The sequence below is a fragment of the Punica granatum genome, chromosome 2 (genome assembly GCF_007655135.1).
Source record: "Punica granatum isolate Tunisia-2019 chromosome 2, ASM765513v2, whole genome shotgun sequence".
Lineage (NCBI taxonomy): Eukaryota > Viridiplantae > Streptophyta > Magnoliopsida > Myrtales > Lythraceae > Punica > Punica granatum.
In genome coordinates, this window is record NC_045128.1 from 5,891,442 (window position 1) to 5,962,414 (window position 70,973).

General features: G+C 38.5%; 5 protein-coding genes and 2 long non-coding RNA genes across 9 annotated transcripts; 5 read left to right on the top strand and 2 right to left on the bottom strand.

Annotated features, from left to right (window-relative positions):
* Positions 1-9,238: 9,238 nt before the first annotated feature.
* LOC116194138 lies at positions 9,239-10,303 on the top strand. Its single transcript, XR_004154355.1, has 3 exons — positions 9,239-9,491; positions 9,566-9,672; positions 9,770-10,303. It is a non-coding gene; the product is annotated as an uncharacterized LOC116194138 (long non-coding RNA).
* Positions 10,304-15,958: 5,655 nt separating this feature from the next.
* On the top strand, positions 15,959-16,685 carry LOC116197036. The gene is made up of 2 exons (XR_004154971.1): positions 15,959-16,288; positions 16,439-16,685. It is a non-coding gene; the product is annotated as an uncharacterized LOC116197036 (long non-coding RNA).
* An 8,887-nt stretch (positions 16,686-25,572) lies between these two features.
* LOC116195169 (glucose-1-phosphate adenylyltransferase large subunit 1-like) lies at positions 25,573-30,359 on the top strand. 2 transcript variants are annotated; one of them, XM_031524152.1, is made up of 16 exons: positions 25,573-25,834; positions 25,970-26,051; positions 26,230-26,494; positions 26,611-26,733; positions 26,975-27,145; positions 27,288-27,380; positions 27,481-27,564; positions 27,656-27,711; positions 27,888-27,981; positions 28,483-28,668; positions 28,764-28,844; positions 29,043-29,129; positions 29,225-29,329; positions 29,436-29,542; positions 29,635-29,695; positions 29,775-30,180. In XM_031524152.1, exons 3-16 carry the CDS (start codon positions 26,255-26,257, stop codon positions 29,874-29,876), a joined length of 1,590 nt encoding a protein of 529 aa, XP_031380012.1. In that variant the 5' UTR covers positions 25,573-25,834; positions 25,970-26,051; positions 26,230-26,254; the 3' UTR covers positions 29,877-30,180. The 2 variants fall into 2 exon arrangements, with proteins under 2 accessions (XP_031380012.1, XP_031380011.1); XM_031524151.1 differs by lacking the exon at positions 25,970-26,051 and having other exon boundaries at positions 25,576-25,834; positions 29,775-30,359.
* An 82-nt stretch (positions 30,360-30,441) lies between these two features.
* On the top strand, positions 30,442-33,155 carry LOC116195170 (SNF1-related protein kinase regulatory subunit gamma-1-like). 2 transcript variants are annotated; one of them, XM_031524153.1, is made up of 7 exons: positions 30,442-30,843; positions 31,134-31,309; positions 31,437-31,550; positions 31,640-31,798; positions 31,892-31,974; positions 32,052-32,243; positions 32,387-33,155. In XM_031524153.1, exons 1-7 carry the CDS (start codon positions 30,672-30,674, stop codon positions 32,778-32,780), a joined length of 1,290 nt encoding a protein of 429 aa, XP_031380013.1. In that variant the 5' UTR covers positions 30,442-30,671; the 3' UTR covers positions 32,781-33,155. The 2 variants fall into 2 exon arrangements, with proteins under 2 accessions (XP_031380013.1, XP_031380014.1); XM_031524154.1 differs by lacking the exon at positions 32,052-32,243.
* Positions 33,020-37,067, bottom strand: LOC116195171 (translocon-associated protein subunit alpha-like). The gene is made up of 8 exons (XM_031524156.1): positions 36,898-37,067; positions 36,184-36,348; positions 36,054-36,104; positions 35,718-35,806; positions 35,141-35,218; positions 34,418-34,621; positions 33,651-33,722; positions 33,020-33,408 (listed from the first exon to the last, which is right to left on the bottom strand). The coding sequence occupies exons 1-8, from the start codon at positions 36,968-36,970 to the stop codon at positions 33,358-33,360; spliced, it is 783 nt and encodes a 260-aa protein (XP_031380016.1). The 5' UTR covers positions 36,971-37,067; the 3' UTR covers positions 33,020-33,357.
* Positions 37,068-38,320: 1,253 nt separating this feature from the next.
* LOC116196242 (pre-rRNA 2'-O-ribose RNA methyltransferase) lies at positions 38,321-43,303 on the top strand. The gene is made up of 11 exons (XM_031525872.1): positions 38,321-38,858; positions 39,555-39,602; positions 39,680-39,838; positions 39,935-39,981; positions 40,328-40,484; positions 40,560-40,621; positions 40,740-40,932; positions 41,025-41,114; positions 41,592-41,734; positions 41,821-41,947; positions 42,039-43,303. Exons 1-11 carry the CDS (start codon positions 38,385-38,387, stop codon positions 43,047-43,049), a joined length of 2,511 nt encoding a protein of 836 aa, XP_031381732.1. The 5' UTR covers positions 38,321-38,384; the 3' UTR covers positions 43,050-43,303.
* A 2,565-nt stretch (positions 43,304-45,868) lies between these two features.
* On the bottom strand, positions 45,869-49,070 carry LOC116194216 (transcription factor bHLH63-like). The gene is made up of 7 exons (XM_031522972.1): positions 48,210-49,070; positions 47,866-48,120; positions 47,628-47,762; positions 47,441-47,521; positions 46,859-47,065; positions 46,638-46,755; positions 45,869-46,098 (listed from the first exon to the last, which is right to left on the bottom strand). The coding sequence occupies exons 1-7, from the start codon at positions 48,702-48,704 to the stop codon at positions 46,061-46,063; spliced, it is 1,329 nt and encodes a 442-aa protein (XP_031378832.1). The 5' UTR covers positions 48,705-49,070; the 3' UTR covers positions 45,869-46,060.
* Positions 49,071-70,973: the final 21,903 nt, after the last annotated feature.

Consider the following 70,973-nt stretch of genomic DNA (forward strand, 5'->3'; position numbering starts at 1 on the left):
TTGAGAGCCGTTCTTATACAAGAAACGACTAACCAGGACTTCGTTTCATCCACTTCCTCCGAACGACGTCGTGCTGCCCCTGCCCTTGGAACAACGCCGTTCCATCTACATCCGACGCACATTTGAGCGGCAATTGTCTGCCCTCTTTCCCTCCAATTTTCCCAAATACTCTTGCATATTAACCTAACGTAACACTGAAAATAAAAAAAAAAATCTGTAATTCTCTCTCCGATTAAAGTGCAATCAAAGGTGTAGTCAGTCTCCGAATAAAGTTTAATCGAAGGTTAAGATGCGTTCGAGGGTTTCCGTGCTGATTTTGCTTTGTTTGGTGTTATGTTTGTGTTAGGCTTTTATTCCCCTCACTGTTTGTGGCCCCTCCGTGCACCCCCCAATTGATGCTTTCCATGGTCGTGCTCCCATTATTATTACATTGCTACGTGTTTGTGTTCATTCTGCTTGTCGTCCGGAATGTTTGTTGTAGTAGTTTCCTGTTAGGTGTCCTCTGTGCCCCCCTGGCCCCCCCCCCCCCCCCCCCCTTTTTTTTTTCTTTTTCCTTCATCTCATTATAATATTGACTTAATTCAAAATTATTTAATGTAGGAATCAATGACTTGTGCACATTGATATGTCACCATGATGGTGGTAAATTTATGAGTCTGCCCGAGCTTCAGTATCTTGTAGGACATACAAGTGGGTGGAAGAATATTGACATCGATAAAGTTTCCATTCCTTATCTAAAACGGTTGTATGAGAGACTTGGTATGAGTCATCATTCAAGGAAGTGTATTTTAGGGTTCCTGGCTTTGAATTGGACAAGGGTCTCAGAGAACTTGAATGTGCGGATGATGTGAACATGTCGTATGCTTGTGTTGCAAATGTTAGAGAGGTTGACTTCTATTTTGTGGTTGAAACAGAGGATGAAGGTAAGACTCAAAGGGAGCCTGTAGTGCCATCTAATAGGGAAATTGCAGACCAGGTTGCGAATATGCATACAGATGTTTCACAGGTTTACTTAACAGCAGAGGTTGACTATTTAAACAAACTATTGCAATAGGCAGACCAATCAAATGTGTAAGGAATGAGAAGCGACTGTGCAAGTACAAATTGTGAAAAGGGGTTGTGACTGGGAAATGTATTGCTCATGGGTCGAACCATATGGCTGTTATCAAATCAAGACCCACAATCCCAACCACACGTGCTGCAGAAAGTTGAAGGACGAGCAAGCAAAACAGAGAGTGGGTTGCTGGTAAGTTGGTTGAAATACTGAGGAGTAATCGAGACATGACTGGTGGGGACGCTTTTATATTCATTGTGGAGAAGTACCAAGTGCATGTGCCTGAACCCACAATATACAGAGCTATGCAATTTTCCAAAGAGAAGGTTGAAGGCAGTGAGATAGAGCAATATGGTAAGCTTAGGGACTATGTCCAGAGTTATTGACGAGCAATCATGGCTCAACAGTGCAACTTGGAGTGCAGAGATCTGACTTGAGCCTTCCCCCAAGATTTGATAGACTGTATATATCCTTTAATGCAACAAAGAGTGGATTGTTAGCTGGGTGTAGACCTCTTATAGGAATTGATGATTGTTTATTGAAAGGATATTATGGAGAAAACTTTTTAACAGCAGTGACTTAGGATGGGAACAATTCATTTCACGTCATTGCTTATTCTGTGGCGGAGCAGGGATTGGTTTAATCGTTAGTGATAGATTGGCTTTTGAAGTGCCCTTAGAGAGCTTGTGCCCGTCATTGAGGCACTGTGGAGTCTGGACTATACCACCCGCATCTTTATTGCGCCACCCAAGTTGGCGATATTTTAGAAATCATTGCCTCATGTAACTTCAATTTATCGACATTAATAAACCATTAACCAATCAACCGAGGTCTTCGAGGTTGGTCCCATAACGGGACTAGCCAGCGTGTGGGGAAATATTCCCCACTCACAGGATTTTTTTTTCTCATTTTCCATTTTTAAAAAATATATTTTTAGTTGTCTTGTCTTTTTAAAATCAAAATAAGGTAGTGGTTGACCCAATTCCGGGATGGCTAACAGGATTTTGTTTTCTAACTTTCCATTTTAAGAAAATATATTTTTTCTTTAGTATTGTCTTTTTAAAACCATAACAATGTAGTTATAGTGACCCGGTCCCAGTTGTTGCGTTGGCCCAAATGATCTCATCATTATAGTTGGATCAGTCATTTAAAAAAAAACTCTCAATTTTTATCGGAAAAAATAGGAGAAATTTAGCATAAAATATAATATACACTATCTAGATAAACAACAATTTTCTTTTTTAACTCCCGGATACTTGTCTTTTTAATCTCACATTTAAAAAAAATTCTCCTCTTTTCAAGTATTTTTAAACCCGATAAGGTAGCGAGTGACCCAGTTGACACGTTCTTTATGATGAATGAACACGTGCTCATATTTGTCATATTTTCAAAAAAAAAAAAGATTACAAGATCAACACTTTTTTAATGGCAGCTACACATGGAGTCTGTAATTTGCAAAGTATAAAACGAGATCCAATTTTCCTTTTCGTGAATCTTATTATTTAATATATGCATGGTTAATTTTCTTTGATAACAATGTTACAGACAAACGCATGTGCTGTTGAATTAGTCAAAATTTCAAAAATATTTGGATATAATTATTATCTATTGTATGCGATAAAAAAAATTATTTTCATGAAATTTGTTAAATTTCACTAAAGCGAATAAGTTTGAATCATATAAATTACAAATATATTTCTCGTAAAATTCCCGTGTAGAGCACGAGTGAAAAAATTAGTATATATATAAAGTTGAATCCACCCTAATAAATAAGGGTGAAAAAATGTTGTTCCCGACACATTTGTTTACGTAATCAAAGTTAACTTAACTTAACTTTAATTTTTTCGATCTACAAAACAAACTTTAATTTTCCCTCGATTCAACAATACAATTATTACTTTTTTTATCTTTTACTTTAAATTCTCTCTCATACTTTTTGTTAACTATTATTACAATTAATTTTGTAATATTAAATTTTCTCAACTATTTAACATTTTTTTCTCAATTCAACAATACAATCATTCCTTTTTTATCTTTATCTTCAAATTTTCTCATATACTTTTCTCAACTACTTTTGTCTTCATCTCCTCAAATTAAAATAAACCAAATTAAATCAAACTTGACTACGTTACCAAATACAACGTTATGATATTTAGAAAGGTAGATGTCAAAATGCTATATGGTTTTAGGGTTCGACGTTTGTTCCGCTTAAGTAAGGTTTGGAATTTGAGTCGTTGTGAATGAAGAAAATCTACGACTATGAGAACTTTACCCCCTAGTTGAAATTCATTGGGCTTCCAGAAACTAGGGTATACGCTGAAAAAAATAATATATGGTTTAAAGGGCAAATATATAAATAATATATGTAGTGTACTGAATAATGATATAATTGTAAATATTATATATTTAGGATTAAATGGAATTAAATTAGTAAATGCATATAAAGTATGAATCTATGTATAATTAAAAAAGCCAAGGCAAATCGTCAGAATGCGCCACGTAGGATGAAGTACGTCTCTACTTGCATGACCTTTCAGTCACCTCTAATAAAAAGGTGACAACTAGTGCGATTACGTACCACCACCCTATTTCGGGAAGTCAAAAGACATGTATTCATTGTAACCGATAAAAGATATGCATTCTTGAAAGATCATAAACATATTTATAACTTACATTTATAATGGGTAAATATATTATTTGAGATTTAATGGAGTTTCGTGTTTAGAAAAAAAATATATCTATTTTTAGCTTTGTTTTCCATAAGGGAAGATCGAAATTTGAGAATGAAGTTGTTCACAAACTATCCTTAGCGGAACTGTAAAGATGTTCTCAAATCATGGGGTCACTCGAGATATTTTGAGGCTTGTGAATTGATATTCTATATTAGTGATTTTATAATAAGTAGCAACCTAATTCTTTTTAGGACGGCCAATAAATTTTTTATTATTGAGAGAAGATACAGTGATATGATACACAAAAATTGATATGTTTTACATTATTATTTTTTATTGTATGGAGGGAATAAACTATTTTTATTGCATTTTTGAATTAGGGAGGATTGATAAGACTGTTATTATGGATGAACTATGAGGGTTGCTTCACATGTTGAGGTTAAATATTGCATATGTTACTTACACAGTTGGTTTTTTCCGTAAAAATTATCAGTTATTTGATTGATTAAGGTGTAAATCTAGCCCACACAATTGCGCAGGCCTTTCCCCAAGTAAATGTAATGTCCAATCCAAATCCCTAGAAAGGAGAGAACCTTTCAGTGCTCTTGTAAATTGTCATGGCAAATCTCGTACTTATAAATCATGTCCACCTTCTAATTTCGATATTTTAAATTGCATATCGCCAACCTGAGCAAAAAAAAAAGAGAGCATATTTTCGAGCCAAAAAAGAAAATTAAAATTGCATATCATTGAGGATTTGACTGAGTCTGGGCCATGGACGCGACAAAGGGTGACAGCATGTCAACATGTGTACTTGGACGCCAACATACTCCTTGTAGTCTGGTGTTCGGCTTCTAACAAATATCCCTTTCGAGACATACATTCCCCGCTTTTGATGGAAAATCCAACAGGAAAATGAGAAAGTCCAATCAGCTTTATTGATGAAATTCCAAACCTTTTCAAAATGTTTCATCCCATTTGTTTCCATTTGCAGTTCTTTCGGCAAGATCTGTGCTCGAAATTGTTTCGGTTCATGGACAATTTATGAAAATTTTTTATTGGATCCAGATTTCTTCTGTGAGACCAACGCCTTAGTGGTAACTGACATGATATTAGCTTACGAGCAGCTTCAATTATAGAAAAGAAAAATTTACGGGTTAATAACAAAAGAAATCTCAAATTTTTCAGATTTTAATGATCTTATTCCGAACTTTCTTCTTTAATCAATTAAATCATAAACTTCCAATTTTATAACAATACTAGCACACTGTTAAAATGTTCATTGATTTTAACCAGAATTGCTGACGTGTAATTGACGGTGTCACATGACTCATGGTGATTGGCCATGTGGATCTCACAGTTTATAAAATTTTACAATATTGGGAAAATTTTAAAAATAGAAAAAGAGGCCATGAGGCCGTAAGGGAGGGGAAGGGGATGTGGCCTGCATGGAATTTGGGGGTTTTTCGATTCCAACCAGTGGAGGCCTCGATGCTGGCCCCTACAGCTCCAATTTGGGTCACCGACGACCCCAAACGAGGAGGTGGGGGCTGGCGTTGAGGCCCCACCGCCAGCCACCTTCCCTCCCCTTCCGTTTGGCCTCGCAGCCTCCTTTTTTTTTCCTTTTTGTTTTATTTTTTAAATTTCAGAAATATATTTTTTATTTTTAAAAAATATGCGGGACCACTCGTCCAATCACCGAGGCCACGTGGCACCATCAATACATGTCAGCAATTCCGGTTAAAATTAACGTACTTTTTTAACGACGCATTAGTATTATTATCAAATTGGAAGTTTGTGATTTAATTGGGTAAGAAAAAAGTTCAGAATAAAATCATTAAAATGTGATAAGTTTGGAATTTTTTTTGTTATTAACCCAAAATTTACTCGAGGAACTGTCAAGAGTATCCGATGACAAGGTGAGAGAAACTGGCATGAGAAGGGATCGACCAATAGAAGCCTACTCGGACTACCCACCCGCCACGTCGCCGTCCAAAAGCCCATCGCGTTGCTTCATTCATCCAATGACATCCCACCACGCGTATCTCACAACAGCCAGTTTATAAATAAAAATACCCCATAATTTTAAGGATTAATATAAAAAAATCTCAAACTTTTCATATTTTAACGATTTTACCATGAACTTTTTTCTTTCATAAAAAAATCACAAACTATCGATTCAGTAACGATGTTAAGTAATTGTCGATGTGTACATTAGAGTGTCACGTGTCACACGATGATTTATCAATATTTTTTCAAATAAAAATAAATTATGAAAAACAAAAATGAAAAAAATCGAAGGGAAGAAGGGGGCTGGTGGTGGGGGTCTCGGCGCCGGCCACTACCTCCTAAATGGGGTCATTGGCAACGTCAGTGGTTGCTGGCAACCCCAATCGGGGGCTCGGTGGCCAGCGTTGAGGCCTCGAAGGCCAAAATCGAAGAAACGCCAAATTTTTTTGGCTCAAAAATAGACAGTTTTAAATATATAAATTTGGGGGTTCTTCGATTCCGGCCTCTCCCCCAATTGGGGTTGGCGAAAACAATGACTCAAAGTTAGTAATTGCATATAATGTAAGAATTTATAAATAAAAATGCTTAGTAATTTGAATACATATGTATAAATATACTTGGAGATGAAATATTAATATGATAATATAAATGTCCTCGAGACTTATGCATAAATATGATGCGTATATAAAATATATTTGGACATGATATATTTTAATTGTAATATATCCTCAAAACTTATGGATAAGTGTGATATACAGATTTATACTCAAAACTTGCAATTACTAATTTTTTTATCAAATTAGAAAAATGATAATTTTGAAACATTACGCCACTACTTTCCTTTTGCTTCTCCAGTATAGTAGTAATACATGAACTAGTCATAATTTTCAAAAAAATTGGATATAATTATTCTATAAAGGTATACGACAAAAAAAAGAATTATTTTCATGAGATTAAAGAAATTTAACTAAAACAATTAAGTTTGAATGATGTGAATATACAAATATATATTTCGTAAAACTCTTGTGCATGGCAAAAAAAATAATATATATATATATATAAATGAATTCACCTTAATAAATAGGGATTTTTACCTAAAATGGCCCATGGTTTACCCATTTTGTTAAATCTATCCCATGATTTACTTTTTGCATCAAATCTATCCCGGAGTTATCTTTTCCGTCAACATTTAACGGCCATGCGGATGTGGTACGTGGAGAGATAGTGGGCCACACTTGCCACGTGAGCGCCACGTTAGCACGACCGTTAGATGTCGACAGAAAAGATAACGCCGGGATAGATTTGATGCAAAAAGTAAACCATGTAATAGATTTGATAAAAAAAAGAGCACAGAATATATTTGACAAAACGAGTAAACCATGGGTCATTTTAAGTAAATTCCCCTAATAAATAAGGGTAAAATAGTAAATGTTGTTAATACATTTAATATGCAATATAGAAATTAAATAATAATTATTACTATTATGAATACCAAAATAAATATATTCAAAGAAATATATTAATTACTTATCGTTATTTCATATAAATAGATATTCATAATTTTAAGAAATTCATTAGTAAATAGTTATTCATAATTTTACGCGAATTGGGAATTATCTAAAATTTTAAAATAAATTTTAAAAATCGTTGTTAGCTTTATAAAAGTTCAATTAAGAAAACTCGTATCGAAAATTATTCAAACTCATGAAAACTTAATATATGAAATGTGATTGAGAAAAAATAGTTCAATAACTTTAAGATTTTATAGATTTTATAATTATTATTCTTTCATTAATTAAAACTAAGAATTTTAAATCTTTCTATAAATTATATAAATAATTGAGGTTATGTATATGAAGTATTTTACACGAGTATTTAGCTTGAGCTCTTCAATTAATATTATTTAGTATGGATTTGAAATTTTACCTAGTTGAAATTTATATAGTATCAACAATAATTTTCTATATGATAATATAAATTATAAAGTGATAGAAATTAAAGTCTTTATATTTAACTTCTCATAATAAAATTTCCTTTATAAATCTGTGCAATGCACGAGTTCAATTACTTGGTTCATATGCATACATATATATACATTAAAGAGAATAAACGAAAGGCCAATGGGAGGAAAGAGTCTAGGTGTAACGGCACAAGACATAGACTCGAAATCAAGAGGTCTCGTCTTCGATCATGACCAGTGGGACTTATTTTCCTCAGTTGGAGGTGTCTCACATCAAGTCCGAATGACCCGTAGACGAGAACGAAGATCAATCGAAGACAAGAAGACGCAATTAATGAAATTTGCCGTGATAAAATACCAAATGTGCCATGGCAACTTTAATAGAGATCATGCAGCAAAAGTGTTGCGACAAGAGCTACAATGTGCCTCGGTAAGTTTTGCTGAGGAAAAAACTCTCGCGATTTAGTTTCTATTTTAGTGTAATTTCATTGCAACTCAAAATATATTTTAAAAAAATATTCTAAGGGAGATATTAGGATCTCTCTAGAGATATTATGATACATTCTCTTGTAAAGTCTATATAAGGTCTTGTTTGAGAGTAAAAGGTGCCTCGATGCATCGAAACCTTGGGGCCCTTAGGGCCAGTTTAAGAGAGTTTGGGATTACGGGGTTGGTGATGGTGAGATTTTCTCGATAAATTCTCTTGGGTGTTATGTTCTTGAAATCTAAGTTTAGTGTAAGACGATTGAGAGAATTGAGAGATCTTGTTTAGACTCTTCTCGATATATGTTTGTAATTGGGATGAAATTGAGAACATCTCTGAGGGTTGTAATACTTTGTTTATCATCTACTGGATTCCCCCGCTCCGCGCTGTGGACATCTCCCTCTTTCCCGAGAGTTTTACCACATATGTGAGGTGTTCGATCTTTCCCGAGAGTTTTTTAAATGCATGGACACTGTTACAAAATTGAAAAAAAAAATCTTGGCAGGACGTACTGCACCAAGACAATTTTGCATTTGGTAAGGAAATACCAATGAGAGTTTGCCAAGTAAAATTTACAATCAGTTGCTTTTCCTTCATTAAACTTGTTAAGATATATTGTCACACATAGAAAAATTGAGAAAAAAACTACAAACTTATATGAAACTTGGGTCCAACAACCTATTAGCTTAAGTGTTTGGGCTGCAGATGAGTTCAAGTCTATGTAAGTTCAGTGGGTATTTTACTTGGTATCAGCAGAGAATGGGATTCATGTGGCATCCCCTACACCTTAACCAAGATCCCGAGAAGTTTGTTCATGAGTATTACTCCATGGAAACTTGGAGAAAAGTTTATGAGCCATTCATAGTACCAGTGAGAGGTGAAGGGCAATGGGAGGAAACCGGACAAGAAGCAGTGTTGCCTCTAGCTTACTTCAGGGGCGGTGGAAGACCAAAGAAGAAAAGAAACAAGAGCAAGGATGGTCCAAAGAACCCCTATAAAGCAAAGAGAGTTGTCAAAGTAACTTGTTCAAAGTGTAATAATAGTAGGACTTATAAAGGCACAACAGTTAAAGCAAAGCCCAAGATACAACTAATTTAGCTATTTGTAATATATTGTGACATATTGCATGGGCTCTTCATGCTCTTATTCTTTTAATGTAGGGAAAAGGGATAGAAACAAGAGCAGGGAATCAGAATGCTACAGTTGCTGGCTCTAGTGGTGTTTCCATGGCACCATCTGCAAGTTCAGACCTAGTGGCACTTCCAACCATAGCTGAAGGATCAAAGCCAACTACAGTTACAAACCTTCCTGGTAAGACCAAGGTAAAGTTACATATGGGTTGTATGCTTATAGAGATTTGAACTTATTATATTATGCGTTTGCAGGGAAGGAAGAGGAAAATCACCAATCCTAGTATGGTGTTGCAGATCCAGTGTCATATGGGCCAGCTGCATCAGTATCATCAGGCCCAGCAACTTCAAGTAAGGACATGGTAATACGGTGCAACTTCAGGATCATTGCATTCATGTTATACTTTGTATGGGTTTCTGATAGGTTGGTGATGTTATTCTAATTCTCAATATTTACAGAGAAAGAGAGAGAGAAAGAACGGAGTTGATATCACAACCTCTCCACAATTTTCTTATCTTGAAATCCCTCCGCTCCCAAGTCCCTCCCAGCCAACCGTTAGGGTCAGATCAACTCAGTACCATTCCAATGGAGAGGAGTACCAGGTGTCACTGGGGAAGCTTTAATTACAGAAAATTTGAAGACTAGGAGAAATACCAGGAGTATGATGTCTTCCTCCAATGACCCGTCTACAAATCTAGGACAGTAGGAGTATTTGGTGGCATTTGTGTCTTTTTTGTGAGGCGGCTGCTGTTATGTAAGATGGTTTGCGTAGGACTGGTGGCATTTGGTGTCTTTTTTTGTCAGGCAGTGGTTGTTCACATAGCTGGTTTGCGTGGGACTCTTTTTGATGTACTGGTTAGCACTTCATCAATGACTCTGAACCGCCTCTAAATTATGGTGATTTGTTAATGACAACACAAGTGTATTTAATCAGGTTTATATATCTTAGTGTGGTTGTTTTTATGTCATTCCTCTTCTAGCAAGCACAAATTTATTACAATGAGCTGCATTGAATTTGCTTAAGTACAAAGAACTTGCTGCATTGCAGACCAACTTGTGCATTGAATTCAAGTACAAGAAAGATGAATTTGCCGCATTCATATTTGGTTAAGAGTACAATGAGCTGCATCGAAGACCAATATCCAACTTGGCCAAAACAAAACCCCACCTAACCAATATTACAAGCCTAACAACACAAAACAGGACCTCTCATAACCAATAATACAAGCCAAACAACATAGTACAACCTTTCCTAATTCATAGTTTTTCAATTACCCAAACTTAACCCCACCTAACTAATAACAAAACCAACACAGACACCAAGATGCTCATAATCCAACTCACACGCCTCAGTTTGTTCACCTCTATGTCATACTCTGCATTCTTCTTCCTCAATTGCTTGATAATTCTCTGCTCCACTGACAGATTAGAAGAGTGCTCTAGATGATCTTCCCACTCGAAATAACCGCATGTCGCTGCATCATTCTTCCAAAATGGGCACCTATCAAAATGACGACCAGGATTTGCAGAGGTCTTCGAAGTTATACGCAATGCTCATCGCGCACAGAAGATAGTGGCTGCTCCAATATTGCTTGAAATACTATGGCTCGCTGCACTATCAGCTGAACTTGTAGGAACTTTGTCAATCCAGACCCCATGATTGCAGCAATAAGATTGAGCTTGAGTCTGCCACTCATTCTGACTTTTTCGGCAATCACTTTCTTCCGCATCAATTAAGGTAGGAACATTCGCAAAGGAGACCTCGATCATGCCAAATCTTCACGAGTCGATAAAGAAATCGCATAGAAGAAGTAGGGAAAAAAAGTTAATAACCTCACAATCGGAAATCGTAGCTCTGATTCGTAACTCCCATGGCCTCGATTAGCAGATTGTATTGGGGATTTCCGATTCAGTGAAGAAATTTTGGGATTTAGGGTTTTCGGGTGGAGTGAATTGGGATTTAGGGTTTTGGGGTGGTGTGAATTTGGGATTTAGGATTCAATTACCGAGCGGACTTGGGATTTGTGGGTATATAGAAGGGCATGGGAGCACGGCGTCGTTCCCACGGCAGGGAGCACGACGTCGTTCCAAGGGCAGGGCGGCATGGCGTCGTTTGGAGGAAGTGGATGAAATGACGTCGTAGTTAGTCGTTTCGTGTTTAAGAACGGCTCTCAAAACGCTGTCGTTTGAGTATGTTTGATGCCAAGTCGGATTAGCAAACGCCGTTTGTACCATGTCGGATACATCAGATTTCCATGATAGCAACCTCACGATTGGGCAAATTGATTGACGGAGCAATAGTATGTGCATGAAATTAAGAGCAGAATTTTAATAGGTATTCAAGTGAGAGTGCGGACAAGCATATATACGAAATTGATAGTTTCAACTTAATCTCTCTTTCCTCGTTTGAAGGATTTCTGTTACGTTTGATTTTAAAGTTTAGTAGAGTTGAGTTTTGATTTTAATTGGGTTGTAATAATTATATTGTTGAATTATGAGAAAAAATGTCAGAAAATAATGAATCGTTGAGAGAAAGTAAATATTGTATTGTTGAATTGTGGAAAAAGTAATGGATGATTGAGAGAATTTAGTATTAAAAATTAAATTAGATAATTAAAAAATTAAAGAAAAAAATTAATAATTATGTTATTGAATTGAAAATAAGTGAAATCATTTTGTTTTCTCTCTCCTTTTTTCTCTCATCTCTACAAACTCCAATCAAACCCCATCTCCCTCTCTCAGTGGAGAGGTTAAGTATGGTCTCCCTCTCATGAACTGTCAACTTCCACTATGTTTACCTGAAAAATTAAAAGGTGAAACAAATTAAATGAAACTATATAGTTAGAGCACAAAGTTTTGAAGACGGTGAAGTGTAGATTTTTTTCACTTGTCTTTTCATTGGCGTATCTTCAATAGCGATTAGAAATTCAAGATCAAACAAACACAGTGACATAAGAATGATATTTCTTCGTCTACTTGAGATTACATAAGGTTAAAATAGTTAAAATTGCCTAAGAAAAATAAAATAGTATCAAACATATGTTGAAAAATTAAAATGAGGGAGACAAGAGACAATAATATATCTCAACACGATGGAGAAGTATATTTTTTCGATTACAAAAAAGGCTCAAAACCTATTACAATGAGAGAGGGAGAGGGGAGGAGGGCGACCCAACTGGGGGCTCCGTCACTGGCCATCAACCCCTGAGGCCAGTTAATGGAGACTATTTTTATTAAATAAGTTCATGACCCGATATATATGTTTAAATAAGCTCACTAATTCTCATTCATTTGTTACAATTCTAATGAGTGAAATGATTAGGAAATCTTGTATATTCTTCGGCAATCAGCATCTCAATAAATCTCATACTTTCGCAAAACACACCCAATGATTTCTCAGTAGACTCTCCTGTTTATAATCAACTAGTCGAAAAATACGTGCATGGACTAGAATTGTTATTATAATTAACAAAATGATTAATGATCACCGTTGAAAAAGCCACCAGCTTATGAATGGAATCCCTAACATTGAGATGTCCAGTAACCTCACTAATCAATCTCAATGTGACAATAGTCATATTAATCCTCTCTAATTTAAATTACCCTCAGTGATATAATTCAATTCATTCAACCAACCAAAAACAACAATAATACATCATATTTTCTTAGTGTATAATTATATATTCTCTCCACAGTAAAGAGTTCATCAACTACCCTAATAAAAACCTTAGCTTATATACTTAATACATAACCATCTCCCCACTAATCTAATGTCACATACACTAAGCAACTTCAAAATTCCATGACTATGCCTTCATTCATCGCCTTTTGCTCAATATCCAAAGGTAAGATAGTAGCACATCACATCAATAGTCGCATTTTTAGTGGTGGTGATCCAAAATGTCATACAATTAGAGACATTCTTAATCTTACATGGTACATTCTGCTGCGTTATCTTAACTTTTATAATTGTATATAGATATACCCTAAATAAACAGAGAAAATGCTAGCTGCAATTGGGTGGCTGAGGCCCCCCAGCTCAATAATTGGCACGTCAAGCCCGGCCCAGGGGCACGTTATCGTGGAAGTGAGTCTTTCGTATTAATTTGTTGGGCTTCGGCACCTTTGATTATCCAATTTGGCCAGGTCTTGTTCGATTTCAAAATGGATAATCGCATAAGATTTTACTAGTGCTATCTCATGCCACATGATATGGTAGGAGCCCTGAATGAAAATCTTTTCATAATTCATCTACCATATTTTCTTCTTTTTTCTATGAACTAGGAAGTCAAAACCGGAAATTAAAAAATTAAACTACACAGAAACGAGATACAGGGGTTTCAATAATATCACTAAAATGAAAGTTGTTGACATCCTCTGGAGGAGAATCGAAGTGGAGACCCCAAAGATAGCTGCTATGCCTATGAGCCAAGCAGTCCGCACATGAACTGCCTTATCAGAATGTGTGAGAATTCAAAAGTTGCCACTTTCTTGTCAGCAATAAACGAATACCAAACCAGACTGTGAATACAAGGATTGCACTAACCCTCGGCACCAACATGTTTGAATCCAAGAGCCCAAGAATATTGAAGACCTATTTTTATGCCCCATAATTCAGCGACCAGTGTCGTCGCGATTCCGATATTTGAGCGAAGCCGCCAAGCCAACGCCCATCAGAATCTCGGATGAGTCCACCTGAACCTACAGGACCTGGATTCCCACGGGAAGCTCCGTCTGTGTTTAATTTCATCCATCCTTCGAGTGGATGAGACCACCAATGCTGAGTGATGATGTCCCTGTTTATGAGATGAATTTTTCCTCTTGTTGGCTGTATGTCGCAATAAGAAGTTCTTGCAAGCTCGCTCGATCTCATCACGCGAGTACTACAGAAATTTAAAGATATATTAGTTGATGACCATGCATTGCACGTAATTTTGTTTTCTTCTTCTTCTTTTTTTTTACAAATAACAACACGTATGACTTGTGAATGAATATATAGAGAAACCAAAGAGGCAATTGCGTATATAAAACAAGATGACAATAAACAAATCCGTACTCGAGTTGTATAAAGCGAACAATATAGTTGTGGACACTATAATCTTCGTATGTGTATTGATGCTTATGAAAAATTGAAATCTCATGTAGAGAGATAGGAAAAAGCATAGTGAAAAGAAAGATGATGGACAAAATGAATTTGAACTTGAAAAGTATCACATATATCAAAGAGTTCTTTTCTATTATCGAGGATAATTTTTTTTCAAAAAAAATTTTAATTATATATTATTATATGCAAATTATATAGACAAATTTAATATTCGTTGAATATAACACCAATAAAATATAATACAAGTTCATAAAACTGAAATTGAAAGGTCAATCCACATGGAATTGAGGGTTGTCAAATGGATTGGTCCGAGCAATTGAAAACGACAATATAGATAGAACAAAGATATAATAAAAACAATATATTCTATAAAATAGACATAATAAATATTACAGAACATGAGTAGAGTTAAAGAATAGAAAATCATATTGATAAGCAAATGTGTATTCAAGTCTTATGAAAATGCGAATAACATATATATATATATATATATATATATTAATAGATAATAATCTTGTAGTATGTAAATTTGCATATATACGAACCGTGATAGATCTCGTGTAATGTTTAGGGTGTGAAAAGACTATCAATCGAAAGATGATATGTAAAATGAATTTCGAAGTTTTTTATTTATAGGATTTTTAGAATATTGAACTTGAGAAAAATCACATATCTGAGAAGTTCTATTCAGTTATCGAGAAAAATTTTAATTTTCAAAAAAATATTTAATTTAAATTATACCGTGTACAAATAATCTGGACATATATTTAGAAATGGATATGGACATATATTCGAAATTCATTGAATATAACCCCAACAAGATATTGTAAAAGTTCATTTAACTGGAATCAAAAAGTCAATTCACGTGGATGTGAGAGTTATCGAATGCAGTTTTTGAAATGAAAATGTCAATTCATGTGAAACCGAGAGCTATCAAATGGAGCTTCCACGTTGATGAGATCCGAAGCAAGCTTTTGCCGGAGTCTCATCGGAAATCGCACGGAATGTGGTCACGGTGTCCCCTGATTCCGACGAAGAGAGAGAGCTTAGACAGAGTGAGACCTAGAAAGGGAAAGTCCCAATATGGAAATGAGTTATCTTTAGCTATTCTTGCCCTTCTTCCTTTTATACTCGGCTCGCGATTAGGCCGGTGACTTCAGCCAAGGTGCCCGGCTGGGCTTGATTGTGGGCGGAGTAAATCAGAGAATGGGCTTTGGACCTATATCAGCTAGTTGGGCCGGGCCCTTATTCGACTTCATAAATTGGTTTAATTGAAAATCTAATTCTTATCATACATGATGAGATCTAGTTCTCACTGTTAAAAATAAAATAAATGCATGTATTTATTTTATAAAAATGAATAATTTGTAATTGCAAGTTTAACTTATTTTTCGGTTATAAAGGAGGTCAAGGCATACTACAATGAAAGAAAAATACTAAATAACTAATAAAATGGGCACGGGTAGTCCCACTAGGCATTGAACCCGCTACCTCATATTCCAATCGTTTCTTCATGTCAATTAGTTGCCCTTTAGTTGAAATGAAGGATAGTGCGAGCTAATCTCTATATTGTCAATCTTCGATTTGCTCGCCATATGTTAGTATTAAGCCTTCAGTTATAGGATTGTTTCTATTTTGCGAGTTGAGCTTCGTACTGTTCGTCGTTCTGAGAATTGTCGATATCTGAAGCTGGGATTGTGATTGCTGATACTAACTGCTTTGCTGTAATGGGGAAATAGAAGTGGGCAAGGGAAACCAAAGGAGAACGTGAACAAACATGGTGTTCTTCGATCAGGCAACCTATGACAAGCTCCTGTCCGAGGCACCCGAGGACACGCTCATCACCCCCTCCATCCTCTCTGATCGCCTGAGGGTATTCGTCTTTTCGCGTACTTCACTCTACGAAAATGTTTTGCAGTGATGTTTTCGCTGATAGTTTGTAGTCGTGATTTTGATGGTATGTCCCCTCTTGTTATGTGAACCGACATTTCTTGCTTGAGCAGAATTATTTGATCATTTGAAGGTTAGGAGGAGGCTGAAATGTATTGAGCAGAAGACTATTTAGCTCTCATACTATCATGACAACATAGGGATGTCATTGCCAAGAGAGTAATCGCCTGATGTGTTCGGTCCACCTTACTAGAGAATTGTCGTGCCGAAGATATTGTTATTTGAGGCTAAGCAATGCCATACAAATACATCTAAATTCATTGGATGATAATGGCTGGTTCTTAAATTCACGTATAGCAATTACCCGATGATTTGAGCCCCGTGTGCTTTATGGAAGCAGTTGCGTGTAGTAAAATTGCCTGGGTTTTTTTTTTTCCCTTCTTTTTATTAATATCTATCGTTGACGGATTGCAGGACTTCTATTTCAATCTTTTCTGATTAACATATATGTTCTGTTTCGACATATACGATCTTGTTTCATTCAATGAGGGAACCGATTAGTTTTTGGTACTGCATTGATTGATTGGACGCCATAAATCAATGGGTCGCTTGCGGGGAAGGCAATCAGGGAGCTGATGGCCCGAGGTCTGACCAGGATGGTTTCCGTCCATACTATTCCCGGAAAATTTTCATCAGTGCGCTTTCGATGTATGTTTCTTCGGTAACTTGCTAGCACAATGTTCGTGATGAACTCAATCCATCAGCAATAGGACTAGCTAGTTTCACTTGCCTACTTCAGAAAGTTTTAGCAAACTTTGTGAGCTTCTGCTGATAATCAGCTTTGCCATTGGCGATTATATTATCGACCATCATTTATTATCGACGTTGCTATGACCATGTACTAGCTAGGTTCGTCCTTGCAAGATCGTTTTTCAAGTTACCAATTCAAACGGGCATTAATTTGTATATAAAATTAGACCAACCAGTGTCGAAAATGACTTTGATAATCCATTTGATTGGCATGTTGGCTCAATTTCCTTGGAACGGAGCGAGGTATAGAAAATTCAACCGTACTGTTCAGGTACGGTATCTTAATCGCTCTCGATTGATATATTGGATCGATTTGTCTTGTTTGACAAAGGAGGTCAGGTAGAACGATGATTAAATTTTCGGTCCAGTACCCGAGCATTATCGTAGAAGCTCCTGCATCGCATTGGCTAATCTGAACAAATATCAGCCGTAAATGACAACGATTAAAATGTTTATAAATGACAATGATTGAGGACAAGTTGTGTGGCGAATCTCTTCACAAGCCCTGGGGGCCACTTCCCATGTTCACTTGCCTATTTGTGGGCAGGCTTCATTAGCAGAACCAAGTCAATTCAAATCCCCGTAACATCAGATCAATGTGTAAACTTATATCAACTGATAAAAATCAGTGATATGCAATATTAAAGTCGGCATATCGACCCTGCAATCGAAAAAAAATGATTTGCGTGGGGTGTGATTGAGGACTTGGATGACATGGAATACATAAGAAATAATCACCCTTGATGACATCGAATCTTCATCTTGATGCATAGTTTTTGGCGAGGTCGTAGCATGTGTGTTTACGCATGTACTTGCCAGAATTGTATTTGTTATAGGGCAATCAATTTAAGAACTTCATATAGGGGCCAAGATATCGAATCTTCACCTTGATGGATAGTTTTGAGTTAGCTCACCGAATGGGTGTTACGCACGTATATATTTACTTGAATTCATAAATAAATTTTTATTATAGGACGATCGATTTAGGAGCGGACATGCGACGCAAAATGCCGGAGACAAGCCTGCGATAGACATTCGAGGCCCCACGGGCATACAACATGGCCCGGTGGGCGTTAACGGGAACCGTCCATGCGATTAGGTAAGATACTAAAACATTTTTATATGTATACGCACAAAATAGCATGAGTATGAGAAATATGTCGCTCCAATCAAAGTACAACTTGATTGGAGTGATTCACTTGTCACTACTTGGGTGATCCGGCCCCATGGACTGTCTACTTCACGTATTTTCACAATTTTATAATTTATAAATATGATTTCCCCTTTTTATTTTTATTTATTAATCATGATAAGTTGTAATAAACAATAATAGTCGATTGAGATGGTTCTATCAGAATTAAACAGGGAGGAGGCTGTGATTGAAATGGAAGTGCTCGACAGCTACCTACAATTCCCACAAGGGACGGATTTTTGCGTTTGGAGTCTTATGTATGACCATTGAATTAGGACTAGTTCAAGGCCTATATATGCATCGAGATCGGCAGGCAGATCGTGGCTCATGCTTACCGCGAGAAGAACATATGTGCAGATTGGCTTGTTAATAGGGTTCCTGACATCTGCTTGGTGCCCATATCACTGTAAGTTGACGGAATTAGTTCCTTTCTTTTCACAAAGCAACCATTCGGATGATTATAATGAGTGGTTTTCTGAGAATAAGGAGGAGGATAATTTTGAAGAATTCATTTAAAAATTATTGAACAAATTAGGTGTGTTTGGTTTTTTGAGTTGAGTTACTGTCAACTCAATTTTGAGAAATGAGAAAAGACAAAAAAATAATTATTATAAATATTGAAAAATATATGGATTTGTGAGAATACATATACCTATGTATATATAGATGTAAGTAGATAGAAAATTTATTATTAAAAAATTAATTATAAAAATAATTAAAAAAATATGAGTGAGATTGTTATTAGAAAAAAAAAAAGAAAAAGACAAAACAGTAATGACTGTAATGTTGAATTTGTGAAAAAAATAGAGATGAATTTGGTAGAGTACAATTTTTATTGTAAATCCAAATAAACTAATATCTGTGGATATATTATTCTTAATAAACATAAATGGACATATACAGGGACGAGGAGAAATGTCTTGACCATCAACTGTGGAATTACAAACTGCTACGTGGCTACAATAATTGGTCCATTTTCCAATTGAATCCAAGCAGATGATCGACAGAGTTGAGACGGCAATTCCAATTTCCATGCTGACTCTTCAAACCGAATGCAATCGAAGTACGTGTTTGGTCATATCATGTCGATTTTATCCCATGTGGACGTTATAGCAAATTTGCCCGTTTCGATCTCACTTTCCGGTTCCGCTTGTCATCCTAAAGATCAGTCCGGATGCTTTTCAAATATCGTTTGTTGGGGATAGGGATGTACTCAACCAAACAATAACGCAGCGATTAATCTTCCTCCCCTTCTAGTGTAATCGAGATAGGAACTAATCAAATCAACCAACAAGCAGTAAAGTAAAACAACACCAAGAATTTTACGTGGAAAACCCCAATGTGGGGAAAAACCACGGGACCAACTCCGAATCAACGATCCACTATGAAGGTTATACAATGTCTTTCATCAAGGGTAAACCCTTGGATCACCAAACTCAAGAGAAACACTCTCTTGGATCACCCAAATACTAAATTCGTCACCCACACCGGGTGGTTCACAAAATCAGCTGAAACAGCACCTACAGAGCTCGAATAGAAATTCTGACCGTTCAGAAGTTAGCCCCACGTGTTGTGAAGCTGCTGTCCAAATTTCGTCCCAATCGGAGTTCGTTTGATGTCCCGATCGAGGTTTGATCTCCAGCTGCACGCTGCCCCTGTTGAGCAGAATTCTCCTCTGCTCTTCCTCTGTTCTGCTGTCTGCTGTCTGCTTGCGGCTGCCCCTTTTCTGCTGTCTGCCGCTTCTTTCTTCTACAGCCTTCTCCTATATTCTTTTCTGCCGCTGCTGCTATATATATATATATATATATATATGTCGCCTAACAAATATAAACCCTAACTAAAATGGGTCTTGGGCCTATTAAAGCCCGATAAAAGCCCAATACAATTTGAGCCCAACTTCCTCCAAATTGGAGGGATACCCAACAAACTCCCCCTCCCGACTATTTGGAGGCTTCAAGCATACCGGCTATACTTCGGCAAACATGAAGTTTCTCCCTAGCGAAAGGTTTTGTCATCATATCAGCTCCATTCTCATCGGTGTGCACTTTGTCTAGCTTCACCAGCTTGGACTCCAACACATCTCTAATCCAATGAAACTTGATATCGATATGTTTCGACCTCGAATGGAAAGTGGGATTCTTGCAAAGATGAATGGCGCTTTGACTATCACAGTGTAGAACATACCTTTCTTGCTTCAAGCTCAACTCCTGCAAAAACTTTTGCAACCACAACATCTCCTTGCAACCTTCGGTCACCGCAATGTATTCGGCTTCCGTTGTAGACAAAGCGATGCACTTTTGAAGCCTTGATTGCCATGAGATAGCTCCCCCTGCAAAAGTCATCAAGTATCCCGAAGTGGATTTCCGGGAATCGATATCTCCTGCCATATCTGCATCCGTGTAGCCCACTAACTCCGGCTTACCAGTGCCAAAGTGTAAACACACCTTGGATGTTCCTCTGAGATACCTCAGGATCCATTTAACCGCATTCCAATGCTCTTTCCCCGGATTGGAGAGAAAACGACTTACCACACCAACAGAATGAGCGATATCTGGTCTTGTACAGACCATGGCATACATCAAACTTCCTACAGCTGATGAGTAAGGAACTTTCTTCATCTCTTCTTTCTCCTTCTCACTTGTAGGACATTGCTTCGAGCTAAGTTTGAAATGAGAAGCAAGTGGTGATGAAACTGGTTTAGCATTACCCATGTTGAACCGATCCAAAATCTTCTCGATGTACTTCTCTTGAGAAAGCCAAAGTTTTCCACTTGATCTGTCACGAGAAATATGCATCCCAAGGATCTGCTTTGCCGGTCCCAAATCCTTCATGGCAAAGGACTTGTTGAGCTCCTTCTTCAACTCTGTAATCTTGCTCATATCATGACCAACAAGTAGCATATCATCCACATATAACAGTAAAATGATAAAATCACCATTCGAGAATTGTTTCACGAACACACAATGATCTGAAGTTGTCCGTGTGTAGCCATGGCTCAACATGAAAGAGTCAAACTTTTTATACCACTGCCGAGGTGCTTGCTTAAGCCCATACAAGCTCTTTCTCAGTCTGCACACCAAATGCTCCTTACCTTTAACTCGGAATCCTTCAGGCTGCTCCATATATATTTCTTCCTCCAAGTCACCATGTAGGAAAGCTGTTTTTACATCGAGCTGCTCGATCTCCAAATTTAGACTAGCTGCCAGTGCGAGAACAACTCGGATCGATGACATCTTGACAACAGGCGAGAAGATCTCCTCGAAGTCAACTCCTTTCTTCTGGTTGAAACCTTTCACTACCAGCCGAGCTTTGTATCGAGGTCGCGAGTTCTCTGTCTTCAACCTGTAGACCCATTTGTTCTTCAATGCTCTCTTACCTTGCGGTAGCTTCACTAGGTCATACGTGTGATTTTCAGACAAGGAGTTCATCTCCTCATTCATCGCCTTCAACCAGTGCTCCTTGTACTCATGTGCCACAGCTTCATCATAGCACTCAGGTTCTCCCCCGTCAGTCAGTAGCACATATTCATGAGGCGGATATCTTGTAGATGATCGTCTTATTCTATCAGATTGTCTAGGTAGATCTGCAGGCTCTAACTGTAACTGCGAGCCTGTATCATCCGTAGTCACATCATCATCTACTTGAGGAATCTCACCCCCAGTCGTGGTTTCTTCATACTCACCAGGTACCTCTTCCATTGGATGCTCTACATCAACCGGTACAGGAATAGAGATCTCGCGAGGATTGCCTACACTGGCCTTCTCTAACTTTTGCAAATCCTCGATTGTCTGGTCCTCAAAGAAGACAATCCCTGCTCCTGATGATCTTCTTGCTATCAGGGTCCCAAAGCCTGTACCCGAACTCTTCATGTGCATAACCCAAGAAGATGCACTGTTTTGCCTTGGCATCAAGTTTTGATCTTTCATCTCGAGGAATGTGAACAGATGCCCTGCACCCGAATACTCTGAGATGCTTGTATGATACTTTCTTGCCGGTCCACACCTGCTGGGGTACATCTCCATCAAGTGCAACTGACGGTGTAAGATTAATAAGATCAACCGCTGACCTCATTGCCTCGCCCCAGAAAGGCTTAGACAGTTTCGCTTGAGAAAGCATACAACGAACTCTCTCAACAATTGTGCGGTTCATCCTCTCTGCAAGCCCGTTCTGTTGTGGTGTCTTCGGTACCGTCTTCTCAAGTTTGATACCGTGAGTCCTGCAATAGTTCTCAAAAGGACCTCTATACTCACCACCATTATCAGCTCTGACACATTTTAGCTTCATGCCTGTTTCTCTTTCCACTGCTACATGGAAGTTCTTGAAAATCTCAGTCACCTGATCTTTAGTTCTCATAGGGTAAGCCCAAACTTTCCTGGTGTGATCATCTATAAATGTCACAAAATAGAGAGTACCACCAAGAGATCTATCCGACATAAAACAAACATCTGTATGCACAAGATCAAGTATATGATGGCATCTAGAGGGACGACTTCTAACAAAAGAAACTCTCCTCTGCTTACCAGCTAAACAGTGATCACAAGTGCTCAAGTGCATACCTTTAACGGGCAAAGACTGATTTCTAGCAAGAATTTGAATACCTTTCTCGCTGATATGCCCAAGTCTCCTATGCCATAGCTCGATAGGATAATCCTCAGCAACATTAACCTGATCGGAATTGTGTTTGGCACGCAGCCTGTAGAGAGTGTCGGTCTTCTGACCCCGTGCCACAATCAACGAACCCTTGGAGAGCTTCCATCTCCCATTACTAAATTCGTTACTGTAGCCTTCATCATCAAGCTGACCCGTCGAGATTAGGTTAAGGCGAATTTCTGGAACATGCCTCACCTTCTTCAAAAACAACTTGCAGCCAAGCTCGGTCTCTAGACAGACATCACCAATACCGACAATCTTGCATGATTGTCCATTCCCCATTCTCACATAACCATAGTCCCCGGTAGTGTAAGATGAAAAGAAATCCCGATGAGGAGTGACATGAAACGAGGCACCTGTATCTGCAACCCAGGTAGAGTCCTGACATGTGAAATTCACATAAGCTTCATCGCAAATGATGTAGGTCTCTCCATCAGATGCCACTGCTGTAGTGCCTTCTTCCTTCTTGCTCTCACCGTTGCCATTCTGATTTTTCTTCAGAGCTCTACACTCCCTTTTGTAGTGTCCCTCTTTTCCACAGTGATAGCAAGTGACCACTTTCCTCGTCTTCGACTTTGATCTGCCCCTCGATTTGCCACGTGAGTTACTATGCTTGGAAGAGAAATTTCTGCTTTGACTTCTCCCCCGTTGTTCAGTAACCAAAGCTTCAGACTGAATGGAAATTCCCGTGCCTTTCCTTCTAGTCTCCTCATTAAATAAACTGTCTGTCACCGTAGCCAACGATAGCTTCCCGTTTGGCGCAGAATTGCTTAATGCAACCACAAGTGTGTCCCAATTATCCGGTAGAGTCCCTAAAAGTAGACAGGCCTGCAACTCATCGGGTAATATTATCTCCAGGTTCGTCAACTGGTTAATAATATCCTGGAAATTACTCATGTGCGCAGCCATATCACCTCCATCCTGGAAACGAAGATGAACCAGCTTCTTCACGAGGAATGCCTTATTTTGTGGTGTCTTCCTCGCATAGAGATTTGTCAATTTATCCCACAAAGCTTTCGCATTTGTCTCCTGAGCAACATGATGATAAATACTATTGTCTATCCACTGCCGAATCAAACCAATAGTCTTCCGATTTGTGCGTTCCCAAGCCTTGTCATCCTTATCTTTGGGTTTCGCGGAATCCCCTTCAATAGGATCGTACAAATCCCTGCAAAATAGAAGATCCTCCATCCGAGACTTCCATATAGAGTAGTTGGTTGCATTCAACTTGAACATAGATCCTGTAGATTCCTCCATCTTGAAAACACCGAAAAAACTCAAACTTCTCTAACCCGAATCTCTGATACCACTTGTTGGGGATAGGGATGTACTCAACCAAACAATAACGCAGCGATTAATCTTCCTCCCCTTCTAGTGTAATCGAGATAGGAACTAATCAAATCAACCAACAAGCAGTAAAGTAAAACAACACCAAGAATTTTACGTGGAAAACCCCAATGTGGGGAAAAACCACGGGACCAACTCCGAATCAACGATCCACTATGAAGGTTATACAATGTCTTTCATCAAGGGTAAACCCTTGGATCACCAAACTCAAGAGAAACACTCTCTTGGATCACCCAAATACTAAATTCGTCACCCACACCGGGTGGTTCACAAAATCAGCTGAAACAGCACCTACAGAGCTCGAATAGAAATTCTGACCGTTCAGAAGTTAGCCCCACGTGTTGTGAAGCTGCTGTCAAAATTTCGTCCCAATCGGAGTTCGTTTGATGTCCCGATCGAGGTTTGATCTCCAGCTGCACGCTGCCCCTGTTGAGCAGAATTCTCCTCTGCTCTTCCTCTGTTCTGCTGTCTGCTGTCTGCTTGCGGCTGCCCCTTTTCTGCTGTCTGCCGCTTCTTTCTTCTACAGCCTTCTCCTATATTCTTTTCTGCCGCTGCTGCTATATATATATATATATATATATATATGTCGCCTAACAAATATAAACCCTAACTAAAATGGGTCTTGGGCCTATTAAAGCCCGATAAAAGCCCAATACAATTTGAGCCCAACTTCCTCCAAATTGGAGGGATACCCAACAGTTTCGTACGTGCTTCAGTTTGTCATCATAGTATCTCGTTGCGAAAACAATAGCCAGGGCTATATGTATTATTATTTCTGTTAATACAGGTATTTAATGTCATTCGAGTCCTTTGCCTTAATCGAAACATACTAACCCGAGGGACTCGATTTTCAAGTGCTGAGCAAATCAAACAAGACGTTCATTGTGACATGTATAGAAATACCAACCGTTGTTGCCTATAGTCAAAAGTATTCTCGATTTCCTTAAGGAAATTCTATTTGATTATGGGCCACCATAGTAAGTCGAGAGTAAAATAAAATATCTTGTGTTAAAGAAAATTATGCCCATAAAAAATTATTAGCCAGTCATTAAAAGTACATACAATATATATAAATAATATATGTATGAATGTATGTATGAGAGGGAAGGGAAGGTTCCCATCAAGTTCACGAGGTAAGTACTCTTTATTTTAGGCCAACAAAGGAATGAGAGTGACAGGGTGGTTTGTCTTGTAATGGCCCCCTTCATGCAAATGGAGGAGCCTGGAAACTTGGACAAGCTCTGAAAATCAGAGCTCTTCCATCAACTCAAGAAGAAAGAAAAAGAATACTTCACATTTACATCGTATATTGTATATATACATTGTATATATACTTAATATAAATACACCCGAGTTAAATGCAAGATCTTTCGTGAGGACTCTCAGGCCACGGCAGAGAGAAAGGCAGAGCCATCACCCCAGTCAGCTCCTCACGGGTTTCACTTGCCTCCCAACTCCCATTGCCACCAATCTTCGAGCTCCCTTGCAGCCTGCAAGTGGGTGGGTTCAGAGTCAGCTCTTCTGGGTTGGGTGAGTTATGGTCTTCTGGCTGCAAAGTTTGGATCTTTTTAGCATCTGTTGGAGTTTAAGGAGCTGATGTTATGTGGGCACCTTTCAAGTTTTTGAGCTTGATATGTTTTTCTTTTTTTAATGATGTTTTCGTAGATTCCTGAGTTTGCCCTTTTGCTTGGAAGTTCACTTTTCGCTTTGCTTGGATCGGGTTGTCGGCTCTGATCTGGGACTTTAAGTGTGTGTCACTACTGTCACTCCTCTGCTTATTATAATCCATTTTCCTAATCTCTACTTTACTTCAATCAGACTTTTCGTTTCTTTCGTCAGTTTTTTATTCAACATCTGAAGAGGTCTCTTTTATGTGCGTGCGTGCGTGTGTGGTTTCTTATTTATTTGTCAACTTGGGGTTGCAGCGGAAGATCAGAATCACCTTTGACAATGGATTCTTGCTGTGTGGGCTTAAGGGCTCGTACTCATTTGCCTCGAGCTAGCACGGGCGTCAAAAATGGCGGTGTCGGGTTGTTGGGGGAGAGAGTCAGAGGCAGCTTGAATCAGAGCGTTTGGGTTGATCAGGTTGCAAGGAGTCTGAGAGATGATGAGAGTGGTCGAGCCAAGAGGAAGATCAAGCCCGGTGCTGCTTCTGCCATTATCACCTCGAATAACTCTCCCGAGACACTGGTGAACAAATATGATTTTCCAAGCTGGATTGTGGATTTTTCTTGCAGATTGTCTAAGTTCGATTGCACGAGTTTGATTTGAGTCTTTTCTTGTGTTGTTTGTTGAAACTGTTTTAGACTGTGAAGGCTCCGGTATTTCCTAGACAGAGAGCAGACCCGAAAAATGTGGCTTCGATCATATTAGGAGGAGGTGCGGGGACTCATCTGTTTCCGCTCACAAGAAGAGCTGCAACACCTGCTGTAAGAAAATTTTCACTACACTACCTGATCTACACCACTTACCTTGTAGGAACTTTATTAAATAGATCGTTATGAAAATTTATATTTGGTTGTCGAAAACTGTTATTGTGCTACTGTTCGATTATTTTCGATCTTGAATATTTGGTTCTCTCCATTGGTATGTTGAAAACTAATAAACGGGGAGTAATAGATGTGTCTTAGCGCGAAATTTTTCTGAAAGAAAAGATGACTGCTTTTTTAGGTCCCAGTAGGTGGGTGCTACAGGCTCATAGACATCCCGATGAGCAATTGTATCAACAGTGGAATCAACAAGATATGCGTGCTGACCCAGTTCAACTCTGCTTCTCTCAATCGCCATATCGCCCGCACTTACTTTGGGAATGGCATCAACTTTGGAGATGGATTTGTGGAGGTACACTCCTTCCTTGTCAATAGTATTTGTTTCCCGGTTGATTCTTGTGTTTTTTTCATGTTCCTGTTTTAGAAAATCACCTTCATGTTATTTTCATTTGGAGATCTTAATGCTTAATTAAAGTTACTTTGCCGGATAACAGGTTTTGGCAGCCACTCAGACGTCGGGAGAAACAGGAAAGCAATGGTTTCAAGGAACAGCTGATGCTGTTAGGCAATTCATATGGGTTTTTGAGGCAAGTACTAGTGCATATAACTTGCCGAGTTTTCTTCTCTCTAAATTAATTTTTTCAGTGAACTTTCCAGCTCCTCTCATAAGCATGTGGAATTCTGTAGGATGCCAAAAACAGGAACGTTGAGAACATTCTGATTTTGGCTGGGGATCAGCTGTACCGAATGGATTATATGGACTTTGTACAGGTAAATGGTAAAACAAGGCAGAACTGAGATATTTTCCTTGGTTTTTATATTTATAGAAGCCTTTCTTATGCAATCTTATTTGCAATAACAGAATCATATAGACCGAAATGCAGAGATATCTGTATCATGTGCTCCAGTCGGTGAAAGGTTTGCCTCTAATTCGTTTCTGTTTGTTTTTTTCTCTAGAATCAAGCATCTCTGTTTAACTAGCCTGTTGATCTCTTGATTTTTTTCTTTTTCTTAACTTTTGAGTCTTGTACAATGGAAAGGACAACTTTTAAATGCTTACATGCTAATTTACTTTATGATGATTGGATTTACAGCCGTGCATCAGATTACGGATTGGTGAAGATTGACAGCAGAGGTCGAATCATCCAGTTTTCTGAGAAGCCAAAGGGTGATAATCAGAAAGCTATGGTAAGAATTAAGCACATTTCTTTTTTGGGCCTATGTCATGTCGTTTGTCATATTATTCCAAAGATATGGTATTTCAAATAGGCCTACGTCATGTCCTAAGTCTGTTTGTCGTATTATTCTATATAAATATAGTGTCTCGAGTAAATCTCTGCAGATTCCTCGACTTGTATGGACTTACAAGAATGCAATGTTGAGGTAAAACGGAGCTCAGTTTTTGTATTGATTTTTCAACTAATTGAATGGAACAGAAGGGACCACTGTATCGGATGACATTAAACAACACTGCCTTAAACATGTGAGCTTGTTTGTATTTAATCGGGAATGTAAATAACGATGGATAATGTTTGATTTAAAGTGGACATAAAATCACATGCACTTCACACTTTCTCTTCTTATAACCAAGAAGCTTCTTTAAGGCTTTACTTTCTTTTTGTACCGAAGTCCTGAACATCACAAAGAAATGCTTGAGGTCATTCCAATCTTATTTGATGGATCTTGCAGCGAGTAGATACCACAACGATCGGATTGCCTCCGCATGAAGCTGCTAGATCTCCTTATATTGCTTCAATGGGAGTCTACATCTTCAAGACGGATACCTTGTTAAATATGCTGAAATGGAGGTACCCTACATCCAACGACTTTGGATCTGAGATCATCCCTGCAGCTGTGCTGGAACATGATGTTCAGGTAACAGAAACTGCTTCACTTGGAAGAGGCTTTGTGTTGTAAAAATTTCCGTTCTCATGGCTTTGCTTGTGGTCTTCACATTTCGACATCGATAGGCTTACATCTTTCGGGATTACTGGGAGGACATCGGGACCATCAAGTCCTTCTATGATGCTAACTTGGCTCTTACCGAAGAGGTATGATTGCAACGGTGCTTGTGCATTTCTTCCTTTAGCTAGAATCAAATCTCACACTCCTGAAGGAAATGATATCTAAAGGAAACATTGTTCAGAGCTAATGCGAACTCTTCTGAAACCATCAGTGTGCATAAATTAAAGGCAGTTTAGACATTCCGAGCTCGAAGTACTACTGATTTTATTGGTTCTTTCTTACAGGTTCCGAAATTCGAATTCTACGACCCAAAAACGCCTTTCTACACATCTCCGCGTTTTTTGCCACCAACAAAAATGGAAAGATGCCACGTGAGCTGGATTTCCTCTCATCTGCTTTCTCTTGTCCACCTTATTCCAAACAAAAGACTAAGCTTTCTTCTAATTCTCATGTTGGACTTTTACAGATAAAGGATGCAATAATCTCACACGGTTGTTTCTTACGAGAATGTACTGTGGAACACTCCATTGTCGGTGAAAGGTCCCGCTTAGACTATGGTGTTGAGCTGAAGGTAGATGTGTTTTTATTCTTAAGCTTATGATACTCTTCCCATCCCCTGATTTGGGAAAAGGAACACGAGAACTGATTTCCTCCTCTTTCTCTCGACTTTTTGATAGGATACCATAATGATGGGTGCAGACTATTATCAGACTGAGTCAGAAATTGCCTCTCTGCTTGCCGAAGGGAAGATTCCGATTGGGATTGGGCAGAATACAAAGATCAAGTGAGAGTCTACTACAAAGTTTGTCGATTTACTGTTATGATTGAATGCACTGTATGCACTTCTAACCGTGTTTTTTGGTTCTTTCTGCGAAGGAATTGCATAATTGATAAGAACGTAAAAATTGGAAAAGACGTGGTCATCCACAACAAAGATGTAAGTTCGATTCTCAATCTGAATACTATAACCCTCATAGGGAATTTTTCCAAGTTAATCGGTGATCTGTGATGTATAGGGTGTTCAAGAAGCGGACAGGTCAGAGGATGGATTTTACATCCGATTGGGAATCACGGTCATCCTGGAGAAGGCAACAATAGAAGACGGGATGGTCATATAAAGGGCCTCTTGCTATATTGAAGACAGGCGGAGGAGGAGCTTTTTTGGGGGAGAGTGCGATGCCTCGGAGCAATTCCATTGGAACACCAGAAGAAAACGAGGTACTGTCCTGTGATTATCCAGTAGCCGGGATCTAATCTCGAGTTCTTACTATATTATTACAGGGAAAAAGGTATGATAATCACTATATTGTACGATATGTAGAGTAGAATTTTGTTATGTTCATGTACCATATGACGCTATTACGGTGGAGACATCAAGAGAGGGGGCTGATTATAGTCTGTTAATGATCAGTTTCGGAATAATGAGTCCCGGCATGTTGCCGGTTGTTACCGGGCTTTTAAATGAGAATGCTGCTGGAGGCAGATCTGAGCACTTCGTCGGAAGTAATATGTATTAGAACTTAATCGGAAAGTGATAATCCCGGAACTGTCCAATGCATTGTGGTACTGGTTACAATACAATGTGGTATCTTTGGATTTTACTAATTTCGGAATTGTAAATTTCTCGCATCTCCCAAGTTTATATCGACCAACTTCAGTATTTGCATTTGCTATTATATCTTTAGTGTAATTGATAAACCACCATTCGTGAAGGTGTTCGCCTACATGAGTTTGATAATAATCATATGCAATCTGTCCTGGTGCCACATGGCGGTGCGCGGCAAATGCCGTGTGGCAGTTCGTAGCCATTAACATGAGCAGTTGCAAATTTCCAGCATCAGAGAGAGAGAGAGAGAACTGGAAGACACAATTGTTGATTGTAGAACCGCTGTGTCAGAATTTAGGCATAAGGAATGGCGCAAGAGATCAAGAAGGAGATGGCCGGTGTTTGGGGTCAGTCGGAAGACGATGTGTCGACAAAGCAATCCCTTCATCGACAGCCACAGGCCGACTCCGGTGCTGCCCTCCAGTCGTTCCTTGACCGCATCCCCATCAGCTCCCTCCCCGGCATCAATAACTCTCCTGGTAAAGCGTCTTTCGGTCACTTTCTGCTCCAATCCACATCACTAGATATCGAGTACATCACAAGCCATTCCACACGCTCGTAGTCCATGACCGTGATCTTGGCCTCGGATCGGTGTCCCATTATTGTTCTCTGCTAATTTTAGTACCTTTCAAGATCATCTGTTGAATGTGTGCTAGGAAGATGTTGTCATGAACTGGGAGGAGATAATAGTAAATTTGAAAATTCCCCCTCCATCTCGATACCGAGGCTCGTCATTAACATTCATTTCATTTCGCCTCCCCGGATTTAGCCCAAGTCTTCGAACTGAGGGCCGATCATAGCGTGAGAGATGCAGTTTGCTTGCTCTACAAGAACAATGTGTCTGGTGCACCCATCGCAGATGCCCCATCAGACACCGCTAGGAGATTCTCCGACAGATACATCGGTTTCGTCGATTTGGCGACCCTGGTCCTCTGGTCTCTCGAGGTAAACATAATAGACAAATGACTCGGTTCTGCGGCTATATGGCTAAAGTTCGAGGATCATTATTAGCTCCTTCGGTACGATCATTTTAGCCAATTAATTTCAAGACGAATGTGATGACCTCTCCCAGGAAATCGAGACGGATCGTAATGCACAGCCCTTGGAGGAGCTCAGCCATCAGAATGATGGCCACACCAGTTTCTTCTCCATGTTAGATCAAAATTCTCGAACCCGGCAAACCAAGGTACGAGTGCCATTTGAATCCTTTTATTCGTAATTGTATTGTGTGTGTGGTTCTGCATTATTCATCCATTGGAGACCTTATATTAACAGGTGATCGAGCTAGCGAAATCATTCCTGTTGGACCCCTTTTTGCCTGTTCGGTTAGAAGACTCCCTCTTCCATGTCCTTCTGCTCCTTTCGAAGCATCGTGTGCAGGTTCTTCCAGTCATAGAGCCGTCCAAGTGTCAAGTCATCGGCTTCGTCACACAGGTATTCTGGAACAACACATATCTTTAATGGAATCTTAGTTCGAGTTCGGCAATTCCGACCTGACATCGGTTTAACTCTGTGTAATTCCGCCAGAACGCAGTCATACAGTTGCTTCTTCAATCAACCGGACTCGAGTGGTTCGATAGCATTTCAGATCAAGCCATATCAGAATATAGGTACTTCCACATGAAAGATATGCATCTCGAGCATAATGTTTGATTAAACCGAGTGAGTACGTAATTTATTGATATAGGTTTGAGAACGAAGACCATATGGTCTGCGTCTATGAGAACCAAACGGTAGCTGAAGCTCTGCTTACGCTGAGGGAAAACCAGATGGGTGCAATCGCAGTCTTAAACCGGAAGACGAGGCAGCTCATCGGTTGCTTCCGGAGCAGCGACATCTATCTTCTACTCGACAACGACTATGTTTTCCATTACCGAACGTGAGTTGAGTTGACTGTACATGCTTATACAGTCGAGCTGAAGAACGATTTTCTGAAGACACTTCCACGTAGCACGCAGGGACACAATACCGAGTCGATTGGTCTCTTATCGCATTTACGGTTAGCTCATTCCCGGTTTGCAGGAGTATCACTGTTGAAGCCTTCATTCACATGGAGCCAGACGACAATGCACGAGGCGACCCCACGATCGACCAGGACCTCAGGGCGCTCCTGAAACCTGGGTTGCTTTGCCTCAAGAATGGGTTTTACCCAAGAATGGACTCTCCAATCACCAGCAAGAAGAGCGACACTCTCAAGCAAGCCATGAAGAAGTTGGAGGAGGCCAAGTGCGACTCCAGCTTCTTACTGGACAACACTGGTGCGGTCCGAGGGGTCCTTACGTCGAGGGACGTGATCACCCAGTTCGCTCCGCCCAGCACAGACTCCAGATTCAGAGGAGGTCATGGCTTCTTTGAGTCAGCCCTGGAGCAGACTGGATGTCATGTTGAAGACGGACAACTCATCCAAGATAAATGATTTCTTTAACCTTCTTGCCGAACAATCCGTTCCTTCGACGTAGTTATTCTTCTCGGACAAATCTTCTACATTGTCAGTCTTCACAGACGGATCGTCTAATCTTCTGGTTTTGGCATGAGATCAATGAGAATTCCTCATGGTTGGCAATCAAGATGAGATAATTTTCGAGGTTCAGCTCATAAGCAAGCGATGAGATCATTATTATGCAGAGAAAAATGGACTGTATTACCGTATTATCCTGCAAAACTCAACAATAACAATTCGGAATATAATTTTTAGATAAACACTAGCTCGAGAAATTTCTGCTCTCTTCACATATCTAAAGCCAAACTATGCAATAGTCAAAACCTCCATCAGGAAACGAAAAATTGCAAAGGAGAAAATTGAAAAATTCCTCGTCCATGCTACAACAGGAATGCAGGTTTCTCTGGAAATAAAACTAAATTTCGTGTATGTCTCGAAGGTTTCTTGCACTCTCAGATTCTCCATAGTGTCTAGTGCGAGTTTACTACTTCAATGGCCCGAGCTGCTACTTGACTATCAGTATCAGCAGGATTAGCAGTCTTAATCCCATGATCTATTTCTTCTTCTTCGACTTGCTGGAAAGAGATTGAGTGTAAGCAGTTCCCTGCAACAATAACACCAAGAAGCGAAACCAGTCCTTTAGAACCATAACAAGAAGCACAGTTCAAAGTCAAACTGCTCTCCAATATGATCTGCTAAGTGCATAGATGTATAACTTTGAAGGAAAGAAACTGATTGCTTTGTGACCGACATAAGTGGATTGGTTGAGATATGGCCTTTAAAGAGGACACTATCACAAATTAACATGGAAAACCCAAAGTTTTATAATGGGGATAACTGGCATACCTGAAGCCATTCGTCCAAAGATGCATCTGTGGTCTTTGTCCCAACTTCAACCTTTGGTGCTCTCTTGGTTTTCTGCCCAAACATATTGTGGATCAGATGGAAATTGGGATAACAAGAAATCACACAAACCAAGACAATTTAAATGCTTGCACCAAAACAAGATTTAGAACCCGCTGAAATTAATTGGCCAATAATAAGAGACAGGAGCATTAGAACTCAACTAGAACCTTATAGTGAAATAGATGGTACTAACATGAACTGAGGATATCATCAACAGCCACTTACCAATAATGCCCAGGGACACGCTCTTAAATGATTTATGCACAGATTTAAGAAAAAGCTACTTCAAAATGATCGGAAACGGTTACCAGAACTCGAGTCTCCCAGAATTCTGCATTTTTTAATCATGCAGTCATTTGCATCACCATGATAGAATATATGCAGTTACTCAGACAAGTGCTTAAAGGAGCATACAAAGGCATTCTACATGCATAGGTTTGAAGTACTGCGACTTCATGTAAGTAATGGCCTTTCGCGCGGACTATGTGGAAAAGGCTCATTCATGCTCATGCAAATTTCTGGGCCTAAAGGGTAATCATAAGCCAGGGATTGACTCTGAGAGGAGTTAGCTGTTCATGAAATTAAGAGGCACAAAAACAGATAGAAGATTATGCACTTCTTTGTTGTTTACTGGTGTACACTAATAAATACTTGCGCACTCAAAAAGGCATGTAAATGATTAATGGGACCCAATTCAAACTCTTTACCTTGGAGAGGTGCTGTATACGACCATGAACCCATAAACCAAGGAGGACAAGAAGGGCGATCCCCAATGTGAAAAGAAACACCGATTCCATGCTGATGAAGCCACCAACCTCAACAACCTCGATCGTACCATTGTAGAAGATACTCTGATAAGGTTGCTGATCTATTTCGTAGTAAATGGTTCCCACAAGATCAAAATTTCCAGGCTGCAATCATATTTGATCGCTAAGTTAGGAAATGTTTATAAGAGGTAGAATTCAGTAAATATACTTTTCAGACTACTATTATATTGATATTATAAATTTTTTTTGACATCTTATTAGTAAGGCAAATATTAAGACAATATTATCAGTTAGTTAGATTAAACATACATTTTGTCAACACCTTGATAGACAATGATCATTATCAGTTAATAGAGTCAATTGATTAACATAAGCCCAGTTTTACATTGCTTATTATTATGGAAGATAGTTTGAAACCAAATTTAAAACTACATAAGAACAAATCAAAACAATCTCTGGATCCATACTGCCAAGTCCTCTGGACTTAATTTTCAAAACATTACATGGATAAATTTCATTTACTCCTTCCTTTTTCGAGGTGAGCATTAGCATGTCTCATTATTGGAAGGCCAAAAGATCAGGGAAGGTAATAGCCGACGATCAACAAAAGAACATTCAGGAGATAACCGAGAAATCCAATATGCATTTAAGAGAAGTTAATACCTGCAAGTATTTACTGACAGCAAAAATGTAAGGGAAGGTGGCCTGTGTAGAAGCTGGAACTGATGCGTTATTGAAAGCCTGCAATTAATCAGATTGCGGATGCTATTTTGGTAAGAAAATTCGAGTTGAAAAGATAACGAGTTTTTTAAATGCAAACTCCAACTATAGGTATCGTCCAAAACCAGGTAGCTTCTTGAGTGGTCTACAGTCTAGAATAGTGAACTGGCACACTTCAAAGTGAGAATACTAAGTCAGGTGACAATTTTTCTTAAAATGTTACCATGCTTTTCTAAATGCAATCCCCAAATATGAATAGATGCAAAAATCAGTTGTTTCTTCAGCGATTGCGGACTATGGAACAGTGAACTGGCAAGTTACAGTCTCTGTAAGGTAACATTTTGGGATCCTTTCTTCACATTTTTTTTGGATCGAATCCAGCATTCCCTTCATTCATTAAAAAACGATCCAATAAAATAAGCCTAAATCAGGCCTAATACAAACAGGAGTGATCCTTACCTCACATTAAAGACGTGCATTGGAATTAAAAGCGCAAAAGCAATTAAGTTCGAGAGATTACCTGAGCAGTGAGGTTTTGAACCAGTAGATTATGATCAAATGGAAGATGAACACTGGCCCTGACCGCGATTACATTCAAGCTCAATTCACCTATAATTGGCATCAAAGGAAAATGGGGCCTTCGTTCAACTTAGACAAATATGACATAGTAAACCAAGTAAAAAATTATTAGGAAAGTCACAGATGCCTAAGAACCTTCAGAAAAAGGCAATGGTAGATGACTGGATGTTGTATGCAAGTGAGATAATACAGAATATGGAACAAGCTAATAATTTGCGACTCTGCCTAAATGAAGTAATAAAAAAGAACATGACAGAAAAGGACTCGATCCATTTACCATCATTTTTCATTCCAACTAGTAATTCTGTCTCTTCTCCGGCTGGGACCACTGCAAAATGTAATCTGTTATAAAGCGGAAGCCCGAGAGACTAAACATCCATATCCACCTACAGACAAATTATACTCACATCGTGCTCCATTCTTCGGGAAAATGCAAACAGTTTCAACCCCAGGAGCTGGACTTAAGTTCCCATCACCAAAAGCTTGCGCGTCCTCACCCACAATTCCAAGCTCACCACCTTCTTCAGAAGTCTCTGTATCTTCAGGCTCTGAATCCGTTTCACACCTGGCAACTGTTCAGCAAACAAACGGTTAGATAACACATCAACACATTGAATTCTCATGCATGTAACTGCCCGTTATGGATCGAATCATTATCGCTACCTAACTCAAGAGGGCTAAATCTTTAAAGGCAAGCATAACCATCTATCCCATATGTGAGAAAGCCAACGTCGTCCAATGAATGGCGAAAGCACTATACAAACTTGACTCGATTATTATCCTGAAAGACTTAAAGACGGAAACTTTATCACCCCCGGAACAAACTTCCGTAACTATAGATTAAAAGAGAAGCTTTTCACGCAAAAACTGCATGAAGAAGGTAAACCGAAGCTCCCATCAAACCTCACTTCCATCAGATCGAAACGATCGGGCCATGCAAGGAGACGAGCAGAGAACCCATAGGAGCAGTATTTACGAGCTCAAAGAAGAAATCGACCGAAGTTCAGTAACGAAATTCACAGAGCGATCGAATCAGCGATTGCAAATTAGAGCACGAGACTGTGGTCACAGGTGCGAGCAGATGAACGGATCTAGATCTGAAGCTGGGGATAGGAGCACACCTTGGAGGAGGAAAGGGGACGCGAGGAGGAGAAGGGCGAGGAAGAAAGCCCGGACGTTCTTCGCCATCGCCATGCCGAGGGGTTTGCTCTTTACGGGTCAAATGTTGATTTGGCTTCAATTCAATGGCTCTCTCCGTCCGTGAAGACTTTCTGATATTTTACACAGACAGACGACGAAGCCAAACTCCGACAGGACAAATGGAGTGGATTTGCTTTTTGCACCCCAAACTTCCTTTTGATAACACTTTGGTCCCTATAGTTGTACGTATTATCCAATCAGGATTCAGCACTCATAAGTTACAAATACGAAATCATATGTTTTTTGAGTCGAACGTGCACCATGAAGCTTTTATACTTTATTTGGATTGGAAGGACATGAAGGTAAAGGAAAGGGAGGGAAGATAAAAATTTTCATATATCCATTTCCCCCTATCCAAACAAAAAGTGCTTTAAAAAGTGCGAACATCACAAATATGTAGTAAATAACTTATTATTTGTCCACCATTATCGTCCTTAACTAGTACGTTACTAGTGATACTTGAAAATACTACTATGTGTTTGTTAGTGTTTTGTTTGTATCAAATGCGAATGGAAAGTATTAGTAAAATTCATGTGATAAATAATTAGGCAGTCGTCGGTCGTGGTTATTTGTAATTGGTAAAGCATTATCAATTTCTAAAGACATTGAAAGAGAATAATGCCTCATAAATTGAGCACTCATACATATCTTTGAGTCCACATCCCTAACATTGGCACCGTTCTCTTGGTAGAGATAACTTTGGAGTATCAACTCCCACGTTGAAAATAGACGATGACCTTGGTGAGTTTAGAAGATCACGAGCCATTGTTTTCTCTTAGGAAAAATATAATATCCATTCAAAGCAAACAATATCTTAAAGCAGAATTTCGGATGGCATTTGATATGAGATAATGTAAGTAGATTACTAGCAATGTTGGATCAAATTGCCTAGACTCATAAAATTGCTCCGTGAGGGGTGTTTATAGATTACCATCTTTGTAACAACCTTCAAACACTGGAATATATCGAGCATTAGAATCATATCAAACTGAGTTTTGATACCACTCTAAAGCGTCTTCTCGCCTAAAGCAATCTCTCTCTCCCCCTATCGAGAGTGCCTTGGCCCTACCAATTTCTATTCAACATTTAATTGGTACAAAACTAAATTGATAGTAATTGAGATTGTCAGTAATTTTAATTTGGTAATGCCCCAAACGCCGGTACGCCACCTCAGTGTCACGGATCCATAGATTAGTCAAAGTACTAATTGAAAAATGAAAACTACGCATAAAGTTGTGGATGGAGAAATAGAAAGAGAGCGCGGGGAAGAACTGGACTGGAGTTGCAAAGGCGCTGAAACTCAGGGGCCAAAATTGCAAACTGAAGTATAAAAGGGGCTCCAACCAACCAGCAGCTACTCCAAAACCCTTACGCTGCCAAAACCCTAGCTAGAGGAAGAAGAACCGCCATGGGCAAAGTCAAGGGGAAGCACCGTTTGGACAAGTTCTACCGGCTAGCCAAGGAGCACGGCTACCGGTCCCGAGCCTCATGGAAGCTTGTCCAGCTCGACTCCAAGTTCGGTTTGCTCCGGTCATCTCACGCCGTCCTCGACCTCTGCGCCGCCCCGGGTGGTTGGATGCAGGTGGCGGTGCAGCGCGTCCCTGTCGGCAGCCTCGTCATCGGCATCGACTTGGTCCCCATCGCCCCGATCCGAGGCGCCATTTCGATCGAGCAGGACATCACGAAGCCCGAGTGCAGTAAGAGGGTCAAGAATCTGATGGGGGAGCGCGGGGTCCGGGCCTTCGATCTGGTGCTCCACGACGGGTCCCCGAACGTGGGAGGGGCATGGGCTCAGGAGGCAATGAGCCAGAATGCTCTGGTTATCGATGCCGTGAAGTTGGCCACACAGTTTTTGGCTCCAAAGGGCAATTTCGTGACTAAAGTATGTGTTTTTCGTCGTTCTTTGCTGCTTCTAATGCTGCAAGAAATCGTACATTGATGTTGTTTTCGTTGGGGCTATGTTTTGTTGCTGTTCTGTCTGTCTGTCTTGTTTATCAAGAAGTTAGCACCTGACAGAGGGTTGCCTGTGTATTATATTGGGTTGAATTGCCCTTATATAGGAAGGAAGAAATCGATGTCGAAAGAATTGAATTTTACTTCTCGGAGCTGCCTGAGGTGAGGGTTGTTCCTCAGGAGCTCTACGGATGGAATTTCCCTTGCCGATTGGAGGTTTTTCAGTGTTGGAGGAGACGGTGCTTGGCGATGCATTGCGTATCTTATAGATGTGTTCTTCAGTAGGCCTGCTTGGTTATCATTACACTCCTATAGAGTTATTTATATTCTTTGACCCGTTAGAAGCAGCCGGTGATCAGCATCCTTGTTGTTTGGACTAGGATTCAACAATATTATTACATTAGAGGGCTATTTTTATTGAAGATGGATGTCTTGATAATTAGAATTTTCAGCAAAGGAAATTAGTCCAACTTCATTTAGCATTTTGAATATTCTGAAGTTCAGAAGATTGTCCATGAATTTGATAATCTCTATATCTAGGAACAAAGTACTGTTTTTCTCAATTTAGGTTCTTTTCCTCTTTTTAACACGTGATGGCTGATCATTAATTTGTCTTTGGTACCAGGTTTTCAGGTCCCAGGACTATAATTCTGTTCTCTACTGTCTCAAGCAGGTATTATATGGCTGCATAGTGAGGTTACTGTTGTTTTATATATCCCTGGACCCGGTTTGATTGATGTTTCTACACAGCTGTTTGAAAAAGTAGAGGTGGATAAACCGGCAGCTAGTCGTTCAACATCTGCTGAGATATTTGTTTTGGGCCTGAAGTACAAAGCTCCGGCAAAAATTGATCCAAGGCTTCTTGATGTGAAGCATCTATTTCAAGGTTCTATTGAGCCTCCTAAGAAGGTAGTTTTTCTATTGAAGTCCTTATAATAATCGTTGGTGCCATCTCTTTGCTTTATCTTAGAATTTTTGTATCAACTTTATTTATCTTTGGTATAGGTGGTTGATGTTCTTAGAGGAACAAAGCAAAAGAGACACCGCGATGGGTAAGCCTTCCCTGACTGGAACTTATGAAGTTTTCGATGCTCTCATCTTTGCATAATTAAAGAGAAGTAAAGTAATGTTGACCTGCTATCAATATGATGGGAATATGGGTTGGTTAATGTTTAATCTTCTTTGTAGGGTTGTAATGTAAGATCAAAGATTCTTTATCGTAACTTTTTCAATCCTGTTTGAGTGGCTTGGTTCTCAACGTACCGTGACTTTAGTCTCTTTTGAACTCTATGAAACTGATACTGGGTAGCTTTTCTCCTAAGTTACTTTTGTATTGCATAATTTATGTTGCCACTATGTGATCTTACAAATGTGAGTTTTTGTCGATTCTTGTTCTAGATATGAAGATGGAGACACTACTTTGAGGAAAGTTTCTTCAGCTGCAGACTTTATATGGTCTGACTCTCCTCTTGAGATACTTGGTACAGTAAATTTCATATCATTTGATGCTCCAGCTTCCGTGCCAATCAAGGAGCATGCATTAACAACTGAGGAGGTAGGCTTTTCCTTCTCCCTACATTTGGTCTCATCTATAGTCCTCTCTTGGTTTCTCACATTAGTCTACTGTCAGGTGAAACATCTATGCGACGATTTGCGTGTTCTTGGGAAGCAAGATTTTAAGCATCTATTGAAGTATGAGAATTCATCTTTCCGTTGCTCTCCGATCAAAATCATCACTATGTTGTCATTCTTTTGATTATCAATTTTAAAATCATCTTCTAACATGCTTAACTCTCCTCTTGTAATATAGGTGGAGAATGAATCTTAGGAAGGCACTCTCTCCCTCCCAAAAAGCTTCTGCTAGTCCCGCAAACATTGATAATCAGGATGAAAATAAGGAAGATGAAGATGATAAGATACTAAATGAGATGGAGGAATTGACATATGCTATGGAGCGCAAGAAAAAACATGCAAAGAAACTTATTTCAAAGAGGCGAGCCAAGGTGCGGCTTCTTATCTTAAGCTTTTAGAATACTTTGGGTGTGATCTGGGTCCTATTGCTAGCAAATGATTCATACCAATTTAAATTTTTCAGGACAAGGCAAGGAAGGCTACAGGAATGCAAATAGATGCATTGGAAGATGGATACATTGATCATGAGTTGTTTTCTCTTTCCTCCATCAAGGTCAGTTTATCATCCCATGCATCCTGTATTGTTTTATAAAGCTGGACTATAGTGTATGCATTTGAGCAATATTTGCAGCTACTCTCTCTCCTTAGGCTGCAAATGTGATGGGCAAAAATGATCCACTCTTCTTTTTTTTCCTGGTGGTTAGCTGGAGATACAAATGGAGCTAAAGTGGTTCGAACTTGCTTATTTTTATGCTCTTCTATTGTTTTAATTGCTGAAGTAGTTTAATAACAAATTTCAGAATAAGATTTCTATCTGCAAATTCACTGAAATCCTAAATATTCACCAGCCTTCTTCTCATGCATGCATTTCAAAATGCTTCTACTGATCAACCCGGGTTGCATTTCATGAATTAATCCTATAATTAGTAATATTTTTGTTGGTGATGTTAATTGTATTGAGTCCATAAAGCAAGCCCTTCATATAATTGCTTTCTTTAAATCCCTTTCCGTTTATATAATGGTCCTTCAGGGGAAAAAGGATTTGGTTGCTGTTGATTCAACCTCACCTGAAGAAGAGAACCGAAACTTGAAGGATAGTGACGATGAAGATATTCATAAGGAATCTCGGGGACAATCTTCCAGTGATTTAGATTCAGATGAAGAGCGCAGGAGGTAATTTCGTCTTTGCTGATGGCTAAGCTAGCATTTGTTCATGTCAATATTGCTGCTGACACCGAGATGTTATGTTGTCTTGGTAGATATGATGAGCAAATGGAAGAATTTCTCGATCAGGCGTATGAACGTTTTTTGGCCAGAAAAGAGGGCAGTTCCAAACAGCGGAAGCGTGCAAGGCAAGCATATGCTGACAAGGAAAAACTTTTAGAGGTAGGAAGCTACTATATTTGCATGTTGGTAGAATACGCAACCCATCTCTTGGTGAACAAATAGGTTAATAAGTTGTTTATTTGGTTCTCAGGGAGGTGATGATCATGAGGGTATTTGTTCTGAAAATGAGTCGGACAAAGAGGGGACTGATAACGAGTCTAATCCCCTCATGGTATCACTTGACGATGGAGAAAAGCCTTCTCAAGAGGAGATCACAAACAAGTGGTTCAGTCAAGATATCTTTGTCGAAGCAGCGGAAGGAGGGGATTTTGAGGTGTCTTATCATAGCGATGAAAATGAGATGCAAGTAGACCGACCTGTGGACAAAAAGCTATCTTTGCCTGATAAGATGGTCAAAGATAAGAAGACAAGTCAAGCTTCCAAGGAAAAAGATGATTTTGAGATAGTACCTGCTCCTTCTACAGACACAAGTGACAGCTCATCATCCGATGAATCTGATGATGAAGATGTTGAAACCAAGGCCGAGATCTTGGCCTGTGCAAAGAAGATGCTGAGGAAGAAGCAAAGAGAGCAAATTCTTGATGATGCCTACAACAAGTACATGTTCGATGACGAGGGTTTGCCCCAGTGGTTCTTGGACGAGGAGAGGAGGCACCGCCAGCCCATTAAGCCCGTGACTAAGGAGGAGGTTGCGGCAATGAGGGCCCAGTTCAAGGAGATCAATGCCCGACCAGCTAAGAAGGTGGCTGAGGCGAAAGCCCGGAAGAAGCAGGCTGCCATGAGGAAACTCGAGAAGGTAAGGAAGAAGGCCAACTCCATATCAGGCCAGGAAGATATTTCCGACCGGTCGAAGAGGAAGATGATCGACCAACTTTACAAGAAGGCTGTGCCCAAGAAGCCTCAGAAGGAATACGTGGTAGCTAAGAAGGGAGTTCAGGTCAGAGCTGGTAAGGGGAAAGTCCTTGTTGATCGGAGGATGAAGAAGGATGCCAGGAAAAGCGGCATGGGAAAGGCTGGGAAAGGCAGCTCAAAGAAGGGAAAAAATGTTAAGGCTAAAGGAGGTAAAGGGTCCGGGAAGGGACCTGCGATGAAAGGGAAGAAGGGGGGAGGAAAGTCGAAGAAGATGGGAGTCCGTGATTGAGGCAAGGTAAACTCAGGCCATGTAACAAAATTTTGATCGGTTATCTCGTGTATTCGTTATACCCATCATGCCCTTGGAATTCCTAAAACTACTTTGTTAAGAAGATCTCTGAGGTTTTAAGTTAATGAAATGGAAGTATGAGCTAGATTTTGATTGATGTCATTTGAGTTTTAATTTGAAAGATAGTTCTTCCCCAACTGAGACTATTATGATCGATTAGTAGTAGTGTTTGAAATTCAGTGAGGTTCACCTGATTCCTTTGCTTTGTGATATCATTACAATTGATCATCAATTGCGTTATGAGACAATTACCTGATCCTGTTGCTTGGGTTGCCAAACTAAGGCCTAGATTCGAAGACCACGTGATGCTGATGATCCCAGACATTGTATGTTATAGACAGTTGAAATTACTATCTGGTTACGAATTGAAGAAAGGAGCAGATGGCTCTGCCCAAGAAGCCTAGGAAGGAAAACCTCGTCAGGAAGAAGGGGAATCGGCCTAAGCCGGTAAAAAGGGAAGTACACTCCTTGTTGATGAGAAGAGAAGGAAGATACAAGGAAATGCGGGATGGGGAAGGCCGGCAAAGCAGCTCAAACAAAGGGGGAGAATGTTAGGATCAGGTAGGAATGGGGTCACCGAATCCCAAAATTTGGTCGTTACAGAAAATTTGTGAGGTATGAAGTTACGAAAGTGAAGTATTAGCTAGATCCCAATTGATTCTGCCCTCTACTGTTATCAGCTTTCGGACACACACCGTGCGATTTTACACGAGAGATAATTCCCCAACCGAGATATTCCCGTCTGACTGTTAGTGTTATTCTCTGCATTTCAGTGCAGTCCAAGTACCATTTCTACGCATAAGCCACGGCCATATAGTTCTTACTCCTAAGGTGACATACTTTTCTCATCTTTTGTACACAGCTCTCAACTCTGCTCTGTGGCCTCCATGATGACATGAGATTCCCCGAAAAATAGAAAAGACAGGAGGAAGAGAACTTGACGAACAGACACCAACAAAAAATAATAATTCGACAATGTTTGCTAATGTAAAAACAATTCCGTAAGGGAGCCCCTACGTTCCAGGGCACTCTGCAGACTCGGGGAGGTCTGTTTCCCCATCTTAATGGTCCCAAGACTGGAGATCCCCAGAAAATTACCCCTTTAGAGAAGTTGTCCTCCCGTCTAACGGTCTCGAGCCACAGAAAAAAGTGCTTCTTTCCATGATATTTGAGAAGCTTTTTTGAAGGGAATCTGTTGGTTTCCCTTTTCCCTTTGAACTCAAATACACAGCGAGTGGAGACAGCTAGGCAGGGCAGATGAATGAAAGTGTGTGTGTGTGCAGGACGGAATGGAATATTTGTTGTGGGGGAGGATAGGGCTGAGGTGGGGGCCCCATGAAAGAGAGAGGGCAAAGATCACCTCTCCCAATCCCTTATGACACACAGGATCTCTGGAGAGATTTGGCTTTTGGATGAGGCTTTAGCTACCTATCCATCCATCCATTCATCCATCAGCAGGCCCACTCTCTCTCGGGTCTTGACCAACAGATGGTCATGCCCGATTGATTAAGTTCCTAGTTCGGGCATGAATAGCTTCTCGGAGCAGTCACCACTCACCAGAATGGCTTGGTTTGGGAGTGCTTTGCAGAGATGCAAAAGCATCGACCAGATTGAGAAATCCTGTTTATGTTTGTCAAACTCAAAACAATGTCAGATCACAAAGGAATGAATATAGATATTCTACGTGGCTCTACCATTGGTTCTAGTGATGTATAACTCGTAGTTCGAGTGAACGTATTTTCCGACTTAGGGAAAGGAAAGCAGCCCGGGTTCTTCTTTATGTGCATGTATTTCACATGCCCTGAAAATGAAGGGGCTCATTGTAGTGGCTCCATGTTATGTGAAGGTGCACTAAAGTCGCCTTAGCGGCCCCTTCAGTTGGTCCCCTACTCTTTCTATCAGTTATTAGCCCCCACAACACCCCCAATGAATACGAATGATGAAGTTCGATTTAGCATTAGTTGCAAGACAGTAACTTTTCATTTGCGCCCACTCCGAAGCACATGGGAGGACACTGCATGATCAACCAAAGTTTAGCCGGAGGCGCTTTGAAGTTGATTCCATCTTCAATAGTATCCAGGGCTGAGAAGGCCAGTGTCTGTCTATACCAGGGCAACAGAATCCTAGGAACTTGCACGAGGCCTACCTATGTCGTGCTCTATGGCTCGAGCCAGTAGGCCATCTGGGCATCTCTTATTCAATTCGATCTGCTAAAGAGAAATCATCGGCGTCCCGTTTTCGATGATCAGAAGGAAAGGAGTTTGTGACTTGAAATGTTGAGGCTGATGGGACACCATCCTTTATTCATCATCCACTTGAGACTACACTGCCCGCCACCATTTTTCTTGGAGACTTTGTTTTAGGTCCCCCTCTATGGCTCGAGCCAGTAGGCTATCTGGGCATCTCTTATTCAATTCGATCGGCTAAGGAGAAATCCTCGGCGTCCTGTTTTCGATGATCAGAAGAAAAGGAGTTTGTGACTTGAAATGTTGAGGCTGATGGGACACCATCCTTTATTCATCATCCATTTGAGAGTACACTGCCCCCCACCATTTTCTTGGAGACTTATTGTTTTTGGTCCCCCTCTTCGGTCCTCCATCCCCATCAACTTTATAGTTTTTCTCATTTCTAAATATGTACTAGGAAGTTTTATCCGGTTAAGGAATCGTCTGTTTCTTCTGCAAGCAGTGAGATCAGCTTGTTGCAACGCGGTCGACTCGTAATCGAAGCGACTAATGGTACGAAAGAAGGGTAGGGGCTAACAATAGAGGAGCATCATTCATGCTATTGCATAATCAAATGTGATCACATATACATCAATTACATATACGTATATAGATATATATATATATATATATGTATTTACTGGAAAAGTAAAAATAAGTTGATTGAGGAAGCCGCTTGGAATGAAGTTGTCCAAGAGTTCCCAGCCGATGACGACATCCAGATGTTCAGATCTCCATCTTCATGTTAGTAGCCTCCATTGGACCTGCAAAATGTTCAATTTCCGCAAATTTAGTACTTCGGAATTCCTATATTCGATTAGCTTTGTCGGATTTTAGGTTTTCCTTTCGGAACAGGAAAAGATTTCCGGGTGCAAATGCCCTTTGAGAAACACAATTGTTTGGATGATATTAGGAAAAAAGAAAAAGTGAAGGAAAGGGAGAATATGAAAGATCCCTTCAAACCACTATTTCCCTTTATTTCATTCAATCAGACAGCACCAGCTTCTTCTTGTGTACAATCATTAAGGTAAGTGGGGCTCCTCTCTTTATCAAGAAATTATCGCATGGTCTCGTATCGGTACTCTCGTCTAATCATATTTTCGAGAGATGTACATGTCCTTTCAGCGGACAAAAAGATGCAAGTCCCATGAATTATTAATAACCGATTGATTCGGTGATCATGTTCACGTCAACCATGCTATGAGAATGCCCGATGAATTTTGTTTTCGGTCTTTTCCTACTTTCTCTGACTTCTATTCATTGGAGATGAATTATTGTCAAAAAAGAGAGAAGGTTCAATCACCCATATTGTACTGCTGATGGGATTGATATGTTGTTGTTGCTGTTGCCCTGCCCTGTTGGAACTCCATGTTGTAGAGATTCTGAAAATCCGTGTCCCACGTCGGCCCGGGCTGTATTTGCTGCGATTCGAAGATGACCCCAGCATAAGAACTTAAAATCATTGAAATAGGAGCAGTGAAAACTTTGGAAAGTTTTAAACCCAATAGTAAGGAGGATAATTACTGGGAAGCAAGACGAGTCGATGAATGGATCAGGGACGGGCACGGGACCACTTGTTCTCCGAATACCCATGTCAGGATTGATAATCCCCATGTCGAGGGTCGAACACGAGACTACTTGCTGCATGGGATCGAAATGTAGGTAGGCTGGGTTAGTTAGCTCCGGGGACATGTCCATTGTCGGAAAGCTGCTCGTGCAGGTAGGAATCATCTGTGGATCATAACAAAGTAGAGGTGTATCGGTGATTCCATAGGAAGAAAACAACCCTATCAAGCGAAGAGCTCTCTTGAATGTGAATTCGGTCCGAAAACTATGCCAACAAATCTGTTGTTAATGTTATCCTATGCAAGTAAGAGGTTGATTCATGTGTCACGGTACAATGTTAAGTAAGCACTTCCCGTAAAAGTTCAAACGCGAAGATGTTAATTGTCACAGTACAATGCTAAGTAATCACTTCTCGTAAAAGTTCAAACATGAAGATGCATCGACAATTCGTGTCAAGCATAGTCGACTTAATTATGACTGCCTTCAGCAGAGATCAGAAGATCATTTAAACAGCTTTCAAATAGATAAGAGCCGGAGTACCTGGTTTACCTCCTTCTGGAAGAGGCTGTCGATGTCGAAGTCGAGCCTCGGGTTCACAGCAGCTAGTTTCATGGACAAGAACTGTTACATTGCAGAAAATCTATTTACTCGCACAGAGAGCTTGAAATTTCCGATAGACGATCATATTGAAAGAACCCGAATATAGTTAAAATAAAGGCCAGTTTACCTCGACCTGTCGTTGGAGAGACTGCACATAGTTAATAATCTCGTCAAGCATTCCGGCTTTTCCGGTAATTTTGTGGCATCCCGGTACCAAATCTTGCAGGAATTTCATCCTTTCGCTGATCTTTTCCCTCCTTACCTGTATTAACGATATCGAGATACGACTTAGAAGTTACAACTCATTTCGACAAGGTTGATACAAAATGTTATGCTCGGTCTTATCCAGAGATATCCCAACTCACTCTTTCGGCTAAGCTGTGGCTATCGGTGGCTTGACCCCGGCGAGCACGGACATGGATATAGTCAGGCTTCTGGACTTCGGAAGCTTTTGAATTGTCCTTCGAACTGCTTACAGATGTCTCTTTGTTGTTGTCGTTGCCATTTCTGGCGTCCTTCTTGTTGCCATTGCTGTTATTGTTGCTTTGCTCGGTGATCTTCGATTCCAACTCGTCGGAGCAACCTTTGATCTTCTTGTCTCTTGCGTCATCCTCACAGCCCTGATCACGAAAACGAGGAATAAATTCATTTTCTTCTTCCACAGAAACAGAGAGCCCATATGCAGGGGAAAGAAAACAGAGCAGCTCACCTTTGTGCTATGCGCTCTCTCAAGCTTCCTCTTATTGAACCTTTCCTTCCCGACCGGTGCACCGATCTTCTCCTCCGCCAGTGCCGCCGCCATGGCCTGTGCTCCAGAGGCTGCCATCACCACAGTGGTGGGGCAGCTGGCGGTCCCGGAAATGCTCCCACAACTGACCTCATATCCGGAAGGAGCAACCCCGCCACCGAACCCGATAGCAGGCACCTCAACCTTCCCCTGCTGACCCCAGTACTCAATTCCGCTAGCCGGGTCAATCATATTGCACTGGTTCACGACTTCACCGAGCCCCATAAAACTCTCGCTGCCCGGAGAGAAACACGACGACACTCCGCCACCGACACCATAGAAGCTCTGGGTCTGCTGCTGAAACAGAGCAGCCCCCTGGTCTTGCTGCCACTTGAGCAGGCTCGTCCGCTGCCGCTCGAGGACTGTCATCTCCGGAGAGTTCACGCAGTGTATCGTATCCGGCAGCACCATCTTCATCAGAAACAGAGACCCACACACAACTCTTCCAGCAGTAGAAGGAGTCAATGAAGAAAGGCAGTAAAGTGGGGTTGCTTTCTGAACAGAGAACAGAGCAGTGCAAAGGAAATGGAAATGGAAAAAATGGTGTGCTGTTTTGGGGGGTGGGGGCCGGGGGTTTGGTGCCAAACACGAGGGCTCTGTGTTCAAGAAAAAGTGCTCCAATGGTGATTGGGTCTCCCCCTCTCTCTCTCTCTCTATCTCTGTGCTGTGCTGATCTTCACTTGGCCTTTTTTGGCTCAATTTGGGAAGGAACCAATTGGGGCAGAGAAGGTGTGGTGCAGGTGTGAAGGGACGAATGAGGCAAAGAGAGCAAAATTGTAAGGCTGCGGAGGTTGGGAGCGTGGGGTATTATATATATACAACAAAAAGCTCCATACCGCTCTCTCCCTTTTTTTTATTTTTTTTTTCCTTTTCCTTTACTCTGATAACACGTAGATACCATAAAATATGTGTAGCATCGAATTGATTTATGAGTTGCCGGACCGTTTCGTGCTAGCCTCTTTCGCGCAATTTTGACTGTCAAAATATGCAGATATTACGTCGTATGAAAACCTAAAGCAGTAGCAAAAGCAAGAAGGGATTAGTCGCGTCCCCGTCGAGAAGGTGCCTTTTCATTTAGTCAAAAAGGGAAGGATACTATCACATCTGCTCTAATGGTTGTGTCCAATTATTACCAATCAGAGTTCCATCTTCACATTTGCATGCTACGTGGTCGGGTCTGTGAAATTATTAGTTCTTTCTGATCCTACTCCTCCACGGTCATTTCATGTTGTAAGATCTCGTGCTAACGGGATAAAGAGCTAATTTGAAGATCTGACCTGAATAATGAAACCATGGAGTATGCAATGCATTCATAGACTTTTTCTTTTAGGCCAATGGTAGTGCATATAAATAGAAAGTGATAGGGACATGGGAAAGGAGAAGAAGAGCAAAAATCTCAGTGCGTTAATAGGAATCAAATTTATGACCTTACGATCAAAGAGTGTGTGTAATATAGTAGCTCATACCCTCGCTTGACAACTAAAAGATTACAAAATCCACACCCGTACACTTTATAGACCTCCCATTGCAATCGAAAAAATTTACAAGTGATGATGGTTGGAATATATTACCCTTGTTTTAGTCCGCAACTACCTTCTTTCCTTTTCTTCTCCTCTCCCAGTTTCCTAGGAATCTAGCTCTCTCCTTTCTCTCTTAGTCTGTCTTTCGTTAAATAATATGATAAATTATACTGATAGTTCAAAAAGTTTTATAAATATTTTAATATGATATAAATTTTTTTTTTGTTATTTAATAGTACAAAATATTTTAAAGTTATTTTAGTATAGTACAAACCGTCATTTCGCCATTCACGTCGTCAAGTCGACGCTGATGGTGCAAAATCGTTTTTTATGGAACATTACATGATGGTGCAAAATGTTTTGAAGTTGTAACTTAATAGTACAAAATATTTTACATAAGTTACATAATGATGCAAAATTTACAGTTTTGTAAAGGACGGCTTGACGGCGTCAATAGCGAGATGACGGTTTGTACTATACTGAAATAACTTTGAAATATTTTGTACTATCAAGTAGTAAAAAAAACGTTTTGTACCATATTGAAACATTTGTAAAAAAATTTTGGACCACCAGTATAATTTAACCTAAACAATTTTAAGAAGGTAAAAATGAGTATGAAATAATGAAGGAATTTGGAGAGAGCAGATAGTTTCTTAAAACTCGTACTTTTTTGCACTCATATGTAGCTTAATATATGTGCAAAATGAAATGCATATACGGTATCATCATAAGAAATCAAATGTCATTCATGAACAGGCTGGCGCATGAAAAACTACTCCATGAAGCTGATGAGAAATCTACCAAAAAACTTGAAGAGAAATCTATGAAAAAGGACCTAATTATTCATCTCAAAACAAATACTACTTTTACGCACTATATGTAGATATAAATGATGTTACCTAGTTGTATCGAATCTTTTATTTTTTGATGTTATCGTCTAGAATTATGAAGTCTGATGTTCAATTTTCACTTGTAAAATTTTTCGTTGCCTCTCTTTATTTCTTATATTTCTATGTCTCGAATAGACTTACAAAGCTTATTTAGAATTAAAAACGGTTACCATGATCACATGCAAATCACTTTTTTTTTGTGGGATAAATGTTAATATCATATTAAATGAGAGGCTAAAATCGAATTCAGTTATTAATCCGTTAATAATAACAACATAATAATCAGAGATAAAGGGCGGAAGCTGGACAGCCCGACGGACGGAGAGCGGAGCACCGGAAAGGACCTGACACTGACTGGGGCCGGTTTTATCTTTGTCTGTCAGAGAGGGAAAGGAAAGGTAAAGGTTTTGTGTGTGTTTTTTGTTTGGTTGGGGGTGGGGGCGCGATTTCGTAAGTATGTAGCCTGAAATGCCACACAGCGACTTGGCACAATTGGGCTCTGGGGTCTGGGCCCCACTGACATGACCGCCACGTTGGCGTGTTCCACGGCAACAATATGGCAATGTAGTTTTTTTTTTTAAATTTAACATTTTCACTGACATCATCGAGGAAATATTAAGTGAGATTAATATATATACTAATATGAAAAATTTTAATATAACTTCAAGTTATAGTGACACATTTGATATATCAATTTAAGTATTTAGTATTTCAATTCAAATGTTTAGTATTTTTACCAACATAGATTGGTTCAAGCGGTTCGACGTTTATTCTGCCCAAGCAAAGTCTCGGATTCGAGTCTTATGAATGCAAAAAATCTACGTCGGGAGAGTTTTATCTTTTAGTGGGCCGACCCGGCTCGATTGGATTAGTCAGTGCTCAATTGAGTTTCCAGATACCAGATCGAAAAAAATATTTAGTATTTTTATTATTTGTGATAAATTATACCAAATGCTAGACATTTGAATTAAAATACTAAATATTTGAATTGAAAGCAAAAGTAATAAAAACTAATACTAAAAGTACTAGAAACTGAAACTGAAATACTAAATACTTCAAATGAAAGAACTGATTTGCATTACTGACTTCGTGTTATGTTAGAAAGACCCGATAATGAAATGTAAATCATAATAGCTAATAAATTGATAAAAATAATCCTACCACAAATATCAAATTCATAATCTCTTGATTACCATGTATGGATGCACCACTACTATAGCCTCTTTCAATGCCTTTTTTCTCAATGAAGCCATTTTCCGTTCTCGGTCAAGAAAATATTAAATAAGACTAACAATAATCCCGAAGGATTTGGTCAACAGTAAAAGAGAAGTTCAAGTATCCGCTCAATTTTGATTTTAGACCTCTTGGAGTCATAAGTACGCTTTTGGTATGATTATCCGGTCCATATACTATTGAAAGTTCATAAAAATTTGGGAGATTAGTCAGATAAAATTCGAGTATCTTATACCAACAAAAAGAAAACAAAAGTACTGCGAGCGCTTAAACCGGGAATACACTTCTTTAATTGATCTGACACATTGTATTGTGGAGTTTGTATTTTTTATTTTTTAAATATTTTTTAATATTTGATCAGGACTGCACATGTTACTTTAATGTATTAATTTAATCTAATATTTTTTTCCCTCTGCTATCGTCTAGGATTTTGCTTTTTCAGTTATAGTAATTAAGCACATTGTTACAAAAACCAAAGGATATAGGCAAGAGGGTTTGAGGTGTTGTTTGCTTCAAGTTTTATGGACAGGCCCGTGGAAAAATTTCGATGTCTATGTTAACATCGAAATTTTTGAGAAAGAATTTAAGCTGGACTTGAAACTCTAGAAATCCCTATTGTTAAATCATGAGAATATGTAGTGTTAATATATTTCGATTTTATTTAACACTCAGAACACATCATGAGAGTCGTGTCCTTGCCATAGGAAACTGGTTCCATTGGAAAGAAGCCTCTATTACTCATGTTAAATATTCAATAAGCCTACGAGGAGTTGGGCCTATATGCATTCCAAAATTCAGAATTATTTTTGTATGTTTTTTGATGTGGGATCTAAGATCCTTGACACCTGCCCTCATGCACAGTGCGGATACAAAGTCGGGATCAAACCAGACAAGATGCGAAATCATCACACTAGCAAGCGCCGGAGCAAGCTGTGATCACACTGGATGGGACGCGTAACACATAGAGAGATGCATAGCGTGAGCTCAGCATAGATGCGAAGCCAAACCGGATGCTGGTCCGATGTGAGCGCGGATGCTAACCCAAACTGGATGCATAGATAGCATACTGGCGTGAACTGGACCTAACTCTGATATCATGTTAAATATTCAATGACTTACAAGGGGTCGGGTCCATATGCATTCTAAATACTCTAGCTAATAGATGAAAGACTTAACCCTCTTTATATGTTTTCCGATGTGGGATTTAGAGTTCAATTCCGACAAGACATAAATTACAATATCTGCTTTCTAGCATTGCAGTTCATCGCTTCAATTCTAAAATCGTCGCCTACAAAGCAAGCATGTATTCTCTAGAACGCATTTTATTTCCAATTTATTCGACTCCTTGCTGTAGCTATTATTATTATTATTATTATTATTATTTTGCTTGGAAGATAATTCAGTAGCTATCAGTTCAGGACGATGCACATATATACACATGGAACTTCGAGACCACGTCCCGGTACTACTTTAATCTTTTCGGACCATATTCACATATATCGTGGGCCACACATACGTACACGCGTGAATGGAAGCAAGATCATGGCGTAGGGCAGGAAACGTGCGAGATATGGGGGGAATGCACCCCCCATTATCCATCCAGTCCTTGCATGGGCAGAAATTAATATAGCCAAATCTGCCGAGGATGGCGGGAAGCTCGGCCCCTCCTCTCTCTCTCTCACAAACTCACATGGCATTCCGACACGTGCCGCCGCTCTGCCACATCGGACAAGTGACATGGGCTGCCCTGGCTAGTCTCCCTGTGGTTGGGGACCTCATTAAATTGGATTGGTAGCTTACTTGTTTCGGGAGGTTTGGTACCTAGGAATTTGGTCAGTGATAAGAAATTGTTATTGGTGATGTTGTCTTCTTTTTTTTCTTTGTCAAGTCTATATCCAAAAACTCAATTGGTTCCCGACTAATTCAGTCAAAGAGGATTGGATCATTAAGTGATAAATTTCTCCCAACATGAATTTTTGCATTCACAATGACTCGAACTCGAGATCTTACTTAAGCAAAACAAGCGTCGAACCGCTAAAATCAACCTATATTAGTGATGTTGTCTTTCTTTGGTTTATCAATTATTACAAGGTCATTTCGACATCCATCAATTTGATTAAATAAATTTTTAGTAATCCTATCTCGCCACGTGACGTTAAAAATAACTCATTGAAATGTAAAAAATCGGTGAAAGGAGTGTTAGTTACATGGATAATTTCCCTAAGTATCACTAATTACAAGAATTTTATTGGTTTTCCTCACTACAATATTTTTTAGGGAGAATTATCTAAAAATTTCTAATCTAATTGACTTTACCGTTGTATCACTCTAATAGAATTCCTCCCGCTAACGCTATAAATTTACTATAAGCACTTCTTTGGGTTTCTTGGTTATGGAATTTAGATACCAGCGTACTGCATATGTACGTTTATTAGCATGATCAAGTACCTATCATCGTCTTTTGGAAAATTTTACTGTTGTACGTACGATGTTTAGTTTTGGAGGGTCGCCGAGAAACTTCGCAAACAAGTGAAGTTAAAGAGTAGCATACGAAACATATAGCTTAGATAAGAAAGGGACGTGATGGATGATTTAGCCTTAGCAACGCCGATGAAGTTGACCGCAATTTAAACGTTAGACAACACCAACTTGAGATATTATGGTCTCTGCTATATGTGCTTTGTGTCCTTGCCACACAAATCCATCAGCCTCATCTTTAATTGTCATTTCCTACGGCAATCATTATCTTCGATCAATTCGGTTCAATACTCTTAAACCGACAAATAAACAGGCAAATCTTGCTCCGAAACTGACACCCGATAGCGCTTATGCGACATAACCGTCGCGCGACGCACCCTGGGGAACCTTCCTCCAAATTTTCGTCTTCTGAGTATGTCTTGAATTTACGTACCATGGTATTATGTTAGAAGAACTTACTGTTTGTGTCTGATTATTGCAGCTAATATATAGAACTCCCATGTACCCATAAACATATACATATATGCATGTGTACGTGTGTGCATGGCCCCTGGAGGCTTGAAGTGGCAAGGCCGCAAGAGAAAAGACATGCATTGTTTTCAACATATACACAATTTTGTGGTTCCACAAGGGTCCGGATCAGGGGTGAGGGCTACCTTATCACATAACATCCCAGGTAACATGAACTTGCAGTACTATTATGCAATTAGTCACGTTAACCCAATATATATACCGAACTTATACAGGAAAATTTCATGATAATTGATTCTGTTCACGATACTATCTATACCCATAGGTTGCAAAATATGTTTTTCCATAAACCGAAAACACCTCCTCTTATCCTCTTCGGTCTTTCTACTTTATGTCTCTGTCTAACAGTTGGATAACCAAATGCCACTAATTGAATTGGCAAATTGGACCTTCCATCTATTCTCTATTCTCCCCGTCGTTGTCTCGGCTCTTCCAATTCTCTTGAGTAACTGCTAATAACTACCCTTGTATACCGAGGAACGTGCTTGTCCAAAACCATAGGTATTTTATTAAATACGTAACAATTGAGCAGTCGCCAGACTCGCCACTTCTTATGCATTACGAACATTGTAATCGACTAACATCTTTACACCAATGTAAGTGCATGTAGGGTAATTATAAATTTCAATTTTATTTGGTGAATAAATCTATCGATATCGTATGTTTTGACAAGAAACTGAAAATTATACAAGTTTGATATTGAATGTCATTCTAATTTGAGGTATCTTTTGACTTGGAAGTTCGTTATATTGATAAATCCTCACAAATTCTCCAAATATAGCTTTCCATTCACTTCCTTTTCGGATTACAATAGAGGCTTATGAATCTAGTACAATATAATATAAATCTTAATAGCTAATCACGGCTAGTGTTTGGGATTTGGTGATCTCTGCTGTTGTTCATTAATTGCTCTACATCGATGATAGTTCTTATGAGTTATAAAAAAGTTATAAATTTACGAGTAGTGTCACTACTAGTATTGAACTCGAAATTTCTTAATTACTAGACGAGAGCGTGCGCAACCATACTACACCTTTTTTTTATCACTTCCGTTAGGCCATGCCATCCAATATAATATCATGTAGAGTTCTCAATTTGCATATATATTAGAGGCTTCAAATGAATGAATTGGACAGGGACATCTCAATGCAAAATGTAGGTTTTTTTAGACAAATGGATCGTTTTTTTTTGGCCAAAATCCAAATTAGAAAAGGCTTTCAATTTTTTCCTTATTATAAAGAAGAAAATAAACATTTCTTGTTTGTTCCTTTTTCATGGGTGGTGTATCTCTTCCATAAGTAGGGAGTTGATGTGATATTGAATCAAGCGAAACCCAAGTGGTAAGACAGACTCTGCCTAGCTTATCATCATTTGACAATACCAAATTCGATCCATGCGTGCATCCTATATGGCAAGACAATATAATCGCAACTTACAAATCATTATAGAAATAAAAATATATCAGTTTTATAGAACGCTTTCTTTTCAAACTTACACGTGGAGATGGACATATATGCCAATAATTTCGGCCATCCTCGAACTTGCTTGGGACTTGGGTTATAGGAGGCTTTATTCTCGAGGTGGAATTTAAGGCGGTGGTCCGATTTCTAAAGGTTTGGTTCTACTAAGACAACATACTAGCTCTTCTTTAGACAGATTGGATTGCTGAAAAAAAAACTCATTTATCGAAAATGCAATATGTGGGTAGATTGACTTATGGATTCACTGTTATTCTTGAATGTAGAAGTTCATGGATTTAGTTTATATCGGCCGGGACTCCCTCTTTTATTATTTAGGGATTTTTTCTATTTGGTTTTTATTTTAAATGATTCATAGGCTTCAGTATTTTATTGAGAAGACGTTAAAGTGCATCCTTATCGAGGAGATTTGGCCGTGGACGAGTAACAAAGAGACCCTACTCGTGTGTAAGTATATTATATATTGATTATTACATTGAAGATAGTGTCATATCATACAATCCTGTTATCTTGTATACTGTCATTTTGGTTAGATAATGAAGAATTCTAATAATCGATGTGAGAGGAGAGAGACAGAGAGAGATGGGTGAACTGAAGGAGGCAATGAAGATTGCAGCAGATCCGATGTTGTCAATGCGTCCAGCGTCCCCATCTCTGAACTTTCTATTCCTAATTAAAAATTTTAACTGAAAAGAGAGATCTATATAATGCAGTGGGCCTTCGCTCAAAATCAAAATGTTTCGGATATAATTTTCATCAATAAAACTTTTTGTAATTATTTATTTTTCTTTTGCTATCTCTTTATTTGTATTACAAGTCCCCCACATCATAACTGACAAAAAGGGGAAAAAAAGTTCACACAAAAAATATATAATATGAATTATTTATTAAATTAGAGAGAGATGGACAATATATATAAAATTATAGAGAGACTATAATTTCCAAATTATAGATAAATTTCTGTCCTGGGACTGGACCGATTCTGCCCCGGGACCAGATAAATTTTCAAAATTATAGATAGATGTTCTTATAAATGCAGCTGGGCTCTTGGGACGATACTATATGTTCTGTTGTCGTCCCCGGACCCCATTCCACCCAGGGGGGGCAGATGATTAATAAATTAAACATATATAATTTAATTGTACCGAAACATATATAATTTAATGGATGTGAGGATTTTGTATATTATGAGCTTATTAATTGCATTGGATTGATTCGCCATATTCATGGAATGCTATGGGCTTCTGATCCCCTTGCTTCCCAAATGATATCCGCCATATTTCTTTAAATGTTCTTCTTATCTTGTTTATTCGTTTTCTTTTCCACATGACGGTCAGATTGTATTCGAGACAGCTCTCAACTGAGCACACTTTGACTAATTCACCTTCTTATGCGAGTAGGTCATCTAAATCCAACATGCGTAGGGAAATTCACAGGGATAAATATCCATCCAACCTGACTCCAAGGGTATTTAAATAAGCTATTGGTGGCTTGTGTAGACAACTATGCAGTTAGACTTAATCAGCTTGTCAATATATATGCAGAATTTTTTTTAGACAAGAAGATGAAAGTTATGATGGGGACGCTGATCATAGAGACAATACAATATATTAATTGAAGATTCTAGTCTTGCTGAACATTAGCTATAAACTGGACAAACGTTTGTTTGCTGATGTTCTGAAATTCATAGATTTTCATAATGAGGAAATTCAGAGGTTTTATTTATTTCTTGAACACAATAGAAGTCCATGAGTCTAATATAAGAATATGAAATGAAGTGAAATGAAATAGGTACATAAGTCCCATTGGTGTGGGTCAAAGTCAAGACTTCTTGATTCCAAATTGATGCCTTATATCACTACACTAAGTCCTCTTCCTTGAGGTTTTATTTAGTTTGCGGCTTTATTATTGTTCTCCAAATTTTGGTTTTGGAGTAATAAACATAGCAATAACGCTAATAAGGGGAAAAAAAAAGAGTCAATACCCCTTAAGGTATAATGCTCAAGGACTCCGACCAATTGATATGCATCACCTGATATCTAAATACTTAATAGATCCCGATTTATTTAAGTTCGCACTGGACTTATTCTTATCTTATTTTCATTTCTACATAGTACTTTTATATATTTGTACGAATAATTTATTATTTCTATTTTTTAATTATGATGATTGCGTCTTAATAGCACACTATGTTTTGAGAAATATTTTTTTTCTTTTGCCTACCTTTCTTATTTCTGGGTGGAAGCATTTGCCTGGCTGCTTTACTGACATTCTTTCACAAAAATAAAGAAAATCCGTGTTACTGGTTAATATTTTAATAGCGTGAGACAATGCAGCTCGAAAGTATCAAAAAGGTGTTGTTTATTTAAAGTTACTGAATTTCAAGATGAAGCTAACCAAAATTTTTGGAACTACACATGACGTAGAGACATGAGGGATTGTGTATGAAGCCTAAGTCATATTATATAATAGAAGATTTGTCATAGATACCCTATCTTCAGACAGTGGAAAAAAGAAACGAGAAAAGGTTGGATAAGAACGTACGTGCATGCATGCAGATTGCCCCAACTTAATTAGTAAGTCTCTTCCCAACCCTTTTTAGACAAATCAAATCATGGGTGATCGAGAAAGGGACTGTGACGCAGTACAAGCACCACTGTAAATTTTTTTTAAAAAAAAATCCTTATGCCCTTTTGTTTAACATTTTCTTTCCTTTTACCTGACTTATAAACCTCTATTATAATCAAATAAAAAAAAATCATGAGTGATCTTTTATCGTTATTACTAATTGCCGAGTTTTTAATTTCAGAGAACATGTATCAGAAAGTCTAAGAAGGTGGATTTTTCACTTTTAGATTATATATTCATAACAAGACTTTTTGAATCCATTTATCTTCCATTTTGATACCGCAACAATAGCATAAAAGAATTATTTTTTAAGTGTGTATATATATATATATATATTTGGGTAATAAAGTGTATATTAATTACTATACAATTCGAATTGAGCACGCGACTTGGATATTACTTTTGTAAAGTGCATTATCAGCAAAAGGGAAAAACAAATCAAGTGCATGTACAAAAGAAAGAAGCCTAATTATCTCTTTTGATCAAATTGGAGGCCGAGGATAAAAGTAGTGCTCCATGCAGGATGAGGTCCAAAGAATAAGATTTATAAGAAATGCATCTATACATAGGAATTCGATAGGATTGATTTGCATAGTTTCATTTCCTAGATCTATCCCGGCTATCACCAAACACAAAATGAAGGATTTCGGAGATCCTATTACCGTTACGTCCCGTCAACCAAACGCAGCCTTTATGATTTTAAGTGGGGCAGGAAATGGTAACTAAACTCTTCTTTCCCGTCCCAAGAAAATTTAGTAGCATACATATGGCCAATGCATACGTAAAAAGTAGGAAAGCGACCTCGTATCGGATACAGGCCCCCCTGAATTTGTGGTCAAACTTGATTACCTGCCTCCAACACATAATTGGAGAGACTGTTGAAAAATGAAAATGGTCAAGAAATTGTATTGCACCTGTATAGATATGGCAGCTACCCCATTATTATGATCTTTTTTCTCCCGGCAATTTGCTAATCCAGCTTATTATAATGGACCAGATATGATTCCCACTTACGGATTACGTCGGTAGAAAAACGCTTTAAGTAAGAGATATTTCGAGACATGGAATACTGTTTCCAATTCTTCGCAGTCTGATAAGAATTAGACAGGCCATTGTACTTGGACATCTTCGGTACATAATTATCGGAATATAATTCGGTATGAGCTATCAGTTTAGAACCATTAGAGAGTTTTTACAGGGTCCATATCAAACCGACATGTAGGGTTTAGAAGAAAAGCAAGCAAAGAGCATCGTGAATGTGAATCTGAATAAACAAACGGATGCCTGAACAGTATGATGATAGGTAGAGGCATTTCTTGCTTTCTGGTTAGGGAGTATCCAAATCATTATCGGATGCAATGTATCTATATCCACAAACAAAGAAAGATAAATAATATATGCAATAGTATTAATAATATATATATATATATATATAATAGTTGTATATGTGTGTATATATCACCAAATTGAAAAGAGACTAGTCAAAAGACAATATATGCCAACTGCAATGCCAAAGACAGAGGATGAGACAAGTTCCATGCAGGCCCCAGAGAGAGACCTGCTCCCCCACCATATGTAATACATATATTCTTTGCTATATTTGTAACCTCATATGTGTATATATATATATATATATATTATCATATATCACTTGTATATGAGTTATGAGTATGTTCTGCTTATTAAAATAATAAAATAAATAAAAAATAGAGAAAAGTATATTCTATGATAATCATTATATTTCTTCTTTTGCTGTTTTTTTTCTTTGACCCCCTTGATATTAATCCATTTCTCTTGATCACTGTTGATTGAACTTATAAAATTCAACAAACTCGATATTCCTTTCTGAGCAAAGTGTATTGCTACATGACAGTAGGTATATAGAGGTTCAAAGTCTACCATATTTAATTACTTTTAATTAAAAAATTAATATATAATAGCCGGTGCTCACCTTCTTACCAGCTTAAATTTTTAGATTTTAGAGAAAAATGCTTCCCCGATGGCACAAATCGCTGACTTGAAATCAGGAAGTCTTGGGTATGATCCTCGTTAGTGGTACTTCTACCTCCTTTATTTAAATTTCGTTATCCTCGTACTAAATTATAAACCGCTCTTATAATAATAATAAAAAAATGTGTAACTACTTATATGTCGAGGACTTATTCTAGTAAGAAAAGCTATTTGCATTCATGCCATTCTTGTTTTAAGCAATGTTGTTTTAGCCATAATTAATATTTCGAAATTATGAAAGTAGTGTCTCTCACAATTTTATCTACCGAAAAGAAATATTCCACATGTAGGAATTAATGTGGCATAAATATCATTAATCTGAACAAGAGAAATGTTGGGGAACATCTCATCGGTTAATAAAACGTACGGCAAGTTCATCTAAAAATAAAATTTTAATTTTCACATCAGTTGGGCCGTGGTATCTTCGTGAAATTAGTCATTTCATTTAAGAATTTAACCCTCCATTTGGATTGAGGGATCGGAGGGAAAGGAAATGAAACGAATAAAAAGTTGTATGAGAGTTTTTTGAAAACTATATATAACTTTTTCTTCCCTATTTTACTTTTTCCTTCCTTTCCCTCCTATCCGAACGCACAGTAAACGAAAACATATTCCCATGTTTGACGGAAACTAGCTTAGCTATCTAAGACATTACTTATCACGCAAGAGAGAAACTCCATTTCCCATCTGGCCACGTACATGTCTCTCCAAACCTAACAATTACCGGTCAACTTGACTTGTCTATATACATACATTGTTTCCAACTTTCCAAGACCCATTTACAATGAAAAATTCATGTACTTACAGCTCGTCCTACGTGAGCATACAGTAAAAGAAATGAATTGCTGGCATTTGGCAATACTAAACAATGAAGTTAATTAAGGATGCTCTTCATGAACATATTGGAAAAGTTGTGTGGTTTCATCAAAATTTAAAAGGTACAAAATCAATTCAAAACACGTGTATAAATCCTCGTATGTTCTACAACTCATTCTGATATTACCATTAGCTAGAGAAAGGGACATTCCGCAATAGCGCACACCTTAAATTACATGGAATAATGTATATGTTCTGAGTTCGACTCGCTAATGAGATTTTGAAAATGACAAGTATAGCTTATATATGACATGCAGTGTCGCGTAAATATCTGTACGTTAGTTGTTTTCCCAGTCGTCTAATAATCCTTGTTACTTTTGTCTATAAAAGCTTACCAATCGACTGATTTAATTGATTGAACCATAAAAGTGAATATTATATACGTAATTTTTCAATTGATAATTGATTCGAAACAGACAACGTTAGCCACCGATTTCAGGTTATCAAATCCAGTTCGATTTAGTACAAGAAAGCAACGTGGGGGCCAGTAGCATAGGGTGGGCATGTTGCGAATACAACCATATTGTACGTGAAACTCGGAGTCAGCTATGATCATGATGGATGTTTTATATGTTCGGGGTATGTCAAACCCTAAATTTCAAACATGATATCGATGAGGGAGGTTCCATAGTCCAAGCCAACTAGCCAGCTCTGTACCGATTTCAAACGTGATAGAAAGAGAAATGCATATCGATAAAAAAAAAAATCCACGCGTTTGTAGCCGAATTACACTGTTGGTGTAATTTATTGGAGGTGATCATGTGGAAGTACAGTAAGGGAAGAAACATAGATCTTGCACGTGGCAAAAGATCAAACCAACCTTTTTCAATTTTCTTTGGTGCTCAGGGGTACCTGAGAACGGTTGCATGCATGTAAATTAATTAGTAATATTTATATGACCTCTTTTATAATCAAAAAATGAAAATTTAAGTGATAATTCATACAGCTGGGTGGATAATTGATCGCGCACTTGCTCTTCGCTTAGAACATGACATTGATGATTTTAGTTCATTTCATCCATAAGGTTCTCCACGAACCTCCACCTTTCCCACTGTCTTACGTACTATTTCTATGTCCACGGCCCTCACTTTGAACCTCAAATTGAATACACCTGAAGTGATATAGGCCAGTCGTTAACATGGCATGGAATAAGTGTAAGTTTGAGACGTGTTCCATTAACTTGAATATTTTTTTTATGAGATGAAGGGGGTTTAGAACAATAGTACAAATTGTCGAATCAGAACCAAAACATGCCAGTTTTGCGCACCGATGGAACTTTCGTGTCCATTTATTTCCCGTTTGTATCCTGTATTACCCAAAAAATAAAAAAATAAAATCACAATTAATTAGAAACACACCGAATTGGACAGATTTTCGTCCTCCCAAGGCCCATACTCGTGGATCATTTCTTTCGATGGTAGGCTCAAAAAAAATTGAAAGGTCAGGCCCATCCTTTAAATTGGCCCATATAAAAGGGGAGGAGATTATAATCTCGGACTACGTAAGTTAATTAAAAGGGCTAATAAACAAAAAAATAAATGCCAAGCTTATCACATTTTAATGATTTTAACAATAATTTTTTCCTTCACTAATTAAACCACAAACTATCGATTCGATAACAATTTTAGCATGCCGTCAATATCTCCGTTAATTTTAATAGGAATTGATGATGTGTACATGAGGGTGCCACGTGGCTCACGTCGATTGACTGAGTGGGTCCCACGTGTTTTTAAAAAATAAAAAATATTTCGAAATTAAAAAAAAAAAGAGAGGTCGTAAGGCCGAAAGGGAAGGGGATGAGAGGTGGCCGCCAGTGGAGGCCTTGACGCCGACCACCGCCCCCCCGTTTGGGATTGTCGGGGCCCTCAATCGGAATCGAAAAACCACTATTGTCGGCGACATCTGTTTTCATCAGAAACCCCAATCGGGGTGGTGAGTGGCCGAGTCACCACAATCCCTTCCCTTTCGGCCTGATGACCTCCTTTTTTTTAATTTCAGTTTTTATTTTTTTATTTTTTTAAGCATGTGGAATCCACTCGGCCAATTACCGTGAGTCACGTGGCACCCTCACGTACATGTCGGCAATTCCGCTTAAAATTAACAGAGTTACTGATGGCATTCTAAAATTATTATCAAATCAGTAGTTTGTGATTTAATTGGTGAAGGAAAAAAATTTGTGCTAAAATCGTTAATAAGTGGAAAATTTGGGATTTTTTTGGTTATTAATCCTAATTAAAATGATCATGTGAAAATGTTTACATTTCAGAGCATTCATTTAGGGAAATTATCAGAATTATTACGTGGCATCAACGTGCCAATCCGAAACGCCTCTCTCGCATATACCTCTTGTTTAATTAAGTTTACGTGATAGACGACCTTCAAAATTCTGTCCAAGCCACTCGATATGGGGAGAAGTAATGAACAAATAATACACCATGTTGTCAATTGTCATCTATAAAGGGTAGTAAACTTTTAAAGATGGATATGATGATAATCTCAGGATATACTTAATGTATGGAACCAAAACGAGTTTTGTTTAATCAAGTTCATATAGACCGATCTTTGCTATATCCTCCTTAAGCTGTGACTAGCTACAATTTTTCGAAACAAACCCGCTTAACGTTATCGACATATAGTTTCAAGAACCGCGCCTAATGGAATTTTTGTACTTGCAATATTCCTCATCTGAACTGTGAGCTGGGATCATATGAGGTGGCAAAGGGCTGAAGAGTTGCTTTATAAAGAAGAAAGGTATAAATAGAAAATATCAATTCCATAGCAGAACTTGATCTTATCTGATCAGCTGAAATTGTCCATTGTTGATGCTACAGGAGAAAACTGGCAGCCCGATTTAATTAGAACTGCGATACACATTTCGGCATGATTTTGTCACAACGGACCCTGTTAAGACATGTCGAAAAGCTCTATGTTTCCTGTGTTATGATTAATCAGTCTTATAGAGTATTCTAGTTAAAGTTTTAATCCAAATCCATCATCCGCTTGCCCTTGTCCAGCCGGGCCTAGGCTGATCAGCCATCGGCCAGGCCAGCCGGCTACGATCATGTAAGGAGACAACCGGTTTGCTACTTCCGGATTTATTGCAAGTAGGCGTGCCAAAGACATATCTCAAAGTGCGAGTAGCGCTTTAGCTTTTCACAATTAGCCAAATTTCTAGACGGATTATGAAGTTCTGGTCCTATTTCACGCATCGGAGACATCCTCCGTCTTTCTTATATGCGAGTTCTGAGAATTAATTTGATGTCGATAATATCGACCCGGTCTGAACCTTAATGGCCATCAGTAACATCTGGTAGACTGAATTGTCACCCCCTTTCAATCACTTCAGAGAAACTTTTGCTCATGAAATCTTCAGACAGCCTTCTCCAGTCTCCTCCGCCAATATTTGAAAATTGAGAGCTGATTGGTCATAGGATGAACGGTCTCTACAATGGCATCGACCTCCATCCCATAAAACTCTGACTCACACAACAAGGACACCCCTGACCGATGGCAAAACATAGCCAAGGCTGTAGAGGGCAAAGTGAAGAGACAGTATGACAGACTCATTGAGGACGTCAAACGTATCGAGTTGGGTCACGTTCAGGTTCCAAGCTATCAATCTGGCCATGAATCTTTTGCCAATAGCTAAGAAATGTAATTAATAGAGAAGATTAGCATGAATATTTGTCATTATGGCTTACCATGTACAAATCATGTATTTTAGTCATGTATAGATAGCTTACATACTTAGAACTACTTTACATACTTAGAATTCTGTACAATGTTATTTATTCTAATGAATTTCACCTCACAAAATAAGGGAGGATTCAGCCAATACACTGTCCTTTCTTCAGTAATGAACCTTTCTGTTTCGTTTGGAACCTAATCTGAGAGTTCCGTGGTTAGACTCAAGGACATGTACCATGAAGTACTCTACTCTTTGCTCTTACTCGTTTTGCCTCGAAATGCTAAGACGAAAGGGAGTGTGAACTTGTAAAGGGGTCACATGCGGATGCCATGGAACATATTGAACCATCTGTTATTCAAACAGGATTACAGATGGTCTCAGTTCGGTCTAATAATATGGGATGGAGGAGGAGAGGGGATGCCCGATATAGAAAATCAAGTCTGATTATCTCAAAATACTGATAGAAATTAAAGCGTTTTATGGTGTTACTCATGAAATTGCTGTGGACAGTGGACATCTTCTTCCCGAAGAACAAGTCACGCATCGCGATGCATCAATCGGCAAAAGGAACGGAGCGGAACATCAATGGTTTGTGACGTGATTGCCAGGAAATTATACTTCAGACGATCTGCCCCCGCGTTCAAGCAATCTCCGGATACAAGTTCTCGAGGTACACTTTCTGCTTCCTCGATTACCCGGAAATGTGAATTTTCCATATTAGCCGTCTGTTTTAAGATGTTAAACCTATTAAATACAACTTAATATTTATCTTAGAATTCGAGCCGTGTACTGTCCCTCCATTACTTTCTTGATCTTTTATGTCGGGAGAGCGACTTTTGGTATTCAGTTGTTTGTTCAATGATCTTTAATCTTCCAGTCCGTGATTTGCTGTCTGATCTGAGGTAGAGATGGAAGCAGAAAACATTCAGATTGTTTCCCCTCTTTCCCGCCTATTTGCCTTTTAAACCGGGCTCGGTGCACTTTTTTCCTATATACACTTCTTGGTATTTAAAAGTACAATGGCCCCTATTAATACCTCAGTCTCCACCATCAATATTTGAAAATTGAAAGCAGATTGGCCATGGGATGAGATCAGGATTCCGCGTTCAAAGGATGGTCACTACAATGGCACCAACCTCTAACCCATGAACTGCCACTCGAATTGGATATCGGTGCAAAACAAACAGTTTGAACAGGCTCTACCACTTTTCAATGAGGACAGCCCCGACACTGCAAAAACAGAGCCAAGGCCATGGAGGCCGAGCATGTCCGCCGGGGAAGTGAAGAGAAAGTATGAGAGACTCATTGAGGATGTCGAACATTTTGAGTCTGGTCATGTTCAGGTTCCGAGCTATCAAATTAGCCACTTCTTCTTCTTCCGTTTTTAACTTCTGTTATATTAACGTCGATAGTTTCATGATTGTTGAGGACTTGTACGACGAAGTGCCATACTCTTTGCTCTTACTCGTTTGATCCGAAATGCCTAGTCAAGAGGGCGGTTGAAAACTTGCGAAGCTATCGCATGCCATGGAATCGATAAGAAAAGAATAAAAGAGAAAAAGGAATCCTCATAGTTAATTGATCAGTCTGTCATACAAATATAAAAAAACATAGAATATTTTGATTTGGTCTAGTACGGGTGGACAAGGTGAGAAGCGGGACGCACATCGTCTATCCCCTAATCATGTTTTCATCTTCTGTCCCGTAAACCAAAAACTAATATGAGTCCTCATAAAACATCTATAGATCATATTGTGTACACACTCTTTCCTCTTCCTCTCCTATTGAGAGGGAAGTAACGTATTAATTTCCACTGATTTAATTAAATTTTTTTTATATGTATATAGTAATTTAAAGTATTCATACAAAAGCTGTAAGGTCTCGAGATTGAGTTCTTATGAATGTAGAAAATTCACGTTGTGAGAGGGAAGTAACGTATTAATTTCCTCTCCTATGGAGAGGGAAGTAACGTATTAATTTCTGCCGATTGAATTAATTTTTTTATATGTATATAGTAATTTAAAGTATTCATACAAAAGCTGTAAAGTCTCGAGTTTGAGTTATTATAAATGTAGAAAATTCACGTTGTGAGAGTTTTACCTTTTAGTGGGCTGATCCAGCTCGATTGAATTAGCTTAAGCCTAATAGAACTTTCAAATACTAGGGTTTACACCGAAAAAAAATATTCTTACAAAAGCTTCCGATTCCTATTATAAAAAGCTTCAACATATGCTTTTCCTATAAATCCTCAACCCGTAGTAAATAGTCTTTTTATTTTCCCTGCATTGATAAATTAAAGTTTTGCATAAAAAAATTTTCTTTCTTTTTCCCCGGGAGGGGGGGGGGGGGGGGGGGGGGGGGGGGGGGGGGGGGGGGGGGGGTTACATAATGCACCAAAGAAATAGATTTATCGATTCATGCATGAATAGTGAACTTTACTTACTGAGGGAAAATAAATCAATTCTGAACATGCTAAGTTTGTTTTTCCAAGGAATATTACAAGCTTTATTTGCAAAAACTAACAAAAAGTAGAACATTACAAATGCTCGTGCAATGAGCAGATTACGTGACTGGTTTCTTATTAGGAGAATAAAACTTGCCACCGCGTTTCATTCTTATTAATAATTCATGGCACTTCATTTTCTTCTAAAAAGTAAATGAAAATTCATAAAATTTCAGAGAATAAAAGAAAATAAAAAAGGGCTTTCTTGAAAGTTTAAAACATTTCAGTATACGAGAATATAGAAAACTTAAAGTTTACAAAAAAATTGAAAAGTGAGAAGTTAGAAGAAAAATCAAAAAATAAAAATAAAAGTAAAATAATATTAAATAAAATATAAAACTATTACAAAATTAAAAAGAAGTAAAGCGCAAATGAAAAAAAGTATAATAAATATTTTTTTTAAAATGAAATTTTTGATAATAATAGTAAAATGTGAAAATTACAACCGCTCGTGAAATAAAAGAAATTTGGAATAAACTATAAATCGAATTAAAGAAAAGTGAATTTCGAAAGGTTAAGAATTTTAAAGTAAATAAAAATTTAGAGAAAAAAGACGTCTCTATGTTTTGTCCTCTTCTATGTCTTCAAATCTTTATTTCGTTCCCTCCCTCACTTCTCGGTGGATAGAGAAGACAAGGATGTGAGGCATCGAGTTGAGTTTGAGGGAGAACCCGAAAGGGGGAATCGAGAGGACAAGTTCAGAAAGGCCGGAGCCACCTGACATATGAGGTCCTTTTATATATATTTTTTATCGTCTAAAATTTCATTTATTCTTCATTTTATTTTAATATACTTAATCCTTTTATGTTTTCTCCTTTTTATTTAAAATTTAATATTCCATGATTGGTAGTTAATTTTCTGTGTATTTTTTCCTCCGAATTTGAATATTTTCCTTAATTTTGTTAATTCTAATTTATTTCTCGATTACATTTTAGTTTTATTTTTTCATAAAAATTTTCCTTTTATGAATTTTATTTTAATTTTTATTCTTTAGATTTTTTCTAGTTTTTGTATGTTCTTTTTTCTTCAGATTTTTTTAGTTTTTATTAACTTTTCTAAATTTTCTTTAGTTTCTTATATTTAAGTAAAAAAAGAATTTCTAGATTACCTTTAATTTTTCTGAATTACTTTTACTTTTTCAGAGTTTTCTTTTGTTTTCCTATTTAATTTTTCAGTTTTTTTTTTGCAGAGAATTAATTTGTGGGTCCTTCTAACATGAGATGAAGTCACAACAATACATTTCGTATTTTTAATTCAAGTATTTAGTATTTTCCATTCAAGTATTTAATATTTTCAATTTAAGCGTTTAGTTCTTCATCACGAATAATAGAAGTTCGCAATACTTAAATTAAAAATACTAAACACTTGAAGTAAAAGTATATAAAAGGCACGAATAGTAGAAGTACTAAAGATTTAAACTGAAAGTCCAAAACACCTTAACAAAAAGTACCAAAAAGTTACCATGACTCAATATCGTGTTATACATTTTCAAGGAAATAATTAGTCTTTGATATATTTTATAAAGGGGCATGTAGGCTCCTCTTTGAAGAGACAGAAGATTGGAGTAGAAACCAAAGACAAAAGATGCGCATGTTGACTCTTAAGAGGAAGGGATTTTAATACAGTGGTATAATTCACCGACTCGAAATCAAAATGAGGGGCCCCACATTCTATAAAACTGTAACTATTATCCCATATATATAATAAGTGTTCCCCTGGAATATCTTATGATCTGATTACCCAAGTATATGCCTCCCACCACCCTCAAATCTCGCCGAAGAAAACAAAAGCCTTGAATCAGATTCGGCAAAAAAATAAGAGTCCCTGGAGATATATTTGATTTGCCCCAAGATTTTCTCACAAATCTAATCAAGTTATCTCTCTTGATTGAAGAAGGAAGATTTTATATTTTAGAAATTTCAAAGACCGATAATATTAGAACAATAGAATGTCTTTTGAAATATTTATTGATAATAAACTCGAATTTAATATGCTAGAGAAAGTTTTAGTAATTTTAATATAATACTAGCTTTTTCCTCCTGTGTGTTGCACGGGCTCCCGTTCATAAATCTCTATATCATTTCTATCTTAATAATATACAATTTGAAACATTAGTTTTCTTATAGAAAATAATAATAATTTTTAATTGTTAATTTTAATATTCAAATAGTAATTTTCGATATTCTTTTAATAAAACTTAGAGTAAGTTAATTATTATAACAATAATAATTCCAAACTAATTATTTCAATTGTTATGCATCACATATTTAAATTAAATGTTAATATAGATTGATCACATATATTAAATGTTGTGGTTAGAATATGAATTTATTTTTTAAAACATTGTTTATAACATCCTCATTGTTAGCACCCAATTTTAGTCCACCGGCTCCGGAGGGGCAAAATCGTCATTTTGTCACCCGTGAAAGAAATATTTCCAATTAATTACTCGAATATTCACGACTTTCGGAAATAACACATTTAACACTAATTTTATGATTTTTCAAAAAATAATATCATTTGGGATGTTTTAGAATTTTCGCTTATATCGACATCAATTTTCAAAATCCGGGACAAAATTCGAGATTGAAAATAATTTTATCGCATGATATTGATCAACGAATTTTTCTGAGCACGATAGCAATCTCGAATCCGACATCCAACCAAGAAGACGAAATTTTCAATTTGTACGTACGTCGAATTTGAAAAAAAAAAATTTCAAAACCGGTTAGAAGTCAGCTTGACTTCTGACCATGACTTTTCCCTTCTCCCGCCCATTCCATCTGTTCCTTCTTCTTCTTCTCTTCCCTTTTCTTTTTTTTTTTCTTTTTTTTTTCCTTTTCTTCTCTTT

Coding starts and splice junctions, on each gene's coding strand:
- LOC116195169 (XM_031524152.1), top strand. CDS start 26,255: ATGGATTCTTGCTGTGTGGGCTTAAGGGCTCGTACTCATTTGCCTCGA. Junction 27,381..27,480: donor AATTCATATGGGTTTTTGAG/GCAAGTACTAGT, acceptor GGAATTCTGTAG/GATGCCAAAAACAGGAACGT. Junction 29,330..29,435: donor ACTATGGTGTTGAGCTGAAG/GTAGATGTGTTT, acceptor ACTTTTTGATAG/GATACCATAATGATGGGTGC.
- LOC116195170 (XM_031524153.1), top strand. CDS start 30,672: ATGGCGCAAGAGATCAAGAAGGAGATGGCCGGTGTTTGGGGTCAGTCG. Junction 31,799..31,891: donor TCATCGGCTTCGTCACACAG/GTATTCTGGAAC, acceptor TAATTCCGCCAG/AACGCAGTCATACAGTTGCT. Junction 32,244..32,386: donor TATGTTTTCCATTACCGAAC/GTGAGTTGAGTT, acceptor CCCGGTTTGCAG/GAGTATCACTGTTGAAGCCT.
- LOC116195171 (XM_031524156.1), bottom strand. CDS start 36,970: ATGGCGATGGCGAAGAACGTCCGGGCTTTCTTCCTCGCCCTTCTCCTC. Junction 34,622..35,140: donor CTGTCAGTAAATACTTGCAG/GTATTAACTTCT, acceptor ATATGATTGCAG/CCTGGAAATTTTGATCTTGT. Junction 33,409..33,650: donor CTTTGGACGAATGGCTTCAG/GTATGCCAGTTA, acceptor TTATTGTTGCAG/GGAACTGCTTACACTCAATC.
- LOC116196242 (XM_031525872.1), top strand. CDS start 38,385: ATGGGCAAAGTCAAGGGGAAGCACCGTTTGGACAAGTTCTACCGGCTA. Junction 40,933..41,024: donor TTTCAAAGAGGCGAGCCAAG/GTGCGGCTTCTT, acceptor TAAATTTTTCAG/GACAAGGCAAGGAAGGCTAC. Junction 41,948..42,038: donor ACAAGGAAAAACTTTTAGAG/GTAGGAAGCTAC, acceptor TTTGGTTCTCAG/GGAGGTGATGATCATGAGGG.
- LOC116194216 (XM_031522972.1), bottom strand. CDS start 48,704: ATGAAGATGGTGCTGCCGGATACGATACACTGCGTGAACTCTCCGGAG. Junction 48,121..48,209: donor AGAGAGCGCATAGCACAAAG/GTGAGCTGCTCT, acceptor TTTCGTGATCAG/GGCTGTGAGGATGACGCAAG. Junction 46,756..46,858: donor TCGACTCGTCTTGCTTCCCA/GTAATTATCCTC, acceptor TTCGAATCGCAG/CAAATACAGCCCGGGCCGAC.